The following is a 72,089-nucleotide window of genomic DNA, read 5'->3' as shown; positions in this document are numbered from 1 at the left end:
ATGTGAGAGAGACACATTGATTTCTTGCTGAGCTGAGGATTGAGCCTGCAACCCAGGTACATGCCCTTGACCAGAATCAAACCCATGATCCTTCAGTCTGCAGGCCGACGCTCTATCCACTGAACCAAACCAGCTACGGTGCACTTTGTTTTTTTTATAATAATTTTCAGTCACGAAGACAAGTAAAATATGGCATATTGTTAAGTACTTCAAATTATTAGAAGAAAGGAATGCTTTAAGTTCAAACATTTTTTATAATAATAGTAATACTTTTCATTATTATTAATGTCACTTAAATGGCAATCCAATTTTTCTAATTTGGTCTTTCATTTGTAATCCAATATCTTTAAAAATGCTATTAAAATACACTTTTCTAAGGTTTGGAATTTTGAAACAAAAGTTTAAAGTTTGGATTCACTAGAACCTTGTTGTACAATTCAATGGTTTTTGGCTTTGCCTGGCCATATTTAAATAGCCATTATGTTTTCTCTTACTCGTAGTATCAAATAAACAGGAGTTATAGGATTTCTACCACCTTCAGCCACCTACTAGTGGATCTTGCTGATATTTAGAATTAAATAATCAAGATTCAATATAAATGTGGGCAAAAGAAAACTTACTACTTGCCCAGTGGACAGTCGTGGGTTGGAAACCTTGACCACTGTGATTATGTATAGGAAGCAAGAAATCACAGTGCTTGTGTGGAAGTATTTTTGGACCTGGGAAATGAAGTAATTTCAGAATCCCCCTAACTTGCTTAAACAGTTAGGGGTGGAAAGTTTGTGATTACAGTTTCTTATTCCTTTCGAAGTTAGAGTGTGAAGATACTTGTGTTGTTCATTACTCAAAGCGGTTCATTTTCTTTAAAAGGAGGCTGGTGAGCAAAGGCCTGGAGGCAATTGCCCTTGAACAACTGTTTCTTTGGCAAGTTTTGCTAGTGCAGGAGAATGAATGGCACTATTATTTCATGTGGATTTTTTTTTTTTTTGGGGGGGGGGAGGGTGGAGTTAAGTTCAGTCCTTTTTACTTTATGATGGTTATTCAGTAGTAAAGCAAGAATAATTCTATCCCTCAGCTGAAACTTGCTAAATAATGACATTAATTCCCTTTTCAGAGCTATGAAATTCCTTCAGCCTAAAAAGCCCATTGAGGAACTGTCCCATCGAAGAGTTCTAGAGCAAGAAGAGACCTGTGCTACGTGTGAGGACTCTGACACTCAGAAATAAATCAGACCCTTGGACTGACACCTATTTATCTCCAGCTCTTTCTTCAGAGACAGATATGTATCATTTTTATTTTTAACTAAAATAGCAGGCACATACATTGTGATACAATCACTCAAATATCTAATTATATTAATTAATGTGAACTTTTAAATATCTATATATATAAAAGCCAAGCGACCGAATGACCGGTGGCAGGGCCGGACAGCCAAACGCCCGCAGCCCCACCCCCGACCCAGATCACTGAAGTGTGTCCTTCAGTGATTCTAAGTAAGTAAATGCTCTCCAGCCTTCATAGCCCAGGAACCTGAATGACGAGTAATCAGGAGGAAAACTGCTCAAGGTCTGGACCGTCAGTCAGGTGTCCCGGAGAGGTGCCCAGCACAACCACCATCTCCTGCGTTCTCTCTCCACCGCTTCCTACCAAAGACGGCAGCCACATCACACCACGGCCTCTCTTTAGAGGGTTTGTCAGCAGGGAGCTAACCCGCATTACCTGTCTAGGGAGAGGCTTAGAAACAGAAGCTGTAAGTGTCCCTGACACTAAAGCGCCTTTGAAGCTTCAACTCATCCGAAGGCCAACAGCAAACGTGTATACACCCTGCAAAGATCTGTGATACTAACAACTCCCCCTGGCTGGCCATGTCCCCCCTCCCCCTCCCGCCTCCCATTGGGGTTGGGCCCAGCCAGAGCCCACCCATGCATGAATTCATGCACTGAGCCTCTAGTTAAACTATATTTTATTCCCGGCCTGCAAGTCCCACGAACATACACAAATCTTCCCATCTCTACCCCTCTTCCTTCAGCCCTCACCACTCAGTGGGCCCCAGCTATCAAGTGGAAAGAACTCAGCGCTTCCCAAGATCTGAGTGGGAGTGGAGTTGGGGGTGGAGGTTGGATCAGGTACAGGACTAGACCCTGCTCCTCTTCATTCTCAGCCCGGCAGTTCTGCACAACTTTTGTTTCTTTGACTTGGGAAGAACAGCAGCAATAATAAAATTCACTTTACACCGCTGGTGCCCTGATTTGATTTATATAAGACATTTAATGTTCCTATATCATCTCACAGACAGTTTTTCTTTTTAGTGAAAGAAGGTCAGCACGTTGGGGTATAATGAGGCAGGAAGGCTAATGCTTCCAGGGAAAACTATGCTATGTACACATTTTTAGTGTTGGGAGTAGGGTTGCCAGATAAAATACAGGACTCCCAGTTAAATTTGAATTGATAAACAACGTGGACATACTCATAAAAAACATTATTCATTGTTTATCCGATATGCAAATTTCACTGGGTGTCCTGCATTTCCATTGGCTCACTCTGGCAGCCCCGTTGGGTGGTGCCCAGCTGAGCTCTTCTCCTGGGAGCTCCTCTCAGTTTCCGGCAGCGAGTTATTTGCCAGGCTTGCTTTGGGAGTTGGTTTGAAGTTATTTGGATTTGATGACCTTCTCTCTTTCTCCTTTGTGCAGGAATGGCACTTTCCAAGACAACTAGAGGAAGTGGTAATCAGATACTGCTTTCTAGAAACTCTATTAAATAAGCAGTCACATTTTCTCCACCTCCCTTCAGTCTCGGGGACAGGATCATTGGCATAAAATCATTCTGCCTCCTTATTTTAAAATTCTGATTTGCATACCCTTTACTGGAATATCATTCTTTAGAATGGTGTTTAGTCAAAAGCCCCATTATTTAGGCATATTAAACATTTGTTGTCTGATGTTTGCCTTCTGGGACATGTGAGCAAGAGGTGAGGGGCAGTCTCTCTCTCCCTCCCTGCCCCCCCCCCCCACCCCCCGCCATAGCAACTGAGATTCAGTGCATTTCTATAGAGTATAGACAGATGAAGAGCCTTTCTAATAGTCTCCCTCGCATTTCCAGCTGGACACAGCACCTACACATCCAGTGAGGCTGGACAGTAGTAGCAAGCCAGTAGTAACTGAGCGGTGACAAGTGCATGGGCTCCAGCATTTGACTGCTCTGTCACCTGCTGCCTGTGTGTCCAAATGCAGTGACTTAACCTCTCCATGCCTATTTTCACATATATCAAAGGAAGATAACGTTGTTAGTATTAGGATCCAGAGAAGTTAAGAAAAGCTAAGCTCTCAGAACAGCTCTCAGTAAATATGTGTGTGTTTTTTTTTAAATTTATTTTTATTTTAGAGAGGAAGGAAGGGAAATAGAAACATTGAAGTAAGAAACATTGGTCAGTTGCCTCCTGCATGTGCCTGACCTAGGATTGAACGCACAACCTGGGTATGTGCCCTGACTGGAAATCGAACCCACCAGTTGTTGGTGTATCGGATGATGCTCCAACCAACTAAGCGATCCAGCCAGGGCAAAAATGTCTGCTAAACAAATCAATAGACCATGCCTTCCATTCTAGGCACTTTTCTGTTCTCTCTAGATGTCATCTGATCAGTGGTTATTACTGTTCCAACTAACCTACATGATTTCTACAGGCATAACTTAATTCTCTTGGAGTGCATGTTCTTAGAGAATTTGGCCATTCCGTGTAGGAAAAGTATAAATGGTTATCATCAGGAATAGATTCCTTTTGTAAATCTGGGAATTTTTCCAAGTCACAAAGAAAGATATGGGGAAGGCGGACAGACCCTGTCCATTCCTGGGAACAGAGGGAAATAGGAGACTCAGAGTGTTGAGACCCCGAACTACTCAAGAGTGAGGTCCACTGTGACTACGCCCTGGCAGGGCCCATGGAATACATCCCGCTCCTCCCGCAGGGCTGATCACCCAGCCTCTGCCTTCCTTTCTCAGGTCCAAGATGTTATCACCAAACCGTCAGAGAGGATTTGATAATTAAGTCTGAAAACCCGCCAACCACAGCACTAATATAAAGGACTGTTGTGTTGTTAAGTGCCAGCAGGTATGGAGACCAGAGGCACAAACTTCTTGATAGGCTAAGTGAAATATAGATAATGGGAAGAAGTATAAAAAACTGAAGCACTAGCCATAGCTAGTTTGGCTCAGTGCATAGATCATTGGCCCATGGACTGAAGGGTCCCGGGTTCAATTCCGGTCAAGGGCACATACCTTGGTTGCAGGCTCGATCCCCGGCCCTGGTGGGGTTGCATGTGGGAGGCAAACAATCGATGTGTCTCTCTCACATCCATGTCTCTCTCTCTCTGTATCTTCCCCTCCCTTCCACTCTCTCTAAAAAAATCAACGGAAAAATATCCTCGGGTGAGAATTAACAACAGCAACAACACACACACACACACACACACACACACACACACTGAAGCACTAAATAAAGAAGCTTTGTACTAACTGGGTGCGGATGCCTGCTTTAAACAGCAGGGGTCATCACTTCTCAGGCCCTCAGGACAGTGGTGGGTGTCCAGCTGGAGTAGAGTCTCAGGGTGGGTAGTTTCCAAAAGCCCCAGAGATTGAGAGTAACTAATTGGGTATATTCTAAATCCTCACACTTACATTATTTTCTTTAATTCTAGCAAAAATCCTGCTTAGTATTAATGTCTTTCTTCTCTGTATGAAGCTGAGAGCCAAGGAGCTGAGTCGCTTGCTCAAGGTCACGCAGCTAGTGAGGATGGGGACTCACTGGGAGCTCAGATCTGTGCAGCTCCAAAGGCCAGACTCTTTCTGTGGTGCTAATTGTCTCCCGCTCCTAAGGCTTCCAGATGTTTGAAGAAAGTCTAAAGGTCTCTTCGCTGCCTCTTAAAAATTACTTTTAATTGTCGTAAAATACACATACAAAAATTGACCATTCAAATTATATTTAAGTATGCAATTCCATGGCATGAACTACATTCACAATGCTGTGCAACTATCATCACTATCCATTTCAGAACTTTAAAAATCCTCCCAAGGAGAAGATTCTTCCATCCCAATAGGAATGATCTGCCCACAAATAACAAATCACGTGGTGTGGGCATTTTTTTGTTTGTGTGTTTTTTTTGAAAATATATTTTATTGATTTTTTATAGAGAGGAAGGGAGAGGAATAGAGAGTTAGAAACATTGATGAGAGAGAAACATCGATCAGCTGCCTCCTGCACGCCCCCCACTGGGGATGTGCCCGCAACTAAGGTACATGCCCTTGACTGGAATCGAACCTGGGACCCTTCAGTCCGCAGGCTGATGCTCTATCCACTGAGCCAAACCGGTTAGGGCTGTGTTTTTAATTTATAAAAACCTAATAAAGAAACAAATCAAAAGACAAATGAACTACACTTTAGTGATAACTTTAGAATTTTTTTTATTGATTTTTTACAGAGAGGAAGGGAGAGAGATAGAGAGTCAGAAACATCGATGAGAGAGAAACATTGATCCGCTGCCTCCTGCACATCTCCCACTGAGGATGTGCCCGCAACCCAGGTACATGCCCTTGACCGGAATCGAACCTGGGACCTTTCAGTCCGCAGGCCGACGCTCTATCCACTGAGCCAAACCGGTCTTGGCGATAACTTTAGAATTTAGGGTTAGCTATAACTTAGAATTATCCTATATAATAAAAGGCTAATATGCAAATCGACAGTGGAACAACCAGTCGCTATGATGCGTACTGACCACCAGGGGGCAGACGTTCAATGCAGGAGCTGCCCCCTGTTGGTCAGTGTGCTCCCACAGGGAGAGCACCGTTTAGCCGGAAGCCAGGCTCATGGCTGGCGAGCACAGCAGTGGTGGCAGGAGCCTCTCCCCGCTCCACAGCAACACTAAGGATGTCCGACTGATGGCTCCCCACGGGGAGCAGGCCTAAGCCGTCAGTCAGACATCCCCCAACTGCTCCCAGACTGCAAGAGGGCACAGGCCAGGCTGAGGGACACCCCCTTCCCACCCCGAGTGCATGAATTTTGTGCACTGGGCCTCTAGTTAGATAATAAAAAAGAAAAGTGAGATCATTTAGAATGATCTTGGTCTGATTTGCTCTTCTCACAATTCCCATGAGGTGCATGGTTGGATGGAAATGTAGGCTTAGGAGATGTATGTAGAATGTTAGGACAAGTTCACAAGCATGCCAAAGGTTGGGAACCCTGAAGAAGGGGATCAACATATTCAGTGTTAATGTTAAACCATAAAAAAGAGAGCTGTCTCCATCCAGGGGAAGACTGGAATTTAAAGCCTCATTCTTCCATTTTCTCAGTAAGTGACCTTGGGCGGATTAACCCCAGCCCTCCTAACTTCCTCAAGGAACAAGTGAGCTTGCACACATTTGGAAACCATAAAGCCCTATCTAAATGCAATGCATTGTTGAATAAGCACAGGCATATGTGAGCATATTGTTTAGACTTAAATTACCCTGGAGGTTACATTTACATGATAATTATGTGTGCTAGGTATGAATTAGCTCAAAGTAGTTCTTGTCTTGTTATCCTCAAAAGACAAGTGCTAAAAGTAAATTTTGTAAAACAAATTTTAAATCTGTTATCTCTATAAAACTCCCATTTAGGTAAAGAGAGAAAGGCTTGCACATGTTTACAAGAATTTCACAAAAAAATCAATATCCAAAAAGATCTTTTCTTACAAGCTGCTGTAAGCATGAGGCACTAACAAAAGGAGTGTTCCCCTTACAGCATCACAGAGGTGTCCTCTCTGTGTCCAGTCTAAGGTTTCTTCTTTGTAGAGTTATGACATTGTCAGGGGATCCAGAGGTGAACAGTTTCTCAGATCTGACTCACACTAATCAAATTCACAAGAGATAGATGTGTAAAATAGAATATCAAATAATATCAATTGAGTAATTAAAATAAAATACTAAGTGATAGACACATGTGTGGGGCAGATACTCATGTTTGCTGATTGGCACATTTATTCCCAGAAGGCAAATCCATGAAGAAACTTCCTTACAGTACTGGACTTCCCTGCACAGCATGGGATCAGAATGAAGGAGAGTAGGGAAGAGACCCCCACTCTACAACAGTATTTTGTTATGGCAGCTCAAGCAGACTAAGACACTGTCTAAAAGGAAATCTGGCTGAAGAGAACACAGACTTTTTCAGGTTGTTAGATGCATCATTATGCTGTTATTCTATGGTTCCATAGCATAACAGGAGTGGGGAAAACTGATGGAAACTTTTTCATGTCAAATGATCAAAGGAGCTCTATTCATTGGAATAAAATTATTAAAGCACCATTTCACATATTATCTTAATAAAGTCTCCAATCTAGTAACTGATTCCTTCCTTCCTCCCTCCTTCTCTCTCTCTCTCCCTCTCCCCCCCTTCCTTCCTTCCATCCTTCCTTTCTTTCTTTTATTCAATCATTCAATCAACACTTACTGAGCCCAACTATGAACCAGGCCATGTTCTACATGCTGGCACTATATCAGTAATTATAGAGAACTAGAGGCCCGGTGCATGAATTCGTACACCAGTGGGGTCCATTGGCTTGATCTGCAGGATCGGGCTGAAACCAGCTCTCCAACATCCCCCTAGGGGTCCCAGATTGCGAGAGGGTGCAGGCCAGGCTGAGGGACCTCACCAGTGCAAAATTGGGGCCAGGGAAGGACATGGGAGGTTGGCCAGCCAGGGAGGGACCGAGGGAGGGCTCCAGGGTGTGTCCAGCCAATCTTGCTCAGTGCTGATCGGCCAGACCCCAGCAGCAAGCTAACCTACCAGTTGGAGCGCCTGCCCCCTGGTGGTCAGTGCACATCATAGTGAGCTGTTGAGAGGCCTTAGCATATCATTAGCATATTACACTTTGATTGGTTGAACAGACAACTGGACACTTAGCATATTAGGCTTTTATTATATAGGATGAGTCTCTGCCCTCATGGAACTTAATTACCATGGAGGTAGGTGGCGGACACAAAGATGCCCCCCCTCACATCCCCTTTCAATGTACCAGATGTGGGGAGTGGTTAGCTGCCTGGCTCTTTCAAGGTCATCAGCTGCAGACTGCTGTTTTGTCCAAGGTCAGGCCCTTCCTAGGGCAGCCCAAATCCAACGGCTGAGCACAGCAGGGTATAAAGGCCTGGCCATTTTAGCCCAATATAGGGCAAGTCTGATGGGTAGCACTTGCTCTAGAGTTCCCTACCAAATTGACCAATGTTTTTTCAGGCCTGAATCAAATTCAACTTCTCCCTCTGTCCAATCCTGCTTCTCTTGGATCTTCCTTTCATAGGCATTGACCCCTAATAAACATCCTGCACCCCAAACTCTGTCTCATTTTCTGCTTCTAGAGGACTCAACTTGCCACAGGGACTATTTTGTATGTGCTACTATTTTATATGATTGTCATGAAGGTTTAAAAAAATGATATTTTTAAAAATACCAAATGATTATTTGTCAATTATACCTCTATAAAGCTGGGGGAAAATACAATCTTGGAACAGTGCCTGGACTACAAAGACCCCAAGGGAGTGTCCCAACAGCTGAGCCTAAAGGTGGATTTTTACAACCTTGGACATCTCCTCCCCTGTCCTCACTATCACCTGCCTCCACTACAGGTTTCCAGTGGAGAATCTGAAGAATGTATGGGTCTTTGGAATACCAGTAGCCTTGGAAATACTCCCCCAAGGGATTCTGCAAGTTTAAACCAGAGCAGATGGAATTCTAAAAGCAGTTTGTATTTGTCCCTCATTCCTTCTGGCAATGTATATTGATACGAAGGTGGGGGTGGGGGTGGGGGTGGGAGTAAGTAGACAAATCCTACTCACAAGTTCACAGTCCAGTGGAAGCAGAGACCTGTCCATGAAAAAAGTTCATCAACTTATAGGTGCTGTGATGGAATTCTGCAGAATACATAATGGGGCACCGAGAGAGAGGCTTTCCTTCCTGGGGCAGTCTGGAAATGACTCAGAGGTGAGGTGATGCTTGGGTTGCTGTGGAATGTTGTTGAGTAGACCCTTGTGAGATGGATTGGGGCTGGAGGGAGGGGCGGGGGCGGGGCAGAGGAAGAGATTCCGCAGGAAAAGCAGAGATCTAAGGTAGTGGCTTTCACCGCTGGCTACACATTAGAATCATCTGGGGAAACTTCTAAAACATGCTCCTGCATGGGCCTCACTTCAGAGCAGTTAAACTAGAATCTCTAAGGGTGGGCCCAGGCTTTATATATTTTAAAAACTTTTCACATGATTCTAATTTGCAGACAAGATTGAGAACCAATGATCTCAGACCAGTTTGTGTGTCTGTGTTTTTTAAGAAAGGGGGGTGAGGTGCGTTGTTGGCCCTTGTGACTCAGTGGTTGAGCATCCACCCAGGAACCAAGAGGTCGCTGGTTTGATTCACGGTCAGGGCACATGCCCAGATTGCAGGCTCCATCCCCAGTAGGGGCATGCAGGAGGCAGCCAATCAATGATTTTCTCTGATCATTAATGTTTTTATTTCTCTCTCCCTCTCCCTTCTTCTCTCTCTTAAAAAAAAAATCAAATAAAGAGTTTATATTAAAAAATCAATAAAAACAAATTTTAAAATATATGTATTATAAAAAGGAAGGATAGGGCATGGTGTGAGTTTGGGGAGCATTAAGGTGGAAAAGGGTTTGGATTGGCAAAACTGGCAGAAATCACCTACATTATAAACAATGAGAAAGCATGTGGTGCAAGTAGATTTGTTCCTGATTAAAACAACAACAACAAATCCATCACTGGCCTCTAAGCGGCTGCATTCATGGAGATAGTTTGACGAGCAAGTATAATAGATACTTCATCTTTATTTAATGAATGAGTGAATAATTCACAAGCCTAATCTTTATAAATTTGACTATTTTTAGGGGTCTCTTTTAGAATCCTTGTTTCTCCACTCTTCCAAACTCCCAGTTGGCCAGCTTTGCTGTGATGGTGGTCACTGAATCATATTTAGAATTCTACTTATTCTGGAAAGACACTTTCTCATTGACTCCTAACCTTGGATGAGGCTATAGCTACTTCCAGTTTCAGTAGTTCAGATTTCAAACAAACTGTCTAAGTAACTAATATTCTCATTTTGTTAACAGTTCCTAAATCTTCTATGTCTAGTGTGTAATTTGAGGAATGAGTTGGACTTTGAAAGTGTTTGGCAGACCTCTTGTTTGATGAATATTTTAGTACCTTCAGTAGCCCTTCAAAATTGGCAGTTGTCTCTCTAAACATTCATTCCAGTACATGTGATAATTTGAAATTAAAATGCTGCCAGATTTTGCATTTACAAAAGTAACATTCAGAATACAATACCAACAAATTTTCTTTGCCATGAATGAATAAACAGCTGCTTTCTTTACTCGTTAGAAGGATAGGAAACTAAAATTATAAGGTAGCCTATGGGCATATGATTTAAATTATTATATTGACTCTTCAAAAACTAAATACATTAATTATATTTTATTGGGTTAAATAAAATACATTGCACTCCATGTTATAAAAATCGAAGGTTTTAGAGTAGGGTTGTCTTAATAGCATCCTAGAATAGTCAATACTAATAGATAAAAGAAGATACTTACTTTATTTAAAAGATTTTATTGGATAAAAAGGATAACCCATAGATCTCTGTAATTCACAAAACCTTAAGGTATTTTTTTTTTTAGTAGCTACTCAATTCATAGAAAGAGGAGTATCTTCAAAATATAATCTATAAACTCATTAGGAAAATCTCTCCTGATTAAAAGCCAGATAGAAAATAAGTCAGTGTAATTAGAAATAGTCTCTGGGAAGGAGTATGTATAAAAGTTTTTTTTCAGTTCTATCTTTATCACATCAGTAACTAATTGTTTAGTAAGAATTAACATGTTCAGCAAGGTATTAGCAACCAATACTTATTAATTTCTACATGTACATTTCTGAATGTATTTATTTGATATCTTATATAACCTATATAATAAAAGGCTAATATGCAAATCGACCGAACGGGGGAACGACTAGTCACTATGATGCGCACTAACCACCAGGAGGCAGATGCTCAACACAGGAGCTGCCCCCTGGTGGTCTGTGAGCTCCCACAGGGGGAACACCACTCAGCCAGAAGCCGGGCTCACGACTGATGAGTGTAGTGGTGGTGGTGGGAGCCTCTCCCACCTCCACAGCAGCACTAAGGATGCCCTACTGCTGGGGAGCGAGCCTAAACCATCATCCAGACATCCTCTGAGGGCTCCTGGACTGCGAGAGGGTGCAGGCCTGGCTGAAGGATTTCCCTCCCCCCTCCCCGAGTGCACAAATTTCATGCACCAGGCCTCTAGTTTATATATATGATTTGACAGGAGATTTGACATTGGTATACTAAGACAATGTAATATACAGATAATATATTATAGAATTGTACATTTGAAACCTATATAATTTTATTAATCAATGTTGCCTCAATAAATTTAATTTTAAAAAAAGATGTGAGTAGGCATTCACTTATTCATTTGTGCATTCATTCCTTCACCCATTCTTCCATTGAGAACTTCCTTCCTTCCTTCCTTCCTTCCTTCCTTCCTTCCTTCCTTCCTTCCTTCCTTCCTTCCTTCCTCATCTCTTTCCTTTATCTTTTCTTTTCCAGGTTTCATTGTGGTTGTTTTAAAAACCTTACCTTTGGTCAATATATTCTCAGATACTTTTTAGAGGCTTTAAATGACAGTATCAGTGAACTCTGGCAATTTGTTCCTGGCAAATAGATGCTTATTTTTATAGCTCAAAGGAAAGACATAAAAATTCTAGAGATTCACAAAATTTTCTTGTAGGAATAGTGAAAGTTAATAATGTGTGAAAATTGTCAGGGCATTGAAGGTTTTCAAGTCTGAAATTGTATTTCATTGGTTTCAACCTAATGACTTTGAAACCATCATTTGTTGTTGCTAAGTGTCATTTTTCCTTTCTTTTTTTTTAATTAAATCTTTATTGTTCAGATTATTACATTTGTTCCTCTTTTTTTCCCCCCATAGCTCCCCTCCACCCAGTTCCCACCCCACCCTCTGCCCTTACCCCCCAACTGTCCTCATCCATAGGTGCACGATTTTTGTCTAGTCTCTTCCCGCATCTCCCACACCTGTTTTCCCCCCAAGAATAGTGAGTCCATTCCCTTTCTATGTCCCTGATTCTATTATAATCACCAATTCATTCTGTTCATCAGATTATTTATTCACTTGATTCTTAGATTCACTTGTTGATAGATGCATATTTGTTGTTCATAATTAGTATCTTTACCTTTTTCTTCTTCTTCCTCTTCTTAAAGGATACCTTTCAGCATTTCATATAATACTGGTTTGGTGGTGATGAACTCCTTTAGCTTTTCCTTATCTGTGAAGCTCTTTATCTGACCTTCAGTTCTGAATGATAGCTTTGCTGGATAAAGTAATCTTGGTTGTAGGTTCTTGGTATTCATCACTTTGAATATTTCTTGCCACTCCCTTCTGGCCTGCAAAGTTTCTGTTGAGAAATCAGCTGACAGTCGTATGGGTATTCCCTTGTAGGTAACTGAGTTTCTTTCTCTTGCTGTTTTTAAGATTCTCTCTTTGTCTTTTGCTCTTGGCATTTTAATTATGATGTGTCTTGGTGTGGTCCTCTTTGAATTCCTTTTGTTTGGGGTTCTCTGTGCTTCCTGGACTTGTAAGTCTATTTCTTTCACCAGGTGGGGGAAGTTTTCTGTCATTATTTCTTCAAATAGGTTTTCAATATCTTGCTCTCTCTCATCTTCTGACACCCCTATAATTCTGATGTTGGTACGCTTGAAGCTGTCCCAGAGGCTCCTTACACTACCTTCGTATTTTCGGATTCTTTTTTCATTTTGCTTTTCTGGTTGGGTGTTTTTTGCTTCTTCGCATTTCAAATCTTTGCCTTGATTCTTGTGCTCTTCTGGTCTGCTGTTGGGAGTCTGTATAATATTTGTTATTTCAGTCCGTGTATGTTTAATTTCTAGTTGTTTCTTTATCATAACATCGAGGGTCTCATTAGATTTCTTGAGGATCTCAATAACTTTATCAGCGGCTTCTAGACAGTTCTTGGGAGACCTTAAAAGTGTGGTTCTGAACTCAATATTCTCCATTGACAGTTTTGTCCTGTTTCTTTGTCTCCGCATTTTTTATGCTTTCTTGGTGCACTCCCTAGTGGTCTTTGTGCACAGTCTTGTTGTAGTTAAGCCTTGATTGTTGTAGTTAATACTAGGGGGATTTGACCTCCAGGCCAACTGGCTGTGAGAATCAGCTGTGTCTGCAGTGGGAAAACTTCTGTCCTCTAGGGAGGTGCTAATCTAGCCTGTGCCTGAGGCTATCTGGCAAATGGCTCTGCGCAGGGCTTGGGCGGGGCGGGTCGTACGGGATCAACAGAGCGGGTGGAGGGAGCAGTTATGGCTGCTCTCAGTCCCGTCCCCAGAGGCTCTGCCTCTCAGAGTCCCAGCAACCGCTGCAAACCTCGGAGAGAAAGCTGCCCTCGCGTTTCGACCGATGCCAGACAGTCCCGCTTCTCCCGTTTGAGTCTGGGTCCCTAGAGACTCGCCCAGAACTGGAGCTCAGAATCTGAGACTCCCTCCCGATTGAAAACGACAACCGCGCCCTCAGCTACCAGCCCGCTCCGCGCGTACCTCTGCACCTTTGTATTTTCCGCACTGCGCCTCCTCTGAGTCTCGTATGCTGTTCTCTTTCCTTCTAGTTGAAGAATTTCCCCTCAGCCAGTCTTCCTGTGGTTCTGGGTGATGTCCGTTCTGTCTTTTAGTTGTATTTTTGAAGTGGTTGTTCGAGGCAGCTAACTCCGGTGTTTACCTATGCCGCCATCTTGGTTCTCATCCTTTCTGTAAGTAGATATGTTCCTACTATGTTCATGGAAGCCTGGGAAGCCAGATGCAAAATCACATGGTTGCTATTCAATACTTACACTTCTGTATAAAGCAATAATAGCTGTTAGGACAACCCTGCCAGAACAGAGAGAAAAATCTACAATGAGTTACCTGGGAAAACTGTACTTATTCTACAAAGCATAATCTGTTCTTTCTTTCAACCTGGTTGTTCTGGGAGCTGCCATATCACTCACTGTTCAAGTCTTAGGACACAATGTACCCATTGAAGTACACATTATGTTTTCATCCATATCAGCTGCATTGCAGAAGATGTTCCCATTAGGGCAAATTTTCTGGAACTAAATGAGGGACTGAAACATAATGCAAATGAAAGATGTGTCTTGCTAGTTTTTAGTAAAATAAGCAAACCTGGTTAATTGTTAAACTTTTAAAGTTATCATGGAATAAATTGACAGGTTGAAAAATGAAAAGCAAGAAACTCTTAAAGATGAAAGTGACCTCTCTGCTGGACCAAATATAAGGAAATACATTAAGATTAGTAATTTTATATCACTTAATTCTGACATTAAAATTTATGCCTCACCACACTTTTATGTATAATTGACCAAAAATGTAAAAGATTGATAATGCCCAGTGTTGGCCAGAGAGGGAGGAAATAGGCACTCTAACACAGGGTTGGGTTGAAGAATAAATTAGTAAATCTTTTGGAAAGGTAATTTAACACAGCCTACCAAAATACAAAATGTGCTTATCATTTGAGCCAGTAATTCTACTACTGCAGTGGTTCTCAACCTTCCTAATGACGCGACCCTTTAATACAGTTCCTCATGTTGTGGTGACCCCAATTTCATTGTTACAAATTGAACATAATTAAAGCATAGTGATTAATCACAAAAACAATATGTAATTATATATGTGTTTTCCGATGATCTTAGGCAACCCCTGTGAAAGGGTCATTCGACCCCCAAAGGGGTCGCAACCCACAGGTTGAGAACTGCTGTACTACTGGCTATTTACTTTATGGGATATATTTTCAATAGCATGTCCTTTTCTTATGCATAGAGAGATGTTTATTACAGCATTAATTGTAATAACAAAATTTTGGAAATAACCCAGACATTCATTAGTAGGAGACTGATTAAATAAATTATGAAACACAATGAAATAATGTGAACCTGTTAAACTTGAATAGGTAAATTTGTATGTTTCATGTGAAAGATCTCTAAGATATGTTATTAAGTGTAGACAAAAGCAAAATATAGACTGTTTAGTGTGATGTCATTTGTAAAGTATAGATACATATACATTGATATTTACATAAAAATTTCTTGGAGGATAAGTATACTTTATATTTAATCAAAATAGTCTAATTATATTCGGTCAATATAGTCCAGAGGACTAGATGTTGGTAAAGGGAGACTTCATTTTATATCTTTCTGTACTGTCTGAATTTCTTTTTTACTATATACATGTCTTTTTTTTTTCTTTTTTTTTTAAAGAAACACCTCTCCTTTGGGTGCATTCAATATATCCATTCATAAAGTTTGTAAAATTCAAAATTGTGTAGTCTTATAATTTTAGAGTTATGATCCCCCTTCATAAGTAAGAAAATTGAGGGTCAGAGATGGAATGATCAGGTGACTTGGGTGAAGTGATTGAGTAACCTGGTGACAAGGGTAGGAGGAGAAGTCAGGTTACCTGACCTCTGGTCCAGCTACTGACCCTTGCACTTTGCTACTTTGATGTTGTGGCATCTGGGAAATTGCTCTAAAATGCACCTGAAATTTCAATTAATTAGATTTCATTGTTAACCATTTCCTGAAAAATATGATACTTTACATATATTGAAAATTACCTCATGGTTATTAAATGTTTTCCATTTAATAATTTTGAATTGGCCTAAATGCATGGAAAAAACAATCCCCTTTACACTGAGGTTACTTCTGGTGTGTAGACACTTACCTGATTGATTCACTGGCACCTGGGTAGACCTGCAGTGCAGGTCCAACACTGTGCCCCCAAACATACCATGTGAGCTGTTAGGCAGCGCAGTGCATTGCACCAAGGTGATTAGATATGCTCTTTGGACCTCTTAATAAGCTAGTTTAGGTCAAACCGTCACTGCTTTATAAATTCTTTATGGAATATAACTTATGCTTAGTAATAGGCAAAGTCATAAGTGTTCAGCTTGATGAGTTCTCTCTCTCCCTCTCCCTCCCTCTCTCTCCCTTTCTTTCTCTCTCTCTCTCTCTCTCTCTCTCTCTCTCTCTCTCTCTCTCTCTCACACACACACACACACACACATACACACACACCATGTAGCCACCACCCAGATCAAGCACCCAGCAGGCTACCTCAGGCCACCTTCTGTCAATATCCCATAAAGCTAACCACTATTCTGGCCTTTAACATCAAAGATTACTGTTATTAAAAACAACAACAAAATATAAAACAAGCAAAAAGCCCCACAGCTGATCATATGGGGTGGTGGGCTAGAAAAGGAAGAGGGTTAAACATGTTTTAATCTATTCAATTAAAACAATCTTCTTGTTATATTTTAACTTATCTTCCTTGTTCACTGTGTTCTTTTAAAAAATTATTGTGTGAAAGATCTTAGACTTAATATATCTCCTTTTTCTAGGCTTCTCTTTTTATAGTTTCTTTGTGCTTGAACTTGTCATGCTCTAAAGATCAGAGAAAACTTAACAATGCAGAAGGAGGAAAAAATTACAGGAGCACATTAATTTTTTTTAGTCTGAAATTCTGTTTTTCATACCTGCTATATTTCTTGCTGCTTATACCTGAAATCAGTGCCTACCTCTACATAGTCACCAAAATGTGTATATAACATCTAAGAATACATATATTGAAACATGATTGTTTCTTATTTAACAATTAAGGATAAATGCAGTAAGATTGTAGAGTGTGAGCATGAAGAAAGACTTTAGGGAGAAAGCAGGTCATAAAATGGATTTGCTTAAAGTCTGAAGTAATTACTCAGAAATCCTGTGCTGAAATCAGACTCTTTCCAAAGGGAGTTGTCTGGTATGGGAGACCAATGGGATGCGGGAGCCCACCAGGTACAACACAGCCCAGTGTGTGGCATCTGGCCATCAGTTGACCTCATGTGGTTCCACCTACCCAGAGCAGATCCCCTCCGGGGCTGTAGGGTTTCAGATTCTGAGAAAACTCCAACTGCAATATCCTTTCCACTGAGTTGAAGGAAGCTAAGAAATAACTTTCTAGAGGCTGGAGGTGGCAATGACAAAGACAGTTGTGCCTACCCAGCCACAAAGGGTCAGAGAACTAGGACTTTAATGGAAAGGCTCAAAAAACAGTTGAATGTAAACGTCACGTAGTATTGTAGTGAGTAGCAAAGATCTGGTGTGAAATGATAACATCGGTCTTCAGTATACATTCAAAATGTTGAAGCAAAAATGAAAATTGATATGCACAGGAAATCCTTGAATAATGTTTTGTTCAACATTGTTTTGTTATTACGCTGATGAGAAAAAAACTCTGGCTACTGTCTGTAGGGAGCTTGCATGCCCTTACCCTGTCTGCATAGGTTTGCTCTGGGTTCCAGCCACCTGTGTAGCACTAAGTTGTACTTAAGTAAGGGTACTATTGTTTAGGGCTCAGTATATGTTAGTAATAACTGTTATATTTTTATTTTTATTCACTCTAATCAGGCCTTTCTATTAGTCAGATTATCACTTTAGGCCAGGCTGATGTTTTAGGAGACAGCTAACTAAGGAGGAAAATATAAAAGATGAATATCGTGCAGTAAAATACATCAGTAAGAGAGTTTTTAAAGCTTCCCTGAAGGTATATTTTAAAGTGTCATAAAATGCCTTCATTTATTTAATAAAAATACTTTTGGGTTACCATAACCAACAGAGTTAGGAGCTGGAAAATAGCTGATGGCACAGGAGAGGAGCGTATTATTACTTCTCAGTAAATTTTTAATTTTATAAATAATGTGGTAATTAGTTTCCTAAGAAAAATATAACTGTGTATCTTTGGACAGTTAAGAGTCATTCATTACCGATCAGAGCTTCCATTAGGGAGACATGAGAGCCATTAAAGAGATTTTCTTTTTTTAAAATATATTTGTAATGATTTCAGAGAGGAAGGGAGAGCGGGACAGAAACATCAATGATGAGAGAGAATCATTGATTGGCTGCCTCCTACACATCCCACACTGGGGATCGAACCGTGATGCTCAACCACTGAGCCACGCGGGCGAGATGGGTTTTCTTATTCTGACAAATGTATCCACTCAATATACAGTTACCCATTTTGTCTCCATCTGGGGATATTTGAAGACAACTTGGGGATAAGATGAGAAACTTGTGAGCTAGATCACAGAATCTCCTCTAAAATTAAATGAAGTTAACAAGAAAGAAATACACATTCCTGACTGTAGATTATCAAAACCCACACGCTTCGTTTATCTTTTTGTTCCTCCATCGCTAGGGGAGTGGCAGCATGGTTGCCAGGGAGAGGCATTGGCAGGTGAAACAGAGGTGAAGAGGAGGAAATAAATGCCTACCTTTCTCCTTGGCTGCAAACAAAGGCTTCATGGTTCTACTCTTAACTGGAGAACGTCATAATCTAAAAGTAAATATAGTCTACCAATACAGTGTAATGAATTTTGGTACAGGAGTTTTAACCCAAGGATAGCAAAAGAGCAATGACCAGATCCAACAGTCATGAGAGCCCATGCCCTAGCTGAAGTTCCTCCTCTCCTCTTACTAGCCCCTCATCCTTGCAGACACTCACTGTCTGCAATTCCCTCCTTCCTTAGAATATATATTTTTACTGGGCACAAAGCCACCCCTCAAAAAAACCATTTCCAAGCCAATATTGTAGCTAGGTACAACAACATAGGTTTTACATTCTGGGCAATGAGCTATAAGATGAAGTTACGTGTACAATTTGTGGGAAAGTGCTTAGAGAGGGCATTCCACTTTCCTCTTCTCTCTTTATTCCTGACTAAGTAGAGGTGATGGTTGGAATTAGAGTGACCATCTGGGCCCACAGGGTAAACTTGAACTTGAAACACTACAGAAGATCATATTAACTGTGATGGCTGGTGCAGACTTCTGAGTGAGAGAGAAACAAAATTCTTTCTGATTTAAGCCACTGCTACTTTGAGTTTCCTCCCCCAAAGTCAAGTTCATTTCTAACTAAGAGATGTTCCTTCAACTTGTCCTCAGTCAATGACTAATATTCTATTGCATATATGTACCACCTCTTTTTTATCCACTTGTCTATTGATGGCACTTGGGTGCTTCCATAGCTTGGCTATTGTAAGTAGGGGTGCATATATCTGTTTGAATTAGTGTTTGGGTTTCTTTGCACATATACTCAGAAGTGGAATCGTTGGGTCATAAGGCAGTTTATTTTTAATTTTTTGAGGAATATCTATAATGTTTTCCATACTGGCTGCACCAATCTGCATTCCTACCAACAGTGCACAAGGGTTCCCTTTTCTCCACATACTTGCCAACACTTGTTGCTTGTTGATTTATTGATGATAGCCATTCTGACAGGTGTGAGGTGATATCTAGTTGTGGTTTTAATTTGCATTTCTCCAATGATTAGTGACATCGAGCATCTTTTCATATGTCTATTGCTGTCTGTATGCCCTCCTGGAGAAGTGTTATTCAGGTCCTTTGTCCATTTTTCAATTGGATTGTTTGTTTTGGGGAGGTTGAAGTGTATGAATTCTTTACAAATTTTGGATATTAACCCCTTATCAGGTGTATCGTTGGTGAACAAACCTTTTCTATACAAGGCCAGATAGGAAAGATTGTAAGCTTTGCAGGCCCATCTCTGAACTACTCAACTCTGCCACGCAGTGTGAAAGTAGTCCTAGACAATTCTCTAAACAAATGGATGTGGTGGGTTGCAATAAAACTTTATTTATAAAAAACAGATTTGGCCTGAAGTTGGTAAATTGCAGAGCCCCTGACCTAGATGACAATTAATCATGCAAGAGACTGAGAATGCCAGGATTGATGATAAATTGGCAGTTGACTATGCAATCTTCCACAGATCTAAAATGAAACCAAATAGCAGAATTTGGCAGAACACAGAAGCCAAGCTGAACTACAGAGCTTCCAGAATATATACTTATGCATATACATGACACAACTTTTGGAAAGATAAACACATAATGGTCAGTCTTGGTCCTCTCTGGGAAGTGGAGAGGAGGCTCAGGTAGGGAAACTTGTTCTTTTTCTTTTACATCCTTGTTTATTATACATTTTTTTAGTCATGTGCATTTTATTACTTTATAACAAAGCCAGAGAGCATTTCCTCACTGAATGACTTGGGATATATAGAAAGGGAGAGTTTGATGTTTTATATCAAACAAATACTTGTCTTTGTGGCATTTTATTTTTAAGTAGAAAATTAAAATAAGCAGGTCTTCGGGAATTCCTTTGTGATGATAATATGTGACCATTCTTTTATCAGGGTAATATGACTTAGTCTGTGTTTTGGCTCACAACAATCATTTCAAGGTCAATTTACAATGCCAGTCCATGTGTTCCAAAGACTGTAAGAGGCATAAATAAGGAACATATTAGGATTAAATCGTATCAAAGTCAAGAAAAATTTTAACTCAGTTTATTGATTATGTTTTTAGTCTTTTCTTATCTCAGTAATAATATTATTGCCAGCAATTTTTTTAACCAAAAATGACTTTATAATTCATGATTATACTGTGTTAAAAGGCAGAATATTTATCAACAAAACTTGGAGAAATATTAATGACCGAAGTGTCTTGAGTACTTATAGTAAGCCAGACACTATGTGCTTACCATGGATTATAATCATCAATGCTCACAACATGCTTCTGAAAGTGGACGCTAATATCTCCATTTTACAGAAGATAAAAATGAGGCTTAAAGAGGTTTACAAGTTTATCCAAACCCATACAGCTAAAAACTTCTGAGATTCAAACCTAAGTCTGATTTGAGTCCTTCCCCTTACTCTCAACTTTTGACCCAACGAGCAGAGGAGGAGCGAGTGGATAATTCAGGAATCATTTCAAATTGGCAATGGAAGGCACTATATGACTTTCCAATGTATAAGGAAGGAGGTGGGAAGATGGGAAGGTTTGCAGGCGGCACCAGTGACCTCCCTCCATTTTATTGGCTTAAAATATTGAATAAAGTTGGCATTCCATTTTTAACAAAATGTCATTTAGTCTCAATGGGAAAAGAGCACTTTTTAGAACATCTGTAAAACTTAATTGGTTTTAAAATGTATTCATGTTATTGGACATGCTAACCAAAGAATAACTGTAATGAATAAAACCAACATCATCAATTCAAGTCCTCCCGTAATCTAAATGTTCCCTTGCAGTAGAAACACTACAGGGTTTCTCGAAGTGCTTAGGAAGGCCAATAAACACACTCTCGGAAGCAGGCTGAACTTGTTGGGTCAGAGCCAGATGTGACAAAAGAAAAGAAACAACAGGCGGGATCAGAAGGAAGTGATGAGTGCTTAAGCCAAGGAAAGAGGAGCTGGAATTTAATCTGCAGAGTAGGAAGCAATGTGTGCAGTTGGCTTATGCAGCTGTAAAAAGGAAATAATGTAAACATTTTAACAAGGAGGCTCCTTCAAATTTTTGAAAACCCGTTTGCCCTCTGGGTGACCAAAGCCCATATAAAGATAATATTCACAATCAAGCCAGCAGTTTGCTGCAAATTAGGGCTGTGTGAGACACCCAGACCAAGGACACAGGAAGGTCAAGGGCCCATGGATCATGGTAGGCAAGCAAGCTCGCGCCAGTGTGTGCAAATGTTTCTCTGTCTTTTTTCTTTTTGGGTAAAGTCTAGTTTCATGACTGAAAACAGAATACTAAAACTTGTAAATAATTTACAAATTTTATTTCAATTTTTCTTGTCCAAGATCCAATTCCTTCTGAGCCTGGTACTCTATGGGCGTAATTGGTATATAAATAGTGCCATGTATAGTGTAAACCCCACACTCCTCCCCAGAGGTTACATTTGTTGGAGTGCTTAACCACTGTGCTTTACTGTCTCGGCCATTAAGTGAAATAACACATATATAGACTACCAAGTGCCTACCAAGAATGAAAGTATATTGTAAACCGCAGGCACTGTGGAAATGTAAGGCACCACATGTAGTTCAGTGGTTTCTAAACCCACTCGACATCCAGGGGATACCTGCCAATCATATTCCAGGGCTCTTTCTCCAGATTCTGATTTGATGGGTCAGAACAGGAAACTATTTCTCACAAGCCCCTCATGTGCCTCTGGGATTTGGACTGGCTTTTGAGGATCACTGCGTGCAGTTGTTTTCCACACTCTCCACCCCCCACTTCTATCAGGCAGCCTTCACCTTGCCTCATTCCCCTACCCAAGGGCTCTTCCTTTTACCCAAGTAAATTTTATAATTGCTTTTATTCTTGTCTTCCGCCCGATCTAGGCCTTCTTTCACGTCGAATTGGCATGTCCTTTCCCTTCACAACTACCAAATATATTCCCTCTTTTCCCTAAAAAGTACTTTTTTAAATGAGTTCATATAAATTGGGCATAAAGTTTAAATTGGAGAGAATATTAAGGAGTTGGAAGTGCTATAAAAGTACTAGTGGAAACTTTCAAATTGCTTACGTATACATTTTAGAAGGAACATTAATAAGATTACACAAGGAAGGGATGCTTAACACACAAGTCACTTGCACCTAATCCAGAAGAGCTAACCACCAGTTGAGAGAGGACAGAGAAACATGGTAATGACATCATTGGAATGAAATCATCAAAATCCAGACTACAGGCAGCTCTGGAGTTTGCTAGTCTGAGTGGACCAGCAGCACCACCCTCACCTGGGAGCTTGCTAGAAATGCAGACCCTTGGGTCCCAGATATTTCTAAAGCAGAATCTACTTTTTAACAAGATCCCCAAGTGAATTGTTTATCTTTTAAAGTATACTCAATTGAGAACTACTACTCTACAGGATAAGACACTCAATAACGTCAACAAATAATTTGCAAGAAAAAAAGAGAGAAGAAAACATATAGATTTAAAAAGAGTAAGAGCTCTATTGACAAGATACAATGTGGGGACTTGTTTGGATCCTGACTTGCACAAACCAGCTGTAAATGATTTTGTTTGGAGATGATAGAGGAAATTTGAATGCTGATTGAATACTATTATGTAATGATATTAAGTAATCACTGTCAATTAGAGAAGAGCTTGCATTCATGTCTCAGGAATCTAGACAGGTTGCCCATCAAGGGTGGCAGCAAAGAGTGAATCAAGATGGCATAACCAAAGGGTTTTATGTATCTGGATGTTCCACCTGCCCCTGCTGCCTAAGGAGGGGGAAATAAGTGTTCCACAATCTGCTCCTTCAGTATGTGCTAACTCATTCATTTCTCAATCCCCACTTCTCTAGCCTTAATTCAGGTCCTTCCAAGAACATGGCCTCCCAGCAACAGGGGCAGGAAGGTGGCATCCAGGCCCAACCAACGCAAACACCCAAGTCCTCATAGCACTGTTATCAGGAGCTGCCAAACCCATGGTATTCAAGAGCCATTTGCTTACATACATGGGAACATACATGCATCTCTTACATACATATCTTCAGTACTTAAAGATCTCTGCAGAAGAACCATGGTGTATAGACATGCCACGTTAATCCCCCTTCAAACTGAGGTGACAAGTGGGATTTTCTTTTTCCTATGCAAGGGGGGAAATGGTTTGGGGGAACTCCTTTTAGATTTGCCCAGTCTTGTGGGATATATTCTTTTGCTATGATTACCAAACGTTTTAATTTTTAATGAGAAATGCAAGCAAAAGTTTGAAATTTTTAAAAAAGGAAGTGTTTACGGTGAAATTGAGTCTCCCTCACACCTCTGGCTACCAGATTTCCATCTCAGCAGTGACAAGCTTCCTGTGCTTTCCAGGGATGTTTGATGAATGTATGTCTGCATGAATACATGTGTGTTCGCACATATGTAGAACACATATTATATGTAAGTAGATTTCTTAATATAGTATGGACTGTATTAAATTAAATTAATTATTTGTTTTCTTTATTGTTATGTTTTTATTGATTTTAGAGAGAGAGGAAGGGAGAGGGAGAGAGAGAGAAATATTGATGAGAGAGAGAACATTGATTGGTTGCCTTCTGTACATGCCCCACAGGGAATTGAGCCCGCAACCCAGGTATGTGCCCTGACCAGGAATCGAACCCACAACCTTTTGGTGTATAGGATGACACTCTAACAGTTAGAGTCTAATCAGTTGAGCCATACTGGCCAGGGCTGGACTCTATTTTAAACTGAAGCCTCAGATTTCCATATCCTTCTGTCATTCCTGGCCTTCATGACACAATGAAGCACAAAGTTTGGGGCAATGCACTTGGCCCTGGCCCCTACTCCCCCACAGTCCGCACTGTCCGCAGCCTCTTGATTAACATCTCTTCCTCTAATCAGGAGGTCACCCATTTTGCTGCCCACTTCCAATTTAGCCCAAATGCAAAGAAAGTAGGGCAACATTTTTATATTTTCTAAATCAAACACATCTTTTGAAATAAAAGAAAAACGTGTTACAAGAGAGTTTGAAAATTGAGGTCTGTTTTGAAATATTCAAGGAAAGTAGCAAAGTCAGGATGGTGACAGACATCTGGCATACAGGTGGTAAAAAAGAAAAAAAAATCACAACAAAAACCATATGCCTATAAACGGATAAACACACACAAAAAGATAAGCAAGAAGACTGTGTTCAATCCCCATGATTGTGAGGGAGAAGTGCTTATTTTTCATCTTTTAAAGATAACCTTGTCTATTTCATCTTTGTAGTAATTTGGTTGCCTCCATTTACCTTCCATTTCACTTTATTCACTCGGCTCTCTGCCAATCCTGCCGGCTTGAAGGGCCAGCCTGGATTTGCAGCTCTTTCCGTGTGACCATCTTGGACTGACAATGCGTTTGCCTTTACCCCTTCCCTGAGGAGTACGCGATGGATTTGCTTCAGATCAAACAGCCAACAACTCTTCATGGATTGCACATTGGAATGGCAAGCCTGTTAGGTAAAGGGAGGAGGGTCCTGTTCTAATTTGGGTGGATGTTTTATGAAAAGGTCAGGGCTATAGATGCTTTTTTTCTTTTTAACGGGGAAAGAAATAGCCAGACTCACAAAGTCAGAAAAAAAGTTATGGGAATGTGACATGGTGCAAGAAGAAGTGTGCTGCACACACCTCCTAACTTCCTCTCCCTAAGAGCTGGGAACTATGACCTAAAATGAGGGCAGGAAGAGAGACTGAGACATAAATCTTTTTTGCTTAGGAAGTTTCTCGAAATCATTGGTTAAAATTCGCCATTAGATTGTCTTTTGAGATTGCTCTGTTTGTTTGCATGAATGTAGGAATTGTTCTTTATTTGCTTCTCTGTTTAAAGATTCTTGTCTCTTTGTATTTACATTCAAAGTTTGGGCCCCAAGTTGTAAAAACACTGTCTGTGTGGGGGAAAGGGAGAGGAAGCATAGTGAACTCAAAGACAATTTAAAAACAAAGGGAAGAGGTCTTGAGTTGGGTAGAGAGAGCCAATCCTACTGCCTCATAGACTGGGTGAGGCATGGAGATAGAAAGAGCCTGGAGCAGGAGACTAGTTCTGCCGCAACTGGCAAAACACCTCGAGGGAGACTTGCGAGACTGGAGGCCTGTCTTCCAACCTGAGAAGTGGGAGTTTCTCTGTCAAGATGCCTTTCAGCAAGTGCACCCTCCTTTCAACTGTGTATAATCTGGTAGGGGCTTAACATAAATAATACCCTGACTTTCTTTAACTGTCTCTAAAGTAAGCAGAAAATCTTGAGTATTTTCAATATAAAAATTTTAAAATCAAGGTTGTTTTTCTTTTCATGTGTTTGCTTGAATTCTTAACTATATAACTGGCTGTTATGAAGGCAAACACGGGTGATGCGGAGAAAACAAGCATCATTGTTAGAGAAGCATCTTTTTAAAAAAACAAACATCTTACCTCTTCAGTGAACTCCTAAGACATCAGCCATAGCTCCAGCCAGAGAGTGCAGCTCTTTTGGGGATTCTGGTAGAGAGAGAGAACTAACCTTTATTACGTGCACCCATAACACTTAGCATAACACCTAGTAGGATCAGAATCTTTGTATCTCCCGCAACACTAGAACACAACATCCACTTCAAAGAGTGAGAACTGAATAAGGAGATCACAAATAAAAAGATTACTAGAGAAGAGTACAATGAGCACAACTCTTAAATAAGCCATTGTCAATTTATACTCAGATTATTACACAACGTGAATAAAGCATTCAGATTTCTTTTTGCTGAGCTAGTCAGCAATGTCCATGAGGAAATATGCAATGGCCTCATGTTTATTCAGAATGAGAATCTGAAAGGCAGTATTGTGTGCTGGGAGCAAAATCAACTGCTGTTGAAGTGGGACTTGTAAAAGATTAGGTTGGCTTCCTGCAAGATAGGTTGAAACAATTTTTTTTAAGATTCAAACACACCCATCCACACACACCCCACGGCATGCTTCAAGTATCCTTCTGCCAAAACACTTCAGACCTATCTACTTCATTTTTTATTCTGATAGTATTTCTAAGAGTAGGTAGAGGCAGGGAACAGCTACATCAAGAAGCTGTCTCACGGTCATTTGTGTTGGGGCTAATCTTAATAAGCTTAGATTGTGTGGCTCAATAGAGTATATTGTATAGAACTAATAGAAATAGTTCTCAACATTCTTGAAGGAGTATTAATATTCATATAGATAGCATGATTTTACAAAACATTTCATGTAAATTTATTTGTTCTGTGCTATAGTCTTCTCATCTCTAAAATAGAAGTGGTGATAGTAATAGTGACTTTCACCTGATGACCCAGTCAGTAAGTGGCAGACTCAGGTCTTACGGGAACAAAGCTATTTTCAAAAAAGTCCTTACTTCAGTGTGAAAATAACCAGAGCATCACTGAGATCACAGTACTTTGCAGACAATAAATATTTGTAAGTGAATGAAGGAATGAATACAGCATGGTAAAAAGGAGTCCTAGAGATTGCTTCTTGCATTTTAGGGTTCAGGAGGGAGTAGGAATGTCACTGTAATAGACTTTGTTATCCATGACAAAGTTACAGCACTATTGGGACTAGTGCCCTCTACATATTCATATTCGTGCTTTATCACCCTGAAGTTCATTTTAAGGAATAGGTTCCTACACTACAGTATCAAGAGTAATAGTGCCATCTAGTGACACTTCGTTATTGTCTCTAAAATTGCACATGACATCTGTGATTAAAGTTTCACTTAAGAGATCAAGGACAGAGTGTGACATGTGCAACCTGTGATCCTCACCATTTTGTTTCTCAAGAAATCTTTCCTCAAAATTTTACTATGTGATAAACTTTCACAACCTCATTCATACTTCCCAGGTGACATATTTATGGGGCCTATTCACTCCAGATTTTTCAGTAGTTTGTATGTTTATATTTCAAAGACTATGTTTCTTTAGGATCTATCAATTTTAAGGTGCAACATTGATACAATTACTTTTCAGGATAAAAAATATTAACTATAAACATTGACTGTAAGACATGTTTTCAAAAACATTAAAATGTTAAACACAAAAACAACAAACCAAATTTACAATAAATTTTATTATTCAAGTATTTATTCATATACATATTGAATTTTAAAAATTATTTTTGTGCAAATATTTTATCAGGAAAGGTGATTCATTAAATATATAATTAAGTATAATTTCACTGTTGAAAATATCAGTGGTTTTCATATATATGATATATATAGTATAGCATACATAAATTTAAAGTCAAACAAAATTTTAGTCAGGCTGTAGGTATCAATAATCACTAATTAATTATAGGTTTAATGAGAAGCACTGTATCTCACTCAAAAGTCCTGGAGCCCTGACCAGTTTGGCTCAGTGGATAGAGCATCGGCCCATTGACTGAAGGGTCGCGGGTTTGATTTCAGTCAAGGGCATGTGCCTTGGTTGCGGGCACATCCCCTGTAGGGGGTGTGCAGGAGGCAGCTGATCGATGTTTCTCTCTCATCAATGTTTCTCTCTCATCGATGTTTCTCTCTATTCCTCTCCCTTATTCTCTGTAAAAAATCAATAAAATATATATTTTCTTTAAAAGTCCTGGATAAGACAGTGTCTAGGTATATAAATTGAGCAAGTATTCCCACCTTTATAATGGGATAACAATGACTAACTTATCTACCTACTAGAGTTTTGAGGAACAAATGCAATAGCAAATGTTTTTAAAACTACTCTGCAGAGGTAAGAAATTAGGGGTGTTATTTCCAATAATCATTTTACTGGGAGGGCAGGTGCTAGAGTTAGACTGCCTGAATCCAAATTATGGTCCCGCTGCTTATTAGTTAGGTAACCTTGGATAGTTATTTCTCTACTCCTCAGTGCATCATATGTAGAACAGGGATAATAAAAGTACCTATCTCAAAGGGCAGTAGTGTAACATGCTTATTACCACACAGTAAACATGCAGTAGTTTTAACTACATGATTACACACACACACACACCACATTCCCACTTCAATGGCCAAGGGATCAACTGTCAATTTAGGAGATCGTCACTATGTGATTCTCAAGAAAAATATTAAATAGAGGGTTTTCATTGTCATCATTAATATTTATTGGACCCTAGAGAGGAACAATGTCAACTGTAATTGAACCAATTAAAATTACAATGTAAAAAACCCATAAGGCATTTAAGAAACAACTAAGTTTTTCTTGTTTTTAATCTTGAAAAGTCTACCCCCACCTTGCTCACCTCCCACCCCAATTTTTCAAATCTGGCTTCAAACAAGAGCAATAGAATAAATGTAATTAAAATAATGCCAAAGAGATGGTAACAAGGCAGGGCTGGAATGGAGGAAATAGGTAGGACAAGGAGAGGCATGCCACAGCCACCTCCTCTACCACTGCCCGAGCCCAAGCCACCCTCCTATCTTGCCGGGACAGTGACAGCTTCCTAATAGGAAGCCTTCTCGCTTTTATCCACTCTTGCCCTCCATTCCATACAAAGCAGCAAGGTCGAGTTTTCATGTTTCTTCCCTGCCCAAAGCCCTGATTTCCCACTTAGACTACACAGCAAATACCATCCCTATATTCTTCTCGTGTCCTAAAGCTCCTGGCACATGTGCCTTGAAAGGACCCATCACTCCTGAGGCCCTCTGTCCCATAGTACTTCACTATGACTTCAATATGAGCCTGTGAGAATGTGAGCTCCCGGTGTGGGGGGTGGGGGTGGGGGTGGCGGGCAGCATCCTTGTTTGTTCTCCCTCCCACCCCAACCCCTCAGTTGTTTATCACCAACACTTAAAAACTTAAAACAGTGCCTGGCACATAAAGGTGATTGATTTATTCATGATCAAGATTACCCCAGTCTATTTCTCCCTTTCCTTACAGTCATCACTGGTTTTAACACTGCACAGTGACTTTCAGCTTGGAAGTAGAAAAGGTAGCCAGATGGGGATTTTTAAAAAAATTGATTTGAGGAAGAGGGAAGAGAGTTGTTTCACCCATCTATGCATTCATTGGTTGATTCCTGCACATGCCCTACCAGAGATTGAACCTGCAACCTTACTGGTATATGGGATGACGCTCCAACCAACTGGGCTACTCACCCGGCCAAAGCCAGATGTGGATTCTTGTACTTGTGACACCAGGAACAGATGCTTCAGTTTCTCTAAACTTCAGCCCTCATAAAAGAATAAGGAATAATACCTCCCCTATTAACCTGTTAGGCTGTGAGGGTTAGATAACAAATATGGAAGCTCTTATGAACTGTGAAATACTGTACTAACCACAAGAGTGGAACTGCTCTCATTTTAAAGATGAAAAGGAAGTCCAGAAAAAAATTGAGTGACAGCAGCAAGTGACCAGGATTTGCCTAACACACCAAGCTCTAACACAGAAATATTAAACAATATGTAATTTTAAGCAGACATTATACCAAAAGAACACTTTTAAGTGAAGGAATAGATGTTAAAACCACATTGGAAACTTTTAAAAAAATTCCCCTTCTTAGGTTCCTCCCCTACTTGTAATATTGCTTAGCGCCTTGAGGATTTTAAACAAGCTCATAGCGGCCTTATCTATGTTTGTCAGTCCTTCCTACAGTTTACACCACATGGATTGCCTTCAAAGATTGGATTCATTATAATCTTGTCTTCTATTTTTTACCTGGATAGAATTTTCTGAAATTCTGTTCACATAATCAATTTCCAAAACAGATTTTAAATTTCAATAAACTACACAATTATGTTAGAAAGTAATGGAAACATCTTGACCCCCCAGGCATTTGGGGCTTTTCACAGAAACAGCACTCTATGCTATGGATTTAGGCATCCCAGGTTGGAATTCCAACTCTTACTTCCTAACAGTGACTCTGATCACTCAACTGCTCGGAGCTCAGTTCCCTCACCAGGAGTACGAGGCTAGTAGAAATCTATCTCACAAGGTTGTTGGGAAGATTCAATTAAAATCGTCTATGTGCAATACTTTACAACGGTAAAGGTTCTTTTTTTTTTCAGTTTTTCGCCTCATCTTCTTAGACTCTTAAGCTCAATGAAATGTTGAGTGTTTTCTCAGATACATTCTGTATTTATAATTTAGTAGTTTAAACATATGACTTCCTAGAAGTGTGAAAGAAAAAAAAAAAAGGCTAACTAGTTTTTATTGCATGGTATTAATTTGACCACTTAGCCACACTGGCAGGGCTATACTTAAAAAATCAGTTTAACCATGAAATCTAAAATACATAAAGTTGAAAATATGAAAATAGGACTACCCCCACCTATCATTTTTCATTATACTCCATTTGAGTCAGCATAATCTTTATTTCAAAATAGCATTTTTATTATATAAAAATGTAAAAATCCAGCAAAACTAGAAATACCAAATATATTTTCCTGGGCTTTCACATTGGTTGATTTTTATTTGCAAACTCTTTTTCAACACAATTTACAATCTTATCCCCATCTGCAGTCTGATTATACAAGTGCTAAGTGGCAGAAAAGTCTAGAATAAATACATAAAAAAAAAAGAGGCAAAGCTGTGAAACTAAGTTGCATGCAACAGGTCTGTGAGAATGGGGGAAAGTGTCGAGGAAATAAAACAGAGTAAGACAACGTAATTGGAAGGTGTTAGCTAAAGTTCTCTCAGTCATCTTTATCTTTAGCTCCATGTTTAAGGATGCGTGTGAACTCAATGTAATTGAAATTTCCCTTTTTGTCAATAGGTGCTTCTCTGTACAGCTCATCCACTTCCTCATCTGTAAACCGGTCTCCCATTGTTGTCAGCAGCTCCCTCAGGTAATCTTCCTGAATGGTGCCTGGAAGACATACAAGGAAGGGGGTCATGAATACTTCCTGGAACTTTAACGGTTAATTTCTACACTAGGTCAATCTTACAAAGTATTTCAGAATATACATATTTAAACGAAAAAAAATAGTGAACTAAGACATTATGTAACTATATCATTATGTTTTCCTATTACTTTTAGAGTTCTTTACAATATTATATTAAACTAGAGGCCCGGTGCACAAAAATTTGTGCACTCGGGGGGGAAGGGGGGGGTCCCTCAGCCTGGCCTGTGCCCTCTCGCAGTCTGGGACCCCTCGGGAGATAATGACCTGCTGGCTTAGGCCTGCTCCCAGGTGGCAGAGGGCAGGCCCAATCCCTAGGTGCAGCCCCTGGTCGGGCTCAGAGCAGGGCTGATTGGGGAGTTGGGGCGCTGCCCCCTGTCATGCACAGAGCAGGGCAGATCATGAGGTTGCGATGCCACTCCCAGTCATGCTCAGGGTAGGGCCGATTGGGGGTTGGGGCACCGCCCCCTGTCACACTCAAGGCAGGGTCGATGGGGAGGTTGCGACGCCACCCCCTGTCACGCACAGAGCAGGGCCAATCCAGGGGTTGGGGAGCTGCCCCCTGTCACTCACAGAGCAGGGTCCATCAGGGGGTTGAGGAGCTCCCCCCTGTCACTCAGAGAGTAGGGCCGAGAGGGGAGTTGGGGCACCGCCCTCTGTCACACACAGAGCAGGGCAGATCAGGGGGTTGGGGCGCCGCCCTCTATCACCCAAAGAGCAGGGCCGATCAGGGGGTTGGGACGCCACCACTCTCACACTCAGGGCAGGGCCAATGGGGAGGTTATGGCTCTACCCCATCACACACAGAGCAGGGCCCGTGGGAGGGGTGGGGGTTGTGGCGACGCCCTCTATCACCCACAGAGCAGGGCCAATCAGGGGGTTGGGTCGCCGCCACTCTCACACTCAGGGCAGGGCCGATGGGGAGGTTATGGCTCTACCCTGTCACACACAGAGCAGGGCCCGTGGGGGGGGGGGGGGAGGGGGTTGGGGCGCCGCACCCTGTCACAAACAGAGCCGCAGGGCGATCAGAGGTTGGGGCGCCTTCCCCGTCACGAACAGAGCAGGGCAGATAGGGAGGTTGTGGCTCCAACCCCTGTCACACACAGAGCCACAGGGCGATCAGGGGGTTTGGGCACTGCCCCCTGTCACGCTGATCCCGGTGCCGGGAGGCCTCGCGGCTCCACTGATCCCGGTGCTGGGAGGCATACTACCCTTTTACTATATAGGATAGAGGCCTGGTGCATGGGTGGGGCTGGCTGGTTTGCCCTGAAGGGTGTCCTGGATCAGGGTGGGGGTCCCCATTGGGGTGCCTGGCCAGCCTGGGTGAGGGGATGATGGCTGTTTGCAGCTGGTCACACACCATTCAGGGTGGGGGTCCCCACTGGGGTGCCTGGCCAGTCTGGGTGAGGGGCTGAGGGCTGTTTTCAGGCTGGCGGATGACGGAAGCTCCTAACCGCTCCTTTTTTTCTTTTTCTTTTTTAATTCTGGGCCAGCTTTAGCTCTGAGGCTCCAGCTCTTAGGCCTCCGCTGCTGAAAGTAGGTAATCGAAACAATGTATAACTCCAGCTCTGAGATCCCAGCTTGCTGAAAGCTGGTTTCTGGGGTTTCTTTTTTAGCTTCTATATTTGTTAAAATGTTTCAAACTGCAGGCTCAGAGGCCTGCAAGGCAGGCGGGGAACGTTGGTTTCCTCCGTCACTGAAGCAAGCAAGCCTCATGTTAGTTTCAAGCTGCCTGGCTGCCGGCCGCCATCCTGGCTTACAGTTAATTTGCATATCTCCCTGATTAGCCAATGGGAAGGGTAGCGGTCGTACGCCAATTACCATGTTTCTCTTTTATTAGACTAGCGGCCTGGTGCATGAATTCATGCACCAGTGGGGTTCCCTCGGCCTGGCATGCGGGATCAGGCCGAAACCGGCTCTCCAACATCCCCTGAGGGGATCGGATTTCGAGAGGGGGCAGGCCAGGCTGAGGGACTCCATTGGTGCATGATCGGGGCCGGGGAGGGATGAGGGAGGCTGGCCAGCTGGGGAGGGACCGTAGGAGAGGTCCAGGGTGCGTCTGGCCCGTCTTGCTCAGTCCCAATCAGCTGGACCCCAGCAGCAAGCTTACCTACTGGTCAGAGCATCTGTCCCCTGGTGGTCAGTGAATATCATAGCAACTGGTCAACTGTCTGCCCCCTGGTGGTCAGTGCACGTCATAGCGAGCAGTTGAGCAGCCTTAGCATATTAATAGCATATTATGCCTTGATTGGTTGAACAGTCGACCAGACAACCGGACACTTAACACATTTCGTACCGCTCAGTTTTCTCGTGTTTCGCACGCCATCTGTTAAGGATTGCTCATGAGTGTTCTCGTTTTTCACGCCCATGGAAAAAGGAGTGAATCTAGATACTTACGTAAATTTTGTTTGGTCCCTCTTCATAGAGGAAAATGTTATACGCAGTACCATACATTAAAAAAGTACTAAGAACTTTAATTGTTTAATTGTTTTTGTAAATAAAAATGTTATAATTATTGAAAAACAACACCTAAAGTGCATTATGATGATTTAAATAATGTGCAGTTTGCCCAAAAACGTGTGGTCCCTGGTGTATGTCTTAGAGATTTCTATGCGGTACGCAATGTGTTAGCATATTAGGCTTTTATTATATAGGATCATTTAAAAAGTTTAGTTAACAGATTAATGCATGAATGATGGTAAAGCTTTAACAGAAATGGGGAAGCAGGAATAGGGTGCAAGGTACATGAGAGGAGGTGATGTGGGTACTGAGTTAATGTAGGGTTAATATAGAAGACAAGACGAAAATGAAAGAAGTAATGAAAAGTGAATAGCTAGGCTTTACATACTTCAAAATAAGAAGGGGAAAACATCCTAAAATTTTAATAACTGAAGTTTGTTAACTCCAGTCATGTGCTGCTTAATGGATACATTCTGAGAAATGCATCATTAGGTTATTTCATTGTTATACGAACATCAGAGTGTACCTTCACAAACCTAGATGGTATAGCCTACTATACACCTAGTTATAGGTATAGCCTATTGCTCCAGGCTACAAGCCTGTACAAACAACATGAGATTAAACCAAGCACAAGATGAAATGATGCAATGAAGGGATGCAATAAACACGAGATGTAAGAGGCTGCTGCTGGTCTAACACACAGCATACTGCTTTACAGCAAACTTTTTTTCTTATAAGTAGAAATAGTACACTCTAAAATAACAATAAAAAGTGTAATATAGCCCTGGCCAGATAGCTTAATTGCTTAAAGCATCATCCTGATACAAGGTTGAAGGTTCAATCCCCAGTCAGGGCACATACAACAATTAACCAATGAATGCATAAATAAGTGGAACAATATATCAATATTTCTCTCTATATATAATCGATCAATAAAAATTTAAAAGTATAGTATAAGTAAATACATAAACTAGTAACAGTCATTCACTGTCATTATCAGTATTCTGTACTGTACATAATTGTATGTGCTATGCTTTTATACAACTGGCAGCGCAGGTTTGTATATACCAGGCTCATCACAAACACATGAGTAACGTGTGCACTATGATGTTAAAATGGCTATGACATCACTAGGGTGACAGGAATTTTTCAGCTCCATTATAATCTTGTGCGAACACCACTACTGTGCCATTGGTCATGATCGAAGCAGCTGTTATGTGGCACATGACTGTACACTTTCTGGTGTGATATATAGTCTCTTGAAGAAGTTGCTTTTATTGTTTCAGAACTACTATTTAACAGATATTCTCTTTGGCTTTCAGGAAGCTCAGATCCAAATTCAAAGAGTAACACCACCAATTGTGTAGTTTTATAACCTACATACATCCGTGTCCTAGCCATTCTCAGTTATACTGTCCCATTGTAATAATAGTTTCCCTTTATTCATTTTTAAAAATGTGTATTTTACTCATGTTTTTTTTCTTTTTTAAAAAATAAATATTTTTATTGATTTCAAAGAGGAAGGGAGAGGAAGAGACAGAAACATCAATGATGAGAGATCGGCTGCCTCCTGCACACCTCACACTGGGGATCGAACCCACAACCCGTGCATGTGCTCCGACCAAAAATCGAACCTTGACCTCCAGTTTCATAGGTCCACACTCAACCACCAACCCACGCCAGCTGGGCAACTAATATTTTTCATTTCCAAAAAAATGTTTCAAACAGTCTGGAATAAGGACATAAACAAAGAGCACCCACCAGTTGCTTCTTCATCAAAGCAAGCAAAAGCATTTCTGATGACATCTTCTGGATCTGTGCCATTTAACTTCTCACCAAACATTGTGAGGAACATGGTGAAATTTATGGGCCCTGGAGCCTCATTCATCATGGCGTCAAGGTATGCATCGGTTGGATTCTTCCCTATAAGAGTTCACATTATAACATTTAAGGACAAAGATCTAATTTCAACAAATAATTGCTGTTATTCTCCCCAAGACATTTTAAAAGGTATATCATCCTCACATGAAACTAATTTTTCGATTAATTGCATTAAGGCCATTTTAAAAGACAACTTATGACATCATAAAAAAATCTCTGATACACCATTATAAAAATGGGCTTAAGTTGAATGTTGCTCATTTATTGATATATATATATATTTTTAAATATATTTTATTGATTTTTTTACAGAGAGAAAGGGAGAGAGATAGAGAGTTAGAAACATCGATGAGAGAGAAACATCGATCAGCTGCCCAGGTACATGCCCTTGACTGGAGTCGAACCTGGGACCCCCCAGTCCGCAGGCTAACGCTCTATCCACTGAGCCAAACCAGTTTCGGCTGATATTTTCTATAACTTTTCTTTCACTATTTTAAACAAAACAAACACTTAAAACTATGGTCCAGGCAATGCCATGTTATTCATCTTGAATGTTGATAACATAAAAGGCCATCAGGGCATTTCAATACCAGTTATTAAAAAAAATCTAAATGTTCATATATCCCATTGTGGTATAGTTGCCCATGAATTGGTATGCTTTAAAAATTTTTTTTTTAATATATATTTTATTGATTTTTTACAGAGAGGAAGGGAGAGAGATAGAGAGCTAGAAATATCGATGAGAGAGAAACATCGATCAGCTGCCTCCTGCACATCTCCCACCGGGGACATGCCCGCAACCCAGGTACATGCCCCCGGCCGGAATCGAACCTGGGACCTTTCAGTCTGCAGGCCGACGCTCCATCCACTGAGCCAAACCGGTCTCGGCGGTATGCTTTAAAATTTTATTTGTTGGTGATTTAAGTGAAAACTATTAGGTTGGTTTAAAATTGGGAGATTATGATTATTTTGAACAATGTTACAAACCGTTTGATTGCCATACATACTGACAAATGCTGTTGATTCATGTCACTAAATTCATTCTTGTTTAATACTGTTCATATTGGAAATCTTAATCTTGGTTCCAACTGAGAGCACTCTCCCTCTTCTAGTGCAGTAATGAGGGAAGTGCCCTGACCCTTCTCTCAAAGTTGGGAGTAATTCCTCTGGAATGGCCACATATGGTAGGAGTAACAATGAATGAGAGGTCTGGAATAGTGGTTTGAATTTCAGTTCTGCCGCTGGCTGTGACCTGGGAGAAACTGGCAGGTGTCTAGGGTTTACTTTTTAAATCTGTAAAATGGACTGATTAAATCTGGTATCTAAAAGGTTCCTTCTAACATTAAGTTTGTATGATTCTCCATGAAAAGAACATCTGTAAGTTAGATATTCATATCTAAGGAGGCATCTCAATATTACATCCAAGTGCATTTAATGATAGTCAAATCTAGAATTATGGTTCATATGTAAAGTTTTAATCCTGGGAATCTGGGTAAAATTTAAATGCCAAGTTGGTATCTATCTTACTGCTTTACAATCTTCACTCATACCTACTCAACACACCAATATAAAGATTAGCCCGCCGAAACTGGTTTGGCTCAGTGGATAAAGCGTCGGCCTGCGGACTCAAGGGTCCCAGGTTCGATTCCGGTCAAGGGCATGTACCTGGGTTGCGGGCACATCCCCAGTGGGAGATGTGCAGGAGGCAGCTGATCGATGTTTCTCTCTCATTGATGTTTCTAACTCTCTATCTCTCTCCCTTCCTCTCTGTAAAAAATCAATAAAATATATTAAAAAAAAAAAGAAAGATTAGCCCAAAATTAATCTCTAGATTCATTGAATAAGTAGAAATAAAGAAAATGATCTACTTTTCTACCTTCATATTTAATCCAACTCTCTTGCAGCATTTTTTTTTTTTGAAAAAGTATAATCCAAAGGTGTCAAGAGAACATGGGTACAAAAAAGACACAGGGATTTATAATGAATTGGTTTAGGCTAAACACCTATGGACCCATTCAAGGCATACATTATAATTTGTTGATTTGAAATGTAAATACATGCCTTAAATGAATGGGCTCTCCAAAACAGAAGGCCCCAAGGTCAACTTCTTATACTACTGTCACTCATAAATTATGTGAGCACGTGCTCTGATCATGATATAGGCTTGAGTGTTCAATCTTTGTAATATAGCTAAGTCTCCCAATTTTCTTCAATGGGCGTCTTCAGTACTGACCTGCCCAGAGAGTACCTTTAGCTATTCTGAGTGGAAAACACTGGGATCCAACCTACCTGCAAGTCAACAAATTAAATCAGTATCTTGATTCTATTCTTACTCTAAATAAAGGAAATGTCACAAAATGTTAACACTGGTAAAAGATATACACATGTTCATTATATTTGTAGGCTTAAATTTTTCAAAATAATATGTTAGGAGAAAAAAATAAAAATAAGACAGAGGAACAAATTGCATTGTGGTAACTAAAAGAAAAAATATAACAACCTCTTTTTCTTTGCTCTCTGGCTAAGAGTCCAGCACAAGAACACTCCAGGGTGCAGAGCCTAACTGCAGGCCATCCCTGAGCTGCACCCTGTTCCCTGCCAGTCACTTTGGTCTATCAAGAAGCAGGCTTGTTATTCCTTTCTCCACATCTAAAAAATTAATGCTGACTGGGTGCACAACACAGAGGGGCTTTGGGCCTTCTTTTTAAGATCAAAACAAACAACAACAATATCATAGAAGGAATATTAAAAGAATACCCCTAATAAAAAAAATAATAAAGGGCAGTTTATGTTTACTTTTTTAAAATACATTTTTATTGACTTCAAAGAAGAAGGGAGAGGGGGAGAAAGAGAGAGAGAAACATCAATGATGAGAGAGAATCATGGGATCTGCTGCCTTCTGCACACCCCCTATTGGGGATCAAGCCTGCCACCCAGGCATGTGACCGGGAATCGAACTGTGACCTCCTGGTTCACAGGTCGACGCTCAACCACCGAGCTACATCTGCTGGGCTACTTTAAATCCTTTATCTTTACATTTTCTTTTTAGTTATAAAAAAAAATTATAAATAAAATTGTGAAAGTCCCCTTTCCTGTGTTCCCTTTTCCAGTAGCACTGCCCTTCCTCCTGATACTATCATTTATTATTGTTACTTCCTACCTATAAACTGCCCTCAACATTTATTCCTAACTGTGTTATATTATTAGTTACACATTTTGTTATAAATTCCAATATTTTGCCACCTAACCAACTCCTGGCTGTTCACCTAGTAGACTTATAGTATTTAGCTGAGAGGAACTGAGGCACACCTGGCCAAGTACCTGCCAGGTCCCCAACCCCACGGGCTTATCCTCTTATGACTGGCCAAACCCCAACATGGCACCTCCCACCCAGGCATTTCTTAATAGGCTTTGGAGAAAGGACAGGAATATTTGAACATGACACAAAAAATAATCCATAGAATGCTGAATTATTATTTTTTGAAAGCAGGCATATTAAGAATATAAAAGTCTACCTAGAGAAGCGAGCATATCATGCAAATCTTCCTTGTCAATGAAACCATCTCTGTTCTGATCAATCATGTTGAAGGCCTCTTTAAACTCCTGAATCTGCGACTGGTCGAACATGGCGAACACATTGGATGTTGCGCGCTGGGGGCGCTTCTTGGTGGTCTTGGTCTTTGCCTTTTTGCTCGACATGGTGGCTGCTTAATTCTAGAGTTAAAAAGAAAAAGCAAAAAAGAATGCATAAAACATAAAGCAAAAACAGAACTTATAATACCTAAAGTTAATGAGTAAAAATACCTTAATGTAGAATTATTACTTTATTTGAGTAGTAGTAAATAAATATTTCAGCTCTATTTCCAATGTGACAATTAAATGGCTAGGGGGAAAAAAAGCAGTTCTGAAGAAATTAAGAAACAATAGATATTATCGATGTAGCTCCCCCTAAAATTTCATTAGACCTATATTTATTAAGTGGGGAATTAATTTTAAAATATGTAACAACCTAGCATTTACTGAGTGCTTACTATGTGCCAAGCACTGTTATGAAGACATGGGGCTCCCCTAAAGAGAAAGGCTCTAAAGTTGATATCTTATTTTTACAAGGATTGTCTCATTTAATCCTCACAACAATCCTCCATTTTATTTATTTCCATTTCATTACCAATGTTGCATAACTTCTCTGAGCCTCAATATTTTCAAAACACGGTTTGAAAAGCAGGGAAGCCCACTCAATACTCTGTTTTACAGCAAAACACAGTATCTACTCCAGTGCACGTAAGAATTAAATGAGATAACATACACAAAGAAACTAGTATAGTCACTGTATGGAGCATGTTAAAAAGGCTATCTTTTAAAAAAAATCATCAAAACCTGTTCTTTAATCTTGCATCTCCTCTTGCTACCTTTTCATTTCCCATTTCCCTTGACAAAACTTTTAGATTAATACTCAACTATCCCCATTTTCTCATCTTCCCAATAACTCAATTCTCTGTAAAATGGTATTGGTAGTAGCCTCCAATACTCCACTGAAAGCCACCAATAATTTAAATGCCAAAAAGAATGAACACTTTTCATTCCATTTTTTATTTGTAATTTTAATTAACAAAATCCTGAGTCTGAATCTTAACTCCACCATTATTACCACATATAACCTCAGAAAACCCAAGGACACCAGAGTAATTTTTTGATCCAATGTTTATTCAATCTTCACAACTTCCCTATGAGATAGATACTACCTAGGTTAAAAAAAAAAAAAAAAGGGCCCTCGTGCAGTAAAGAATTTAATTTTGCCAAAAGAAAGGTTTGGCCTTTGTCCTTGGCTCCTGGGAAGTAATCTCTAAGCCCTTGAAATGCCACGCCTGATATCTGGAATCTTGGGTCACACTAGATTTCTAACAATGTGATTTACCATGGGGGTTTGGGGTTATGTGTTATCAGTTGACCTCTAGAGGGGTTGGAGACTGAGGTAAGCTATGCAGCAGTCAACCATATCTATGTGACAGAGCTCCAATAAAATCTATGGATATCAAGAATCAAGTGAGCTTCCCTGGTTGGCAATACTCCATGCAGACTGTCTCACCTTGCTGTCAGAAGTCAATACTGTCCATGAGAGAGGACAATTGGAAGATCTGCATTTAGAAGACTCCTGGACTCTGCTCCATGTGTCTCTTCCCTTGGATAATTTTAATCTGAATCCTTTTATTGTACCAAACCATGGGTATAACAGCTTTCAGTGAGTTCTGTGAATCCTAGCAAATTATTGAACCTGAGGGTTATCCTGGAAACCCACACTTGCCATTGGGGTCAGAAATAAGGGTGGTCTTGGGGACTGTTCTTTAACTCCGCAGCCACATAGTCAAAGCAGATGACTAGCTGGGGCAGTGGCTGAGCAAGGGAATTTTGGACCTGGGTCTCTAGGACTTCTAGTCTTGAACTTTTAACCTACTTGTTTCCTTCTCTTTTTTCCATCTATAAAATACCCCACTTGGGTGTTCTGAAGCTTGGCTCAATGGTGTAGCTTTGAACAGAGCAGATACAGGCTCAATGTAGTAACACCATCATTTCTTAAAAAAAAAAAAAAAAGTATTTTTTTCCTCTGTACTTCATTTAAAAACAGTACATTTATACATGTATATAATACCTATAAAAACTACATATAGACACATAAAATGAAAAATGTGAGACAAAGTTGTAGCAAAACAATCAATCCGAAGAGAATTCTGGCCCCCAAAGAAACTACTATCCTTGATCTCCTTATCTACTGAGAGAAGTAGGCTTTCTCCACTTTCTCACTTCCCACTAACTTTCCACCCACCACAATCTGGCTTTCTTTTCTCTACTGCAACTACTTTCAAATTACCAAATCCAGTCTAAATCTCCTTGGACCACTCTGCTATATTTGATACCATTTTATTCCTCTTTTCTTCAAAGCCCCCAAAATTCTTGGTCTTAGTGTCACAGTCACAGTAGAAATGAACTGTCCCAATGGAAAGAGACTGCAAGGTTCCCAACCTTGAAGACCTTACACTCTAGTGAGGAAGGCTCCTAAACATTATATTGGAAAGACTGATTTATGTAAAATGCTGTATTTGACTTGGTGTGACCCACATAATCTCTCTGTTGTATGGCTGGTCCATTTTCTTGTTAAGCCTTTATCTCCTCCACTCACCTATATTAAATATTCATGTATTCTAGCAGTCATGACTTCGCTTTGCTTGGATGATCTCATTGACTCTCACTGTTCTGACAACACCTATGTTTCCCAAGTCTGTTATCTCCAGGCCTGACCTGTCCTTGAGTTACAAACTCAAATACCCAATTGCTCGCGAAAGGTATCCATTTGAATATCCCAGTCACTAATAACCAATGTGCTGAAGACTGACTTATCCCCGCCTTCCTAAACTTTCTCATCCTTTTGTTTTCTCTTAGTTAATGGCACCATCACTTACCCACTGACCAAACCAGAAATCTAGGAGTCACCGTGACTCATCTTTATGCCTGATGAATCAAGCCTTGCCTCTTAAATATTTCTCAGATTTGTTTATCTTCCTCATCCCTCAGCTGGGCCCCATCATCTCTCTGTGCATTTCTATAGCCAACTAACCAATATCCTTGCTTCTTAGTCCCCTCTAAACTACCCTTTATATTCCAGCCAGAGGTGTCTAAAACATAATTATGACATCACCATTCCCCCTTTAAAAATCTTCTTTGGCTTTCTACTGCCTCATAGGACAAAGTATACATTCTTAAGCATGGCGTACCAGATCCTCCTGTCTCTAGAATGACCTTTCCAGCCTCATCTCTAGACCTCTGCTTTGTACTTTTCCTTCAGCAATACCACACTGCTTGTTTGGGCCCAAGGCACCACGCAGTTTCTTGTGTACTGTGTACTTTTGCTCTTGCTATATTTCTAGTCCAAAATGCTTTAAGACCAGAGAGAGAATTAAAGGCCTACTCAACTAATGGCTACTACCATTTATTGAGTGACTCATGTGCTAAGCAAATTATATGCATTAAATTTAACATGCCTGCTTTACAAATGAAAAAACTAAAGATCAAAGATATTAAATAACTTGCCAGAGGTCACCTACTGGCAAGCTAGGAGTCAAACCTCCTTTACTCAAGGTTATTTCTACCTCTATATTTTCTCTGTATTAAATGTTCTTCTAATATTTTGAGTTTATCACATTAAAAAAAAATCTTTCAATACTACCAGTATAATCCAACACTGATTTCTGAGCAGCTACTTTCCTCCAAACTCAGATCCTAGACAAACTGAGTTTTCAAATAAATGAAAACTATATGGGGAAACCAATGTACAGAATACAACTGCATTGTGGAATGGTAAGAGAATAAAATATAAATGACACTCCGGAATTGTGCAGTGTAGCAGCCCTAGTTTGGGTTTAACCAAGTGGCAGTACTTCCTATCAGCCATAGTCTTGGCTTGACATGATAGGTAAAGGCTTGAAACCTTTACCTAGGACAGTCAAATTAATGTTTAATCTATAAATGTAAAGAAAAAACAACCAAACCTTACCCTTAAACTATAGTTACAGAAAATAATATTCATATATAACATAGCACATAATGTAATGAATAACCCTCAATAGCAGGAAAGAATTCTTACTTCCTCTTCAAATTTTTAATTATTTTTGGTAAATTTCCAATATGAAGTGAACTTAAGGTACTAAGTAGTGTTCACAGAGGTTACAAGAAGGGCAGGCATATAAAAAAACTGATATTATAGGTGGCTGTGGCGTCAACATCTATAATAATAAAAGCATACTATGCTAATTAGACCTGACGACCTTCTGGACAAAGCTGAGGCTTCGAGGGAAGCCCGGGTCCTGTGTGCCCGAGGGAAGCCGGTGCTGGCAGCCAGGGGAAGGAAGGCCTACTATTCCAAGAATTCGTGCATTGGGCCTCTAATATTCAAATAACCAAATATTTGCAAAATCACCTGCAATACTAATGTGCAAATCAAAACATGGGCACCATAATCATTAATAAGCGGAAGCTGCTTGTGAACATCATTCAGCCTATATAGCTTTATGGGAAGCCTGCGAATATGGTGATGGGGTATATTCTGTCAGCAATTATGAATTCCTTGACATTTTTTTAAGGCTTCTTCAAGTATCTTAAATTAGCTAATTGCTGCCACCATATGGCAAGTAAATATGGCTCTCACAGTAGTTAACCTTCTGCTTTCAATCTTTTTTAAAGTATATTTTATTGATTTTTTACAGAGAGGAAGGGAGAGGGACAGAGAGTTAGAAACATCAATGAGAGAGAAACATCCATCAGTTGCCTCCTGCACACCCCCTACTGGGGATGTGTATTCAACCAAGGTACATGCCGTTGACCGGAATCGAACCTGGGACCCGTCAGTCCTCAGGCCTATGCTCTATCCACTGAGCCAAACCAGTTAGGGCTGCTTTCAATCTTGACGGTACATTAAAATCACCCTGGAAGTTTAGAAAAACTGGTGCCTAGGTCCTACTCTAGTTAAACTGAAACTGAATATCTATGGGCAGGGCCCAGGAATCTGAAGTATGGTAGCAATCATCTCAGGTAGAAACTGTAGTTTAACTTTAACCCTGCTGTTTGGCTTCTGTACTTATTTGCTTTGTTTAACAATAGAAAAGTTATTCTGATTTCCTGAATTATATAAATCAACCCATTCGATTAAATACCCTATTGATTGTAATGTGAAATCCCATTTGTGTGGTCATACTGGTCTTAGAAAGCACATTTTCCTTTACCTGGGAAGGACAGCACGATTATCCCAAGGTCAGAGGGCTCCAGTTAACGTGTCCCTGTGGACTCAGTGTTCCGGAGACCCAAAAACTGTGATTTAGATAACATGCTTCAGTCTGACCAGGTTCCTCATTCCAGACCCGAGGGCTCTAGATAATGTGTTTCTGTCAATTCAGTGATCCAGAGACCCAAAACTATAATTTAGATAACATGCTGCTTCTGCTTCTATAAACTGCTTTTTTGCAAACAGGTTCCTCATTCCAAACCTTGGGATGTAATCAATACCTTTGTGATCTTTGCCTATATAAGTCTGGTTTTGTGACCATCTTATTACCATGAGATTTGGGAGAGCAAGATGCCCCCTCATAGTCCCGGATTGCAATAAATGTGACTCTTTAATTTGACTTCTTGAGGCGTCCTTCTGTGATTCGCGGGGTATATTACAACAATCGGTATTTTAAAAAAATGTACCAGGTAATTCCAATGTACTTTGAAGGTATTGGCTGATTGTGTATTTAGTTCCCTTTAGTTTTTAAAATTTGGTCATTATGGTTTAATAGTGATGCTGGAGAACTGAATTCTAATTCGTTCTGTCATTTTCAATTTGTATGGCCTTCAGTTATTTTAGCTTTCCTGGTTCTCTCTCTCTCTCTCTTTTTTTTTTAATCTATAAAATAAAAGGTAGATCAGAAGTCACAAACTGGCAGTTACCAAAATATATGCAGTCTATAGAAAGTTCATTTATTACCCCCAAGTATAACCTTTTAAATGCCTTTTTAAATTACTGAATTCATTTTAAAAACCTGAATATTTTACTTTAATAAAAACAAATTTCAGACATCTTGGAAAACTATATGATGATAGTAATCACTTGACCAGCATTCCCAAATTCCTGTCGATAATGAGTGTTCAGTGAGCAATTCCGACTATTCCCTTATTTTCCTGACACGGTCAGTATTTGTTTATGTTACTGCCTGTACTGAGTTGAACTTGTTCCCTGACTATGGTGGTAGCCAGGATCCAAAATGGCCCTCAACATTTCCTCATGTCCTTGTGTAGTCCCCTCCAACAATAAAAAAGATTGTTGGCCTGTGAAACGGTAAGGGAGGTGAAATAACCTTCCTTCTACCCTTCTGAGTTCTTCCTGACACCACTGTAATAATAGACTAATAAGAGAAAAACAAAGAAGTTTATTAACATGTATACCTCATGTATACATGGGAGATATCCAGGGAAAAAACTATTATCAAAGGTGGCTTAGAATTCAGGCTTAAATATCATCTTCAGCTGATGACAAAAGAAGAAAGATATGTGAGGGGTAGATGCTAGTTATGGAAGGTTACCAGGAAAAGCAAAGCAAACAAGAGTAAGGATTGTCATGTAGACTTAAATCAGGGCCTTCTTTACCGATAAGAGTCTAAAGTTAGCTACAGAGAGTAATCTTTGTCCTTCCTGGTAGAGAGGGAAGGAAACCTTTGTAAATTTATGTCCTGCTTTTATGCCTTGTTCGGCTTCTTCTAAACTGCCTTCAGCTCAAAATAGTACTTATGCCCAAGTGGCATATTTTGAAATGACATATCCTGCTACCCTTCATAACCAATGGGATATTGCAAAAATAATAGTGTGACTTTGTCATAGCAGGCATTGCAGCTTTTGCCTTGCTCTCTTTTGGATCACAATCTGGGAGAAACCAGCACCAGGTTATTAGGGTAGTATGCAACCCTAAGGAAAGGTCCATGTGGCAGGGAACTGAGGCCTCCTGTCAATAGTCAGGATCACCTTGCCAGTCATGTGAATCAGCCATCTTGGAGGTTGATCTTTCTTCAAGACTGCAAACCCAGCTGGCATCTGGGCTGCAACCTCATGAGGTCCTGAGCCAGAACCACCCAGTTAAGCTGCCCTGGAATTCCTGACCCTCAGAAACTGTTTATTGTTTTTTTTAAGGTGCTAAGTTTTGGAGTAATTTGTTATATAGCAATAGAAAACTAATGAAGCCATTGTGTTTCCTTTGTCTCTTTAATATTAAAACAGGTCATACCTTTTGTCAGAATTATAACCACAGAATTTTCAAAAGTTCAAAGGGGCCACAATCAAGTTTGCACTAGTTAGGGAATTTTCTATTTCTGGTTAGAAAATGTCAATTCCTTCTATTCAATTTCTCTCCAACTTCTGTTGATTCCTCTTTTAACTGCAACAGAGTCACCCTTTCTTCAACATTCCTATCACCACTCTCCTGTTCTTCTTGCTGATTCCTATGCTGATTTGCTTGCTAGTGCCTGCCTCCTAATTGGAATTTCCTTTAGGGCAGTCCTTGAATGACTTTGCTTTTAAAGTACTGGTTGAAAAACTGGTAGCACAAAGTTACTACTCAAAAATGAGGTTATTAAAGAGGGAAGAGGAACTGGTTTTGTGAGCAAAGGGATGATAAAAAGTTCATGTTTTGGCCAAGTTGCAGCAGGATGCTTAAGAGGTCTCCTCCGGCAAAGCCAACTTCTGAACAAAGGCACAGGGTGAGACTGAGAATGGATGAACACGAAAAAGCAGAGCAGCAGTTCTTGGGCTGAAACCTAAGATCATTTCTGATTCAACTGTCATCTTCACCAAGGTCTATTTTTATAAATTTCTTACAGATTCCCAAGGTCATTATCATAGTTCAGACTAATGTTTGTGCTAACTGGATACATGAGCAACAGTATGAAAACAGTAATCCTAAAAAAAATTTAGTACTTAAGTTAAAATACCCCACAAAATTTACCTCATATATTTAACTAGAGGCCTGGTGCACGAATTTGTGCACCAGTGGTTTCCCTCAGCCTGTCCTGTGAATCGGGCCTAAACCCGTTCTCTGACATCCCCCAAGGGGTCCTGGATTGCGAGAAGGTGCAGGCCAGGCTGAGGGACCCCACTGGTGCATGATCGGGGCCAGGGAGGGACACGGGAGGTTGGTCAGTTGGGGAGGGACCGCGGGAGGGCTCCAGGGCATGTCCAGCCTGTCTGGGTCAGTCCTGATCTGCTGGACCCCAGCAGCAAGCTAACTTACAGGTTGGAGCATCTGCCCCCTGGTGGTCAGTGCACTTCATAGTGAGAAGTTGAGCAGCCTTAGCATATCATTAGCATATTACACTTTGGTTGACCAGACCCCACACTTAGCATATTAGGCTTTTATTATATAGGATATATAGGATGACATGGCTGTATATTTAGGCAAAAATGTAATCAATTCAATAAATTATATCTTTTTTCCCCAAGAGCTTTACTCAATTTTTACATCTTTTTTCTTAGTACCAGTTAAATTTTCCTTGTAATACATGGTTAAATTTTAATATTTAGCACATGCTGTCATTTATTTTTATTTTTATCCTCACCCGAGGATAGGTTTTTTGCTTGTGTTTTAAATTTTAGAGAGAGAGGAAGGGAGAGAGAGGGAGAAACATTTATGTGTTGCCTCCTGTACGTGCCCCAACTGCGGATGGAACCTGCATAGGTATGTGCCTTGACTGGGAATCAAACCCGCAACCTTTTAGTGTACAGAACAATGCTCCAATGAATTGAGTCACCTGGCCACAATAATGCTCTCATTTCTTCATTATGCATTTTATGATCATCCCAGTTGGCAGTAAACTTTCCATCCTTTGAGCTCCTATATAATTTTGTTTTATTACAATAAAATTTATATATGATGAAATGCACAGATTTTAAAATAAGTTTTGGAAAATGTGTATACTCATGTAACCACCACCCTAATCAAGTAACAAATATTAACATCACTCCAGAAAGTTCCCTCGAAGTCAATCATCCTCTCTCATGGGCAACGATCTCTCAAATTTCACCATAGATTCATTTTGTCTTCAAATTCTTATAAATGGAATTATACAGTGTACATTCTACGTGCCTGACTTCTTTCACTCAATGTAATGTTTTTGAGATTTGCCTACCAGTGGTTCATTCTTGTTTTTACTGCCTAGTAATATTCCATTGCCATGCCATTTACATATACATTTTTATGACATTTAGCCTTCCTACCTTGGACTGTAGGTCTAGTAGAGTGACTTACACATGGCAGGTGCTCAATAAATACTAGTTACGTGAACACATAAACATGCTTCCTTCCTATCACAAATAGAGTTACATATACAGACGCATATTATAAGGTAGGACCTGGATCTGACTCCCAAAACAAGGCTTTTCTCTATGGTCTACCCATGGTTTAGCATAAACTCCACTGAACCTTTCCTGCAGAGATCCTTACCAAAATTACCAGCTACCGTTATTTTATACCTGGAAGAAACAGTACTAATAGTAGCCAATAATCAAGTGATAAACATGTGCTAGGCACTGGTCTAAGCATTTTACGTGCTAACATATTTAATCCTCACAACAACTTACGATATAGGTGAAACTATTATCCCCCCTTCTTAGATGAGAAAAACAGGGCAAAAATAATAATCAATTTGCCTATGGCCATGCAGCTAGAAAAAGGTAGAGCTTAGATCTAGGATCTATCCTCAGGAAGTCTAGCTCCAGAGCTTGTATCACTAGTCCATAATATCCTGCATATAGGCAACTGAAATTCTCCACCATGAAAATATACATAGCCAGATGGTGGTAAGCAACGCCGCCACACTGCTCAAGCATGACATGAGGAAGATCCCAAAGTTGGTGGCAATGAAAACCATTCCTAGACATCTGGTGTCTGGATCTTGGGAGAGGGATAACCAGACTCATGTAGGGGTCCAAGTCCTCTTATCTTTCTAACCCCTACAGCCCTGACCTGAGGATTGTCCTTCCTTCAAAGTCCCAGTTCATCTTATCTAAATTGGTCCTACTGAAACATAAATGAATGTTGACTCTGCCATTGTAGAAGTTGTTTCATTCAACAGAGCCTGAACAAACACAAACTTATATACTTGTTATGAAGTCCAGGAGGGTCCACCTAATGCTTACAGAGGAAATGGGTGGCATCCTGTGAATCCCTCAAATGATCTTAGGCAAGTTATCTCTCTTCTCCTGGTTTGTTTCCTCAATTATAAAATGAAAGATAATCTGTAAAGTTCTTTTGAATTCTAAAATGCTTTTCTTACCAAAGGACCAACGCAATTTCATCTTAAACAAAGGCGGCCAAACTAATCTCTAAACACCCTTTCTTCGTATTACTTCCTTGATGAAGAATCCAAAATGACTCCCTAATGCCTCTTACATAATCTTTTATTTTTCCTCAAGTATTCAAGGCACCCATAAAAAGGCCACGTTTACCTACCCATCCACCACCCTTATTTCCAACTGTTCCTCGTTATAGTTCTGTTCCATTCAGGCTAGCCTTCCCACCATCTCCTTTCCGCTCGACACAAATTCCCCCTTCGGTGCTTCTGGTCTTGTTCCCTCCTACCACAGACCCAGCCAGGAAATACTAAATCCTCCCTTCTGGGGCTGACTCCAAGGCTTTCAACGAGGTCACAATTCAATTGAAATCCTTCCTGATTTTTATTTATCCTTTTCTCCAATCAACACGAATGCACAAAATCTTCGCAAGATGCAAGATGCAGTGAGACACCGCCTATGCACATCATGACATTTGAGCCTATTAACCACGCACCCAGAGTTAAGATTCTCCTTGGACGTTTCACCCAAGGCAAGAACCAAGCATCAGGAGAGTCCTGAACCCCCAGAGCATCAAGCCCTGTGTGCGGTACAGAACAGGGGCTCCGCACCCGAATCCACGGACTGGGCTCGCGGGGCCGGGGGCGGGGGCGGGGGCGGGGGCAGGGGCAGGGGCGGGGGCAGGGGCAGGGGCAGCGGCGGGGGCAGGGGCAGGCAGCCCGGCGGCAGGGCGGTCGCGGGCACCAGGTGTGTGATGTCATCCTGGGTGACGCAGGCCGGGAGCCCGGCCGCCTCTTCCAGCCGGGCCGTTCCCCAGGCCGCTTCACCCGCCGGGAGCTTCCGTTCAGGCCGGGCCGGGCGGTGGCTAGGGCCTCCGCGCCCACCCTGACAGCTCCCACCGCCCCGGCCCTCGCCCCCCATCCCCTCCCCTCCCGGTCGGAGTCTGACCCCGGCGTGTGGCGGGAGGGAGAGGGGGGCTAATGGGGCCCAAGGGTGTCGCGCGCGGGGGCAAGCGCCACTCACCGCCGCCAGACACCAGAACGCGGGCTGTCCTGCACAAGACGACGGGCGACTACGACGATCGCGGGGCTGTGGCGCGACAGAGGCGGCACCCGGCACTTCCTGCCTCGGGAGGCGGACCGGAAGGTGCACCGGAAGGCGCGGCGGGAACCAACTCGGGAAGGGGGTGGGGGTGTGCGGCGCGGTTCGCAGTCAGGCTGAGCGAAGCCCGCCGCGGCCACCGGGAGCGGGGCTGGCGGATGAGCACGGCCGGGGTTTTTGCTGGCTTCCTCCGCGCGGCCGGTGCGTGCGGGCCGGGGCGGGTGCAGTCCCGCCGCCGTCTCGCGCCCCCCACGCCGCCGCGGGTTCCCGCGCCCTTCCGCATTCCGCGGGCGCCGGGTGGGGCCTGGAATTTGACCCGGGCGGGGCGGGCGCAGCCCCTCAGGGTTAGGGGTTCCCGGGCGTCGGAAACCGCCCACCCGGGGCTGCCAGAGTCAACGAATGAAAGCGCAGCGGGTCTAGTTAAATCTGAACTTCAGGTAAAACAAGTAATTTTTTAGGTGTGTCCCACGGAACACTGGGGAAGGGAAAGGGGCGCGGACTCCTGCAAACCTTTTAAACTGCACTCCAATCCGACGCATCATTGGCTCCCTTTTTCTTACCCTCAGATTATAAGGTTCACGGGGCCAGGCCAGGGACAGCAGGTTCCAGTCCCTCCCCAACCACAAGAAGGTTTTATTCAAATTACTTGCTGTCCTTTGGGTCCTTAAGGAGATGTCAGAAACACACACGCATGCAATCGCGCGGACACATTACTTAATGCTCTTGGCCGAAAAGGCACCCGCGAAGCGACATGATTCACGTTTTGTTCCGGGTCCCGTTTGTGGCGATGGCCGTCAGTTCCCTCGGCCTGGAATGAGATGGACAGGACTATTTCTGAAGGGAGGATAGGCAGCTTAACAGCAAACCTTTACGGAGCACTTGGGGTTGCCTGAATGCGTGCTGATGCTGGGGAGATGAATAACTCATTTATATTCTAGAAATGTTTGATCAGAAATTCCTAGATGTTAGACTGTGTTCGGCGCTCTGTACAGCAGTTCTTAAACAGTCACATGCATAAGAAAAACCTGGAGGGCCTGGGAGGAGATTCTTGAGCCCCAGCCCGAGATTCAGATTCAGTAGGCGGAGCGTGAGGTGATCATTGGTATTTCCCGGGGATGCTGATGCTTGGTCCTGTCCCAGCCCAAGGTCCAGTTCCTAACTGAATGCATCTTCTCAATAACATGTGAAAAGCAACTGCAGAGAGGTCATACCTGGGTTCTAAAATATTCGATTTTCCGTAGTTAGATTCTGTTCTTGGCCCAATAATTTAAATAATTTTCCCCCCAACCATAAGATTTTGGCTTCTTAGGTCTTTGTCTTAGCGCTCTTCTGAGTATGGCCTATTACCACTGCATAAACCCTCACGCTGCCACCTTAATAGCTGAGACACCCTGACTGTACCTTGACCATTATCACAGAAGGTTCTACTAGGTAACACTGTTCTAAAAAAAAAAATAATAACTTAAGGTATATTTTTCCTCTTAAGATTCAAAAGAAAAAGAATATTAATGAAAAGCTGAGTATCTAAATATCTAGCACTTGGGAAATGGTTATTTATGGCATATCCTTCTCAAATGTGTTTAAATATAACTGAGGAACTAAATTTTAAATTTATGGTTTTCATGTTGTGTGGCTCTACCTCTCTTAAGCCCTTTTACTGTTTTCTGATTCTTCTTACAACTTGCCGGCATCTCCCTTAGTCTAGGTGTTACACCTCTTGCTGTCCTTTTTCTCCTACTTTGTAGAAAATCATTGCCTTTCCTTTTCAGAATTTGCTTTTGTCTGAGTCTGGCTTTCTTCCCTTTTCCCCAGCAGCACTCATCAATTCCTGCTCTCCAGTCATAGGCTTCTGGATCAAGTAAAATTTGGGATCTGGAGTCCAAATGACAATATAATCCTAACAATGCTGCCCCTATTAGGTTGGTTTCAAAGAACGTTTGAAATGGTTTGTTTCCAGTATGATTTTCATCAGGGAGACTGGTCTCCAGTCAAATCCACTGATGGAGTAGATGCTTTAGCTTTTTATTAAGCAGTCATCTTCCCTTAAGCAAAGCCTACTTACTACATAGAGAATGCTATTACCGAATGAGGAGACTTATTTCACTCGGGGAGACCATGCACTGCTCCTAATGGCAGCCAGTTCTTTGAGCAGTTATCTGAAATGGAAATGGGGGCATTGCAGGAGATAATTTTAGTAAATGAGACCACTTTTTTTCTAAGTGAAAACAATGTTACTTGTTCTTCACTAGAAATCTGTTAAAGCAGAAGTGATTTTTTTTTTCAGTTGAAATGGAAATTCGATTCAGCAAAATAAGATTCTAACATCATGGCTATAGCCTGAAAAAAGTATTTAGGCAGGTGGTAAGATTCTAAACTTAAAAGGGGCAAGAGCAGTCGTGGTACTGGTCCTTCTACTCCTGTTCTAGAAAGCTGGCTCATCCAGCCTGCTGAGTGCAAAGATCTGCCACCCTGAAGGCAGTCAGTAATTATTTATTGAGTGAGGTAATGATTTTGTCCAAGGATAGTTTGGTTAATAATAGCATAAAACGTAAAGTTATTAGAGTAATTGTCAATTACTCATCTTTATAGGCTAATTGTAAAATTTTTCAACCAACTCCCCCCCACAATGCTTCAACTTTTAAACTCATCAATCTTTCAGCTTTTTGAAGTGCAAAGCAAATGAAAGTGTCAACCATTTCCTGATTAACTCTGAAACAGTCCTGCATTTCTGGAAACAGCAGAAATTATTTTGAGTATTGAAATAATGATCTCATTTTCCCTAGCACTTAGCTTCAGCTGTTTTGTTTGTGGGCAGGGCAGGAATGTCCAAAATTCACACTTGGACTCATGGTGAATCTCTGCATAAACGAACATGGTATTTCAATATGCATTACTGTGTTAAAAAAAGTTTTATATAATAAAAAATGCTGTACTGTATTTCCAACATTTTGAAATATAAAAAAAAAAAATCTCTTGTTAGTAGCATTCCATAGACCCTTTGAGTCTAAAATAGTTTTAAAAATGAGGACAAATTAAAATTAAACTCATTGGCCTGGTCTAATTTTAAATGACACGAAAAGCTTAGGACAGGTAAGGAGGAACATTGGTGGGTAGATTAAACTTAAGGATTTACAACTACTAAAACTATCATATATATGCAAATCCTATAGCAAATTATTTTTAAAATTGGAAGACAAAGTACAGGAAACACAATTAAGGCAGTTAAACTTGTATTTCTTTGGGAAGGGACGAATGAATAGCAGAGGAAATAGGATTGTTAGGAAAACTGGGAGAAGTAAGGAAAAGGTCAAACAACCACACCATTTTCTAGGTTTTTGCCTCATCTACCTTTCTTTTTTTTTTTTTCTTCTATATTTTATTGACTTTTTACAGAGAGGAAGGGAGAGGGATAGAGAGTTAGAAACATCGATGAGAGAGAAACATCGATCAACTGCCTCCTGCACACTCCCCACTGGGGACGTGCCTGCAACCAAGGTACATGCCCTTGACCGGAATCGAACCTGGGACCCTTGAGTCCACAGGCCGACGCTCCATCCACTGAGCCAAACCGGCCAGGGCGCCTCATCTACCTTTCATTGGAAGATGCAACTAAACCGAATACAAGTCAATTTTGATAAATAAAGAAGTTTAAACAAGCAAGTTTTGATCATAAAATTTAATTATGGTTCAGAAAAAAATTGAGTGAATTACTTTTCTGAAAAAATATATTGACTCTGTGTAGATTGCAGTTATGAGGGGGTGGGGAAGGCTGGTAAGTTCAATTACCTATTTTCTATTCTGAAAATCACAAAAAGTCCTACTTCCAGTCTGATTATAGAGATGGCTGTGCCCAAAATGGCTGAGAATAAATACCACAAGAAAGGCAAAAGCTGCAAAGCTAGGGCATGTTATGGACTCTAAGAGAAAGTCTCAGAAATACCCAATGTGGTGACAAAGAACATTTGGCTGCAATTTGGAGTTCTTTTCAGTCATCTTTATCTTTTGCTCCATGTTTAAGGATGCGTGTGAACTCAATGTAATTGAAATTTCCCTTTTTGTCAATAGGCGCTTCTCTGTACAGCTCATCCACTTCCTCATCTGTAAACCGATCTCCCATTGTTGTCAGCAGCTCTCTCAGGTAATCTTCCTGAATGGTGCCTGAAAAATAAAGAACTGGGGTTCAGAATATATACTACTCTGAGGGTTAATTACAAGGAGCATCTACACTTGTCTATGTATGCTCTATGCTAAGCACTATAAATATGCACATACATGAAATATGGGTCTCTACATGGTTAAGTCAGCCTCAGCAGCTGTCTAGAAAACGGGTAGTTGCCTAGTGGCATTAACCTGCTCTGCTCTAACAATCTTCCTCCACACCCATCTCCTGATCTCTTGATAATAGGGGCTAAACTAATGCCTAAATAAAAGCAATATAGTATGATTAAGGAATCTATGCCTTATGGTTCTTTAAAGTAGCATGAATGGTCATACTTATTCTATAAGTAAATAACACTAAAATCAATACCACATTATAAAATCAATAAAGTGCTTCAGTGGAAAAAAATGCTGGAGTCTCGAGATCCAGTTCTAACAAGCTATGTTATTTCAGATATTTCACTTTACCTCTGACTTTGTTTTTTAATATGTAAAATGAGATTCTTAAATGTTTGTTTTTTTAAAACCTAATTTAGAATTCATAACAAATATGGCCAAGCCCAGAGTGTGCAAAGATACTGGGTAAATGTTTGAGCATTAATTATGTCACAGTCACCGGGCTAAGAATTGGGGATGGGAGTGGTGAGCCAAAAGGTGTGCTTTCTACTCTGGAAGTGTGAAAGCAGGTTTCTCATGAAACCTAACTGCACATGAGAATCAGAATCATCCAGAGAGCTTAAAAAAAAAAAAGTCCTGACGTCTTTCTTGATTTATTATCTGGCATTGATATTTTTATTTTTTAAAATTGGTTTTAGATAGAGGAAGGGAGGGAGTGGGAGAGAGGGAGAAAGACATCAATGTAAGAAACATCGATTGGTTGCCTCCCACACACACACCTGGACCAGGGATCGAACCTGAAATCTGGGTATGTGCCCAGGCTGGGAATTGAACCCGCTACCACAGGGGTCCTCAAACTACAGCCCGCGGGCCACATGCAAATACAAATATTGTATTTGTTCCTGTTTTGTTTTTTACTTCAAAACAAGATATGTGCAGTGTGCATAGGAATTTGTTCATAGTTTTTTTTAAAACTATAGTCCGGCCCTCCAACAGTCTGAGGGACAGTGAACTGGCCTGGCCCCCTGTTTTAAAAGTTTGAGGACCCCTGTGCTACCATTTTGTGTACGGGACAACACTCCAACCAACTGAGCCACTTGGCCAGGGCTATTTTTTTTTTTTTTTTAAAATCTCAGATTGAATTGGAAAAACAACAAGAACCATAGCTCTAGAGTTTCTTATGGGAAGTGACCTTATAATTTAAACTAATTTTATAGGAAATATATTATCCTTGAGTGAGGATAAAAAAAACAGGTACCAAAAATCTTAGATTTTCAGCTTGTAGGAATAAATCATCATCTATAGCCAAGTAATTCAACTATCACATGAACTAATCATTGACTATGTGCAATGGACTGTGGTGGGTGGTAGGGCTTACAGAGATGGGAAAATAATGCCGTTGAAGACACACAGCCATTACCCTGGAAACAGGAAGAGACTGTGATGATTGGAAGTAAGTACACACAGTATGTATCAGAAGAGAGAGAAATAAAATTAATCTGGAAGTGGAAAGAAAGGAAAGACGCCCTAGCTGGTTTGGCTCAGTGGATAGAGCGTCAACCTGCGGACCAAAGGGTCCCAGGTTTAATTCTGGTCAAGAGACTATGCCCAAGGTTGCAGGCTCGATCCCTAGTAGGAGGCATGCAGGAGGCAGCCAATCAATGATTCTCATCATTGATGTTTCTATCTCTCTCTCCTTCTCCCTGCCTCTCTGAAATCAATAAAAATATATTTAGAAAAAAAGAAAGAGACTTTAAATTTTCTGAGTAGGAAAAAATAGTAGGAAAATATAGACTAGGCTCTATAAAGAATATGACAATTGAAGAGTTTGAAGAATGGATAAGACATTTTACTCTTTTATGGTTTTATTTCCCTCCATTAAAAAAACACCTGCTTACAACTTAAAAATTCAATCAATACACAAGTGTCTTTAAGAGAAAAAAAGCAAGTCTCCTCTGCCTGCCTCTTCCCCAGTCCTCCCAGAAAAAAAAAGTTAAGAGTTTCAAGTTCAGGAGGAGGGAGAGGTGGTATGATGAGGGAGACATAGAGGCAGAAATGGTGGAGGTAAGTTAGGACACCAATGCACAGAGTAGCTTGGAAGGAGGTTAGAAAGATGATATAAAAGTCGCAAGTGGTATACTTGAATAGGCCAAAAGAGGCCATATTGTGGGGAGCCTGGAAAGCCAAAGTGGGGACAGTATGCTTCCATTACCAAACTGTGCTTGGCTTATTTACTGGTAAACTACTCCAAGTAATGCATAACCAAAGGGTGTGCCTTCCTTTTAAAAACTTGCCCTCTTTTATATACACTTCTGTCAAAGGATCAGGCATTTCTGTAGTTATCTTTTTGGGTTTTTCTGAGAGTTAACTCTGGGCCAGGCAATATGCTATTATCTCATTTCTTCATTTACTCCTCACAACAACCCTGTGAGGTAGGTAATATTATTGCCCATTTTACAAATAAGAAAACAGATTTAGATAGTTATGTAACTTGCCCCAACTCACACAGTTACTATGCAGAAAAGCAATATGAAACCAGAGAGTTTCATACCAGATTTAAACAATCTCAGAACTGAGAGGTACCTGATAAACAAACATAGGACTGTACTGGTGTCATGGCCTATAGCAATTTACACTTTACCCAAGATTACACTAGTAAAAGTTATTCATTCAATACATATTTACTTTGAGCCTAACCCTTATGGAGTATAACTTTCCTAAAAACTTTCAAATATACCCATTAAATTTTAAATCAAATATTTAAATGCAGAGGCAGTAAATTGAGTGATGCCATAGGAGAAGCCTATCTAAAACAAAACTGAACAAACAGGTATGGTATAAACCTGAGAGTACTGTGTCATCATATTTCAAGTTATATATTTTAGTTACCATAACTAAAAATTAAATCATGGTAATTACCAGTTGCTTCTTCATCAAAGCAAGCAAAAGCATTTCTGATGACATCTTCTGGATCTGTGCCATTTAACTTCTCACCAAACATCGTGAGGAACATGGTGAAATTTATGGGACCCGGAGCCTCATTCATCATGGCATCTAGATACTCATCAGTTGGATTTTTTCCTAAATAAAAAAAGAGGGCCATAATTCTGATTACATCACAAAATGTATCACCTATTCATCATAGTAAACATTTTGACAAAAAAGACTTATCATTTATACAATTTGCTGTTTACATTCATGATAGCAAAACTATTAGGAAAACAGTCTTCTTAATGAACAGGGCCTATATTAAGAGTGGAGATTATATTCTATTCCATTGTAATGTCAAAAGGAATGATACTGCTCTCATAATCAAGATCAGCCCTTGCAATACACACAAAAATAGCTGGCTTCTGGCCCAATCATGAGATCTGGCCAGAAATTTGCAGGTGGTCCAAGGACCACACTTTGGGAGACACTGCTCTAGACTTTGAATCTTATTTAGTAAACCATAACTTCATTAGATTGGCTTCACAGAACTTTAAGACTTAAGAAATAAACATAAAAGACATTACAAAAATCCTATCTATAATAATAAAAGCGTAATATGCTAATTAGACCAGCTGTCCTTCTGGATGTCCTTCCCTCCGGACAAAGCTGCAGCAGGCGGGGGCGGGGGCTGGTGGGGCCGGGGGCTGGTGGGGCCAAGGCCCTTGCACGAGTTTCATGCATCAGGCCTCTAGTCTAGTATATTAATATTAAAACTGATCATTACCCAGGGAGGCAAGCATATCATGCAAATCTTCCTTGTCAATGAAACCATCTCTGTTCTGATCAATCATGTTGAAGGCCTCTTTAAACTCCTGAATCTGCGACTGGTCAAACATGGCGAACACATTGGATGTTGCGCGCTGGGGGCGCTTCTTGGTGGTCTTGGTCTTTGCCCTTTTGCTCGACATGGTGGTGGTTAGTTCCTAATTAGGAAAGGAAATATAAGGAGACAAAGAACAACAAAAGGTGAAATGAACGTTCCTTATATGTTTAAGCTACTTAGAATGTGTCTAAAAAATATTCAGCAGGATAGTATCACTTGGCAAAAATATCTCTCAGTTAATAGATACCATTACTCATGGAACCAAACTACAAAGAGAACAATCAGAATCATGCTTTGAGTTCATTCATCTAGCAGTTGTGACATTTAATCAATAGTTGATCACTAACTTTAACTTCCAAACTATAACCAACATTAATTCAAATCCTAGAGCATATCAAGATTGCATATCCCCATGTTGCTTTACAGCCTAATAAGAACTGATAACCAAATCTATTGGTTTAATAGCAATATAGAAACAAGACACAAAAGAATGTAGGTACCCTGGGGAAGCAGTTCCAGTTCTATACTTCAGTGACTTGGAACTATTGAGGAATACTAATTCATTTTTAATAGGTGGATTCTTCTACAGCCCTAGCCTATACTAGTTATTCCATTCTAAAGTGGACAGAAAGTAGGAGGATGATTAACTGATGGAACACGTCTTCATCTCTTAATCTTTATTGCCAAGTATTGTTTTCACTTCTAACTAGCATTTCTTACTGCACCCTTACTTCTAGAATCTTTGTCAAGAAAATTATTTGTTGCCCTAGACAGTTTTGCTCAATGGATAGAGCGTTGGCCTAAGGACTGAAGGGTCCCAGGTTCAATTCCGGTCAAGGGCATATGCCCAGGTTGCGGGCTCAATCCCCAGTTGGGGGCATGCAGGAGGCAGCCAATCAATGATTCTCTCTCATCATGGATGTTTCTCTCTCTCTCCCTCTCCCTTCCTCTCTGAAATCAATAAAAATATATTTTAAAAAAAGATATTTGTTGCCAAGACCGGTTTGGCTCAGTGGATAGAGCGTCGGCCTGCGGACTGAAAGGTCCCAGGTTCGATTCCGGTCAAGGGCATGTACCTGGGTTGCGGCAGGAGGCAGCTGATCGATGTTTCTCTCTCATTGATGTTTCTAACTTTCTATCTCTCTCCCTTCCTCTCTGTGAAAAATCAATAAAATATAAAAAAAAAAAAAGATATTTGTTGAAAGGCTAACTGAAAAGTATAGAAAACTCTGAAGTTAATTAATCTATAATTAAGTTTTACTGATATTTCCACAATTTCTTGCACAGAGTCAAGCTTGAAGTGACTAAGTTCTCTATACAAAAATCAGAGCACAGTAGTTTTTAAAACTAATTTAGTTTTTTTTTTTAAGTTTGGAAACTATCTTTGCTCTCTAATAATCTAAATTTATCCCTATAAAATTTAAGTTAAAAGCAAGAAGAATATCTCATACCTAAAATGAAAAGGCTGAATCTTAAATAAACAAAACAAAAACAAAAAAGCCACTATAAAATTTTAGTTGGAGTTAAAAATCCCATCATCATCAGATAAAATGTTACCGTACCATCCTTCAGAGCTGATGTGGTGACAGTAGTCTGCACAACCTCTAATGAGCAAGACTAAGACACTGTATTGAGTTATATTCTTCCACGCAGGTCTAAAATAGGCACCACTGATTTCATTCTCTGACCAGGATAACAATTTTAAAGCTTACGTTCTGAAAACAACATTTAGCTATGATGTAGCAAAACACTATGCCCTTGATCTAAAAATAAGTCTGTGGGTTGCAAAGAATGAAGCACTACCTAGATCTCAGCACTGCAAAGTGACCTTAGAATACAATGCTTTGTGTGAGTGTAAAGTTATTTCTTACATTCTCTCCTTGGTTATACCACATCTTCCAGACTAAATTCAATCATGGAAATAATTAGAAAAGCTCTGCCTTAGTTTCTCCTCCCCCAAGCTAAATCTGTTCTTAGATTTTAGTAGGAAATTCCACAAAGAAAAGTCACAAATTCTAGTCCATCCAATACAGCACCCTGTAGAGAAACACTGGAATGTGTTATTGGTAAGATATACCTTACATGACACTGAAATTATGACACATACTCTTTCCCAATTTCCAAGTTTCCTTTAATCACCCTTTAGGAGACTGTCTTTCATAATTTACCTAAACCATTTACGAAAGCATTATTTTCATGCTGTAACACCTTCTCTGGACAGTAAATTCCATTATTAACTACATAAAGCTGTAATTTTCCCCTCTATTCTGAATGTAGTTTTAAAAACTACAAGAAGTATGGAGTATATTATCCCGTCATCTCTTAAATGTTCTGAGGGACTTAGGGTAAGTGGTTGAAACCCGATGAGTGGCACATATTTACCAGTGCAAATCTGTTTATTATTTTAGGCATGCCATGTCATTGCAAACCAAAGCACATGTTTAAAAATAGTCTGTTTTGTTTGACAACATTGTCTTCCTCTAATGATGCAGGAATGTCAGTTATTATAAGACCAAAGAAACGGATGAGAATTATAAGTCAAATGGTTGACAACTGATTTTTGAATCTACAAAACCTCATATTGTATCTGGTGGAGGGAGGGGGCTCTAAGTACTTTTTAAAAATACTAAATTTGGGTTATAAAGTAATATACATACGTTGAGTTCTGATGTATTTCCTATTAGTCTTTGTTTTAATCATGCATTCTTTAAGTCTGTAAATGAGTTACAGTTTTTTAAAAATTATAAAGTTTTTTGGGTCAGCACTGACAGTGATCTTACCTAGAACTTTTCTTTAGCTCATTCAATATTTATCATCAACCTTTAATACAGCGGTTCTCAACCTGTGGGTTGCAACCCCTTTGGTGGTCGAACAACCTTTTCACAGGGGTCGCCTAAGACCATCCTGCATATCAGATATTTACATTACGATTCATAACAGTAGCAACATTACAGTTATGAAGTAGCAACGAAAATAATTTTATGGTTGGGTCACAACATGAAGAACTGTATTTAAAGGGCCAGAAGGTTGAGAACCTTTAATATAATCAGTTAATGGCAATAATGTGCATCAAATGTCACTAATGTTGAAAACTATTTAAGAATTAAGAAATATAAAGTAAGTGTCCTATCTTTAAGGAGCCTAAAATTTTGTTGGGGAGGCAACTATAAAGAAATAAAATGATTGGTTCAACTTATGAAATGAGTCACATAGTTTTCATTCCAGAAGTATGACTCTCAAAACAATGTGTGACAATAATGAAAAATAACTCAAAGGTGGTACATGATTATCAAATACTGTGAGTTCAGAAAAGATCTTTGTTTCTAAATGACTCAGAGAGGGGGATAAGAAGACCCTGAACAACCCTGTTCCACTCAGAAGCTACAAGACATTATTAAAATTAAGAGATGCAGATGTTAGTCTTAATTCTACCAAACACTGGTAGTGTAAATTGGGCAAGTTACTACCTTTTCAAGGAGGTTATAGTCTGTTCTATGCATTTATCTCCCACCAGAAATCCTGGGCCTTTCAAGGATAGGGAGTTTAGCTTCACAGCTAGTTATTCCAAAACAAGGAAAGTCAGTGTATTTTTTTCCTACCAAACTAAAGTATGGGGTGGAATAAACACTGGTGGAGAGGGAGCCGAATCAGGAACTGTGCTATGATCCCAAGGAGCAAATTACGTATGATATTGTCATTATATTCCTTGCTATGACTAAGTTTTCTGTCCATTTTCACTTTCCCCAAACAATTAAGACTGTAACTGTCTTATTTTAACAAGACCTCAGAAAATGCACAATTCTCAAAGAAACTTAGAAATCTGGGGTAAAATGAAAATATTTCATATAGCAATGTAGGTATTCTTTATTTAGGAAGGGAAGATTACCACGTAGGCACCTCAGAATTCCAAACTATGAGGATCCTCACTCATTCTAGAGTCTATTTTTCAAGCATTTAATGGAAGGTCTTTGGTGTGAAGGCATATGTGTTATATGAAACTTAAAAACAGGGTGACTTGCAGAGCACGCTTCTTTCTATGAAATACATAAAGATTTCAGATGCATGAGCAAGTCAATAAAACAGTCAACAAAGGTCAAGGAGATTCAGTTTACAGATCTAAAGGAGCAAAATGTTTTAAATCAAGGGAGTGAGTGGAGTGTTGGTGACAATGACTTTGTCGTTTCATTTATTTTATTTATTTATTTTTGCTTGATTAAATAGAAAATCATTTAGGGTTATGACAAAAGAAGAAATACATATAAGGAAGATGTTAGCCTAGATTAAATGGTATAAGTGAAAAATAAAAATCCTCAAAGAGGATTTCCCCACACACCAACAGCAAACCAGAAGATTTTTCAGAATCTCTCCATACTATGGTTTCATTTATAAAATGAGATTAATCTATAGTGATATTACATTAGGTTACTCTAGGTAGAATCCTAGAGTCCCACACTTTTAGAGTGGTAATAATAAGTGTAAGATAACCTACGACTTTTTCTACAGAATCACCACTCAAATTGACAGTATTGTGGGAAATATGTTCTATTCTTTAAGGAAAAACTCCCATCTTAGAAACACTTCCCATCTTAGAAACACTTCCAAATAATTTAATCAGTGCACCTTTTTTTCAAGCTAACTGTATGTAATATTTTTGATGCCAGCACAGTTTTTTAAAAGTGCATTTTCAAGTTGGTGCTTCTGTTCTAACCAAGTTTTCAATTCCTGTGCACACTTCCGGTGGACGGCAGGGTTGGTTTTTTTAAGACCGCCACACCCAAAAAGTTCTCGGCACTTGACAAAGGCAATTCGTTGACTTGCCAGTAAAGCCTCACGTTTGAAAAGAAAACGTTTTTCTGGTTAAGTTTTATCAAAAGCCTCCCAGAACATGAATCAAATAATAGCAACTTTCAGAAACACTTCCTTTACCTTTGGATATAAAAATTTTTTGCATTTGTTAAATTCTCAACCGAACACCTATTTCTGTTCCAAAGTTCTGTAAAGAACTAATTTGTGTTTTCATATGCTCAAAAGTTAACACTGGCAAAGTGACTTAGTCCAAAGTCTCCACTCCAAAGGAACACGGTGTTGCGTTTTGGAGTTTTTCCTCAAGTCGCAAGCTAACCCTCCCCCCTTTTGTGTGTGTGTGTGTGTGTATATATATGATAGTTCTAATTACAGAAATGAATACTGAGCTGCGGAAGTTAATTTAAGTTAATTCTTCCTACTAAACGAAGCTCCGCAGCTGCAACAGCTGCAGCAGTGGGGCGGGGCGAGGACTCGGAGCTGGGTTTTTACGCAAATCCTCTTGAATCGGGCAAGTTTACGTTAGAAACTAAACATAGTCCCGGAATCAAGAGCCGGGAGGCTCGGGTTTCGCGGGCCGGGCGATCGCCCAAGTGCGCGGCGCCAGCGAGCTAAGCCACACTCCCCAAGCCCCAAGTTAGGCAACGGAGCCCCGTTCGCGTCTGGGCCACTTTGGCCGCGGCCTCGGATCCCGGAGCCGGGTAACCGGCTAGTGCACCTGCCCAGGTGCGCCGCTGCCCTCCCAGCCGCCCGGCGGAGACGGGCCGGCGAGATGCGCCCCACGTGCCGGACCGCGAGCACCACTCACCCTGCACTTGCCGAGAGAACCGAGCGCTTCAGTGACCTCCTCGCTGCCCTCGCTGCCGCTATCACCACCCTTCTACACCCGGAGCCGCTAAAACACTACACTTCCGGCCTCCCCTCAGCAAACCGGAAAAAAGCCCAGTCACCATTCTTTGCCAACAGGATGGGCCTGACTTAAGGGAAAGGCGACGGGGGGCGCAGTTGCCACTGTGATAAAAGGGCGCGATTTTGACCGAGTGCACAGGAAGGAATATAAAGCGACGACTAAGAACAGAGCAATGTGTAGAGGCTCGTTGGGTATGACGCCTGAGTTTCTGTGTTTTGTGTGCCCACTCGTATCTGTGTTTCTTTTCCTCCCCCTCCCCGTGAGCAGATGGTTGGGTCTGTCCTATGGGTTTGCCTCTCCACACCTACCAGGGCACGGCCAGGGGCGGGACTTGTCAGTCCGAGTCCTTGTAAGGGAAATCGCCGCGAGGGCTGCGCGGCCCACGTGACTGGCCTTCGCCCCGCCCCCCAGGGCCCGGGTCGGCCTCCCGGTCGTCGCCTGCGCGTAGGACGCACCTCAGAGCCTGGAACTGCGCCTGTGGGTCCCACAGCTGCGCGCTCGCGTTAGCGAGTAGGTGGCCTTCGTGCGAGCGGCTTGACCTCTGTGCACCGTGTTATTTTATGAGGAGTCCCACCGCATCCACCCGGGAGACAGTTCTGTGAAGTCCCGAGGGCCCTCAGCCAAGCGGCCACTATCTCTCCGGCCCAGACGGATTTCATAAGGTCACAAGCGGCTGAAGACTTCCTTCCTCTTCAAAAACGTTTGCTATTATTTTTCCTATCAGAAGAGCCCCCTGACAACCAGGAGAGCTGACTGGATCCGGCCTGGAAGACAGGCGACCAGCAACAAGAGCTTGCTCAATCTCGCCCCAACCTCACTATGGCGCAGATTTGTGGCCTGTTGCAAACAGGAATAAAAAGTCGGGGCTCTTTTTTTCCTCAGCTCCCCTAGCCTAGGGACAGCTCTGAAAATGCATCTTGTTAGGGGAAAAGAGAAAGTGTTCCCCGATTCTGTCTTTTCCCGTCCAAAGTCTGGTGTGGTGCTGGGCACCTCCGATTTCTGACTCTTGGAAGAAAAAGGTGAATGGGATGCGATGACACGGGTCAGCACTGGGCTTCGGTGCCTGGCCTGGCTCCTGAGCTGGAACAGTTCTGAAGCTTGGAGTTGCCCCAGGGTCCTCTCCTTAAGAGCTGCTCTCACTCGAATCACCATGCTGAAAAGAAAGGTAACGCTGCAGAATAGTATACAGTGGGGCCTTGACTTACGAGTTTAATTCGTTCCGTGACAGAGCTCGTAACTCATTATTCGTATGTCAAATCAATTTGTCAAATCAGTGAACGAGTGAGACACGTGATGCTGGGCTGATGTTGTGGCGTTCACTGTGACGTTCGCTGCACCAACTAGCGGTGGGGTATCTGAAGCTGGCTCGTAACCCGAATTTTAGCTCGCAACTCAAAGCAAAACATCGGCCGAGAGACGGCTCGTATCTCGAAAAACTCGTTTGTCGGGACACTCGTAAGTCAAGGCCCCACTGTATTCTAAATATCGAGCTACACTTTCAGGGACCTCAGGAGCATTTCATCTGTTCAGCAATCATGCAGGGTGTCCCCCCAAAATGTATACACACTTTGAATAATTATTAATTCCAATGGGTTAAATCTGAAAAGAAAGAAATAGCAATTGAGCCATCAGCTGTAAAAGTGCGTATACATTTTGGGGGGGGACACCCTGTATATTTAAAGTTATCAGAGTTAAAGTCAATGAAAAATAACTGCCCCAATTCTATAGCATGACTGAACCAAAGATGATTAATTTCCTAAACTGCCTTGATAGTAAGAATCACTTGGAATACTAGTTAAAAATACAAATTATCCAACCAACTGAATGAGAATCTACTAGGGCAGGTCCAAGGCAGTCATCACAAAAGGTGGGAATGTAGAGCTAGATGGCTTAGGGCAGCGGTTCTCAACCTGTGGGTCGCAGCCCCTTTGCAGGTCAAACAATCCTTTCACAGGGGTCACCTAAGACCATCGGAAAACATATACATAATTAGATACTGTTTTTGTGATTAATCACTATGCTTTAATTATGTTCAATTTGTAACAATGAAAATACATCCTGCATATCAGATATTTACATTACAATTCATAACTAGCAAAATTACAGTTATGAAGTAGCAATGAAAATAATTTTATGGTTGGGTGTCACCACAACATGAGGAACTGTATTAAAGGGTCTCGGCATTAGGAAGGTTGAGAACCACTGGCTTAGGGTCTAAGGCTTAGGCAGTGACAACTCAGACTCCAAATGACTGGGCGGGAGACTCCAGTTCTCAGTTTGGCTTGGGCAGCAGTGAAAGGACCCTACAGCTGAGCACCCTGCAGTGCACACACAGCTCCACTGAGTGGAGGTCTGCCACCACAGAGCGCAAGCCTTCCACAGCTGTCCTTGAGAAAGAAAACTTTAACCCATAACAAGGAAATAGTTTCATTTCCCCTTCAGTTCCAAACGGAGCAGGAACTTTTTTTCCTTCTGCAGTGACAGAGAATTGCCTTGTTCATCTTCCTTTTTCCACTCAGTGAACAGGTAAACAGTGACTGCATTGCCAACACACTGTGGTGGGTGCTGTGGTTTATGGGTCCCCCCCCCCCCTTAATTAAATCTTTATTGTTCAGATTATTCCATTTGTTCCTCTTTTTCCCCCCCATAACTCCCTTCCTCCCAGTTCCCGCCCCACCATCCGCCCTCACTCCCCACCCACTGTCCTCATCCATAGGTGCATGATCTTTGTCCAGTCTCTTCCCGCATCTCCCACACCCCTTTCCCCCCCAAGAATAGTCAGTCCATTCCCTTTCTATGTCCCTGATTCTAGTATAATCACCAGATTATTTATTCACTTGATTCTTAGATTCACTTGTTGATAGATGCATGTTTGTTGTTCATAATTAGTATCTTTACGTTTTTCTTCTTCTTCCTCTTCTTAAAGGATACCTTTCAGCATTTCATATAATACTGGTTTGGTGGTGACGAACTCCTTTAGCTTTTCCTTATCTGTAAAGCTCTTTATCTGACCTTCAGTTCTGAATGATAGCTTTGCTGGATAAAGTAATCTTGGTTGTAGGTTCTTGGTATTCATCACTTTGAATATTTCTTGCCATTCCCTTCTGGCCTGCAAAGTTTCTGTTGAGAAATCAGTTGACAGTCGTATGGGTACTCCCTTGTAGGTAACTGAGTTTCTTTTTCTTGCTGCTTTTAAGATTCTCTCTTTGTCTTTTGCTCTTGGCATTTTAATTATGATGTGTCTTGGTGTGGTCCTCTTTGGATTCCTTTTGTTTGGGGTTCTCCGTGCTTCCTGGACTTGTAAGTCTATTTCTTTCACCAGGTAGGGGAAGTTTTCTGTCATTATTTCTTCAAATAGGTTTTCAATATCTTGCTCTCTCTCATCTTCTGGCACCCCTATAATTCTGATGTTGGTACGTTTGAAGCTGTCCCAGAGGCTCCTTACACTATCTTCGTATTTTCGGATTCTTTTTTCATTTTGCTTTTCCGGTTGGGTGTTTTTTGCTTCTTCGCATTTCAAATCTTTGCCTTGATTCTTGCAGTCCTCTGGTCTGCTGTTGGGAGTCTGTATAATATTCGTTATTTCAGTCTGTGTATGTTTAATTTCTAGTTGGTTCTTTATCATAACATCGAGGGTCTCATTAGATTTGTTGAGGATCTCATTAAGTTTATCAGCGGCTTCTAGACAGTTCTTGAGAGACCTTAAAAGTGTGGTTCTGAACTGAATATCCTCCATTGACAGTTTTGTCCTGTTTCTTTGTCTCCACATTTTTTATGCTTTCTTGGTGCACCCCCTAGTGGTCTTTGTGCACACTCTTGTTGTAGTTAAGCCTTGATTGTTGTAGTTAATACTAGGGGGATTTGACCTCCAGGCCAGCTGGCTGTGAGAATCAGCTGTGTCTGCAGTGGGAAAACTTCTGTCCTCTAGGGAGGTGCTAATTAGCCTTTGCCTGAGGCTATCTGGCAAATGGCTCTGCACAGGGCTTGGGCAGGGCGGGTGGGTCGCTAGGGCTCAGGATCAACAGGGTGGGCCGGAGAGAGCAGTTATGGCAGCTCTCAGTTCCGTCCCTAGGGGCTCTGCCTCACAGAGTCCCAGCAACCGCTGCAAACCTCGGAGAGAAAGCTGCCTTTGAGTTCCGACTGAAGCCAGACAGTCCCGCTTCTCCCGTTTGAGTCTGGGTCCCTAGAGACTCGCCCGGATCTGGAGCTCAGAATCTGAGACTCCCTCCCGATTGAAAGCACCAACCGCGCCCTCCGCCGCCAGCCGGCTCCGCGCGCACTCCGTACCTGAGTATTTCACTTCAGCACTGTGCCTCCTCTCATTCTGGGTATGATATTCTCTTTCCTCCTAGTTGTAGAATTTCCACTCAGCCAGCCTTCCTGTGGTTCTGGATGATGTCCGTTCCATCTTTTAGGTGTGTTTTGATTTGGTTGTTCAAGGCAGCATCTCCGGCGTTAACCTATGCCGCCATCTTGGTTCTCTCCAATTGGTTTATGGTTTTTGAAATAGAACATCATTGCTACCTCTTGGATAGAGATGGAGGGCATAGAAAGGATCACAAAGGCACAGGGGCTGTCAGGAAATAATTGTGGAACAGTTCATTACAGTACAATTAGGTAAGGCCTATAGAAGGAGCACACAGGAGGAAATAAACCTGTCTATGGAGACAGGTTTATGGAAGGTGTCCCCCAGAGGACTACTGAAGAACTGATTCTAGAAGTCAGTGGGGAAAGACAGGAGAGAGTCCAGGCAAAGGGAGTCACATGTTTGATTGTATGAAGGTGATCAGGAGGCAAATATTTTTCAATACCCACAAATAAATACCTAAAAAAAAATTTAGGTTTATTCTTACTTCAACAAATTCTTTAGTTTCCTCATCTGAAAAAGGGCACAGAATTAATACCCACTATATTCAATCATTGTGAGAATTGAGACAATCCATGTGAGACATCTTTGGTTGTATTAGGCACTGAAATTTGGAGTTTGTAGAGTAGTTAGCCTACCCTGACTACTTAATATACCAGTGCTTTGTCTACTCTACTGGAGGAAACAGGCTGAATGGTCACACTTTACTTTAGTGACCACAGACTTCAAGTGGGCCCTTGATGCTCATAACATTTCTGCAGTTCTTTAATGCTCCTGCTCTCTTAGATGTCAGTTTTATAATTGTTTTCTTACACCTCCAACACCTCCCATTCTTGCTCTTGTTTCTAAGTCACTGAGTAAAAAATGATTCTCACAAGCTCCCACCAACACATCTACCCACCAGCTAATATATGTCCCCATATATTATCTTAACCCTCCTCTCTTTCCATAAGAGCAAGAACTCTTCTTGCTCTTATGGAAAACCAGTCCTCCATTTGCTCTCATGTCACTCCAATGATTCTGTCCTCTCCTGCATCATCGAGTTGTGTTTTTTTCTCTCTCTCTCCATCTCTTTCCCTCCAAGTATTCCCATCAGCAAGTATGCTGTAAGTGTCTTATATGTGGCAGGCAGAACCAAGACTCCTCAGAGATGTCCACATCCAAATCTCCAGAACCTGTGAATATGTTTGGTTATGTGGCGAAGAGAATTAAGGTTGCTAATGAGCTGATCTTAAAATAGGAAGATTATCCTGTGTTATCCCAGTGGACCTGATATAATTACAAGGGGCCTTAAAAGTAGAAGAGGGAGGCAGGATAAGACAAAAGGAGGCAGAAAAGTGGAAGAATGGTCAGAGTGATGCAGTGTTGTTGACTTTTTAAAGATAGAGGAAGGGGGACATGAGCAAAGAATGTGGGTGACCTCTAGAAGCAGGAAAAGGCAAGAAAATGGATTTCCCCCAGAACCTCTAGAAAGGAAGAGTCTTGGTTACACCTTTTTTTTCCCCAATGAGACCCAGTTTGGACTTCTAAACTATCAAATTATAAGATAATTAAGATGTGTTATTTTAAGTCACTAAATTTATAGTAATTGGTTATCGCGGCAATAGAAAACTAATATTGACAAAAACATCAACCCTCTTCCTGATGCATGATCCTTCAGCTATTGTCCTATTTCTTTTTAAAAATATATATATTTTTATTGATTTCAGAGAGGAAGGGAGAGGGAGAGAGAGATAGAAACATCAACATTGAGAGAGAATCATTGATTGGCTGCCTCCTGCATGCACCACACTGGGGATCAAGTCCACAACCTGGGCATGTGCCCTGACCGGGAATCAACCATGACCTTCTGGCTCATACGTTGACGTTCAACCATTGAGCCACGCCAGCTGGGCTCCTATTTTTCCCCCTTTAGTAAGACTCCTCAAAAGAGGCACCTATACCCACTGGCTGTATTTCTCTTTTAACCCTTTATAATAAGGCTTTTTCCCCCAACCACTCCACAAAACATGGGCTTATCAATGACCTCCATGTCATTATGGTCAATTATCATTCCTCAAACAGGTTTGATAAGGTATTCACTTCCTCACCTTTGAAACACTTCTCTCTTTTCTAGGTTGCTGCACTCTCCTGATTTTCCTCCTTCCTTATGTCTACTCTTCAGTTTCCTCTGCCAGTTCTTCCTAATTTCCCCAATACCTTGGAGTAGCTGAGGACTCAGTGCTTGGCTCTCCTTTCTGTCAACACTCCTTCCCTAGCTCATCTCATTCACTCTGAAGCTTTAAATACTCCTTAAAAGTGAGTGCTCCCAAGTATGTATCTCTGACCAAGACTTCTGCCTTATACTCTAGACTTATTTATCTAAATATTCACTTAACATATCCATGAGGAGATCTACTAGGCCTCTCATCCTTTATATTCTAAAACTGATCTCCTAATCTTACCTCTAAAACCCTGTCTTCCTTCTAGCTTCTCTATGTAGGTTAATGGCAATTCCATACTTTAAGTTGCTCAGGCCAAAAACCTTTGACTTATCTTTGTCACTTCTTTTTCTTCCATGACCCTCATCTAACCTTTCTTTTTTAAAAATATTTTTAATGATTTTGAAATAGGAATTTTAGGGGGAAATAGGCAGGTTTAGGAAATTTTAAAAAATGAAAGAGGTCTATGGAAAAACACACAGAGCTATAGACTGGGAGAAGTTACATTTTCATAAGACAAGGGAGAGAGAGGCAGCAGTTGCATTTCCATAAGATAAGGAAACTGGGAGTAGCAAAAGGTCTATATTTACAAAATAAAGAGGAAGAGGGAATGTGAGAACAATGAGGGAGGAGAGCTTCACGCGTCCCATGTGAGGTAATAGGAGAACAATGAGCTCAGGAGTTGCTGTAGTGACCAAATCAAAGGGAATATTGACCAATCAAAGGGGGATATCAGGACACAGGAACTGCTGCCTTTATAAGGCTGCAGGAATTCGGTGGGACTCTTTCCCCCTCCCTATGTGGGAGTCTGTGCTGTGAGATTCTTTCCCCTTCCCCACGTGGGAGTCTGTACTTGTTCTTCAATAAATTTCCACCTTTGCTATACCATCTTCCATCCGTGGATTCATTCTTTGACTCCGACGGACAAAGAATCTGGGGAACGATCCTGCCCAGGGGAACACCGCATGTTCCAGTCGAAAAATCCTGTATCAATTTCAGAGAGGAAGGGAGAGAGAGAGAGAGAAAAATCAATGATGAGAGAGAATCATTGACCAGTTGCCATGTGTTCCAGTTTGCTTTCTGGAATTTGCATTTTCTTTTTTTTTT

The 72,089-nt window shown here is 41.0% G+C and overlaps 2 protein-coding genes across 3 annotated transcripts; both read right to left on the bottom strand.

The window, feature by feature from the left end:
- Positions 1 to 30,845: 30,845 nt before the first annotated feature.
- Positions 30,846 to 50,894, bottom strand: MYL12B (myosin light chain 12B). Its single transcript, XM_081097769.1, has 4 exons — positions 50,536 to 50,894; positions 39,165 to 39,363; positions 35,530 to 35,691; positions 30,846 to 31,274 (listed from the first exon to the last, which is right to left on the bottom strand). Exons 2-4 carry the CDS (start codon positions 39,346 to 39,348, stop codon positions 31,102 to 31,104), a joined length of 519 nt encoding a protein of 172 aa, XP_080953895.1. The 5' UTR covers positions 39,349 to 39,363; positions 50,536 to 50,894; the 3' UTR covers positions 30,846 to 31,101.
- A 2,193-nt stretch (positions 50,895 to 53,087) lies between these two features.
- LOC308523759 (myosin regulatory light polypeptide 9) lies at positions 53,088 to 64,460 on the bottom strand. 2 transcript variants are annotated; one of them, XR_013996367.1, is made up of 5 exons: positions 64,314 to 64,438; positions 58,604 to 58,802; positions 57,808 to 57,969; positions 54,204 to 54,771; positions 53,088 to 53,961 (listed from the first exon to the last, which is right to left on the bottom strand). XR_013996367.1 is itself a non-coding variant. In XM_081097768.1 (4 exons), exons 2-4 carry the CDS (start codon positions 58,785 to 58,787, stop codon positions 54,599 to 54,601), a joined length of 519 nt encoding a protein of 172 aa, XP_080953894.1. In that variant the 5' UTR covers positions 58,788 to 58,802; positions 64,314 to 64,460; the 3' UTR covers positions 53,829 to 54,598. The 2 variants fall into 2 exon arrangements, 1 of the variants encoding a protein (XP_080953894.1); XM_081097768.1 differs by having other exon boundaries at positions 53,829 to 54,771; positions 64,314 to 64,460.
- Positions 64,461 to 72,089: the final 7,629 nt, after the last annotated feature.

The sequence above is a fragment of the Myotis nattereri genome, assembly GCF_964212035.1.
Source record: "Myotis nattereri genome assembly, chromosome: 8".
Lineage (NCBI taxonomy): Eukaryota > Metazoa > Chordata > Mammalia > Chiroptera > Vespertilionidae > Myotis > Myotis nattereri.
Note: the sequence above shows the minus strand (reverse complement) of the source record. Positions and strands in the feature narration are given on the sequence as shown.

Excerpts from the sequence above, each read along its gene's own strand:
- MYL12B (XM_081097769.1), bottom strand. The coding sequence starts at position 39,348 with ATGTCGAGCAAAAAGGCAAAGACCAAGACCACCAAGAAGCGCCCCCAG. Across the intron at positions 35,692-39,164 it reads TGATATGCTCGCTTCTCTAG|GGAAGAATCCAACCGATGCA; the intron begins GTAGACTTTTAT and ends GAACTCTTATAG. Across the intron at positions 31,275-35,529 it reads CTTTGATGAAGAAGCAACTG|GCACCATTCAGGAAGATTAC; the intron begins GTGGGTGCTCTT and ends TATGTCTTCCAG.
- LOC308523759 (XM_081097768.1), bottom strand. The coding sequence starts at position 58,787 with ATGTCGAGCAAAAGGGCAAAGACCAAGACCACCAAGAAGCGCCCCCAG. Across the intron at positions 57,970-58,603 it reads TGATATGCTTGCCTCCCTGG|GAAAAAATCCAACTGATGAG; the intron begins GTAATGATCAGT and ends TTTTTTATTTAG. Across the intron at positions 54,772-57,807 it reads CTTTGATGAAGAAGCAACTG|GCACCATTCAGGAAGATTAC; the intron begins GTAATTACCATG and ends TTTATTTTTCAG.